Raw genomic sequence first — 72089 nt, 5'->3', positions numbered from 1 at the left:
TAAATACAACCCTTCCCCACCTCCTAAACACTTTTAAAACCCTTAAATCACTTCCAAACTCTTTCAATTCATCAAAAATCTCAACTTGGACAGATTGTTCAAAGATCCAAATAGTGAGTTTTGAGCTTGTTTCTTCAACTTTTCTTCTTGTTTTCTTCTTCCCTCTTCCTTGGATAACCTCTAGGAGCATTACCACATGTTTACCAAGGTAAACAAAGTTGGTATATCACCATTTTTGAGGCAAGTGAGGATTTTGTTAAACTTTTTAAACTTGTTTTTACTTTACCTTGTTTTCTTGGAACTTTTTGACACCAAACCAAGTTACCAACTAATATCCATGTTGAGGGACTTGTGTTAACGTTTATTCCAGAAAACATGAGGTTCATATGCCTCCTCATACTAGAATCTAAATAATCTATATGCCATGAAAGCGATGAAACCAAACCAAGTCTCCAATGATACAATATTGGAAGCACTCGTCTTGGTTAACACTCACTTGGTTACTTAGCATATTAGATAGTTGTTTATGTATTCATATTATATTCATGACCATCCGAATCATCAATGGGATGATTTGTGCATTGGTGAAATCTTGAGGTTAATGGATTTATCCAACCTATGCTTGACAATATATGGCTAGACTAATATATGACTTATACATAATATAAATCTCCAAAACTGAACCACGATATCAACCGAACTCATGGTTGAATGTTATGTGTTAAGGTGGAAAATATCTTAGTTTCAGATTCCATAGGATTGGACTTCTAATGGGTGACTTAGAAGTGGAGCGTGTCGTCAACATGAATTTCGTCGGTAGGAATGACAACGGTATCTTGCGTTGGACTCTTCCTCAAATTTGATACGTGGAACGTATCGTGAACACCATTCAATTCGGCAGGTAGATCCAACTTGTATGCTACGGACCCAATTCTTTCCAGAATTCTGAACGGGCCAATATACCGCGGATTCAACTTCCCACGCTTCTCGAAGCGTGCCACACCCTTCCAGGGCGATACCTTCAACAAAACCATATCTCCTACCTCAAATTCCAGAGGCTTCCTTTTTCGATCCGCGTAGGCTTTCTGACGGTCATGAGCCGCACTGATGCGATCTCGGATCTGTGCAAACTTGTTTGTGGTTTCCTGGACCACATCAGGACCAACCAACTGTCTGTCACCTGCGTCAGACCAACAATGCGGTGATCTGCACTTGCGGCCATATAGAGCTTCGAATGGTGCAGCACCAATACTGGCGTGATAGCTGTTGTTGTATGAAAATTCAACCAAAGGCAAATGCTTATCCTAGCTACCGCCCAAATCCATCACACATGCTCTCAGCATGTCTTCCAAAGTCTGTATCGTCTGCTCGCTTTGCCCGTCGGTCTGCGGGTGAAACGCGGTGCTCATATTCAATTGCGAGCCAAAAGCTTCTTGGAAGGATTGCCAAATCCTTGATACGAACCTTCCGTCTCCATCAGAGATGATTGAGAGAGGTACTCCATGGCGTGTAACAATCTCTTTCATGTAAATTTCAGCCAACTTGCTCGTATTATCTTTCTCTCTGATGGGTAAGAAGTGTGCAGATTTCGTTAATCGATCCACTATTACCCAAATAGTGTCATGGCCTTTTGGCGTTCTTGGCAACTTCGTAATAAAATCCATGGAGATTTGTTCCCACTTCCACTTGGGAATTTCCGGTTGTTGCAGAAGTCCCGAGGGCTTCTGGTATTCCGCTTTCACTTTAGCGCATGTTAAACACTTGCTCACATAAACAACAACATCGCCTTTCATCCTAGGCCACCAGTAATAATCCTTAAGGTCCTGGTACATCTTATCTGCTCCAGGGTGGATAGAGTACCGCGATTTGTGTGCCTCATCAAAAATAACCTTCCTTAAACCTCCAAACAAAGGAACCCAAATCCTTTTCTCAAAACATAACGTTCCTTCCTTGTTTGGTACCAATATCTTCTCCATCCCACGGAGATATTCTTCTTCAAGGTTCTCTTCCTTGAGAGCTTCTTTCTGCGCGGCACGAATGCGCAAGGAAAGATCGGTCTGAATTATCATTTCTAAAGCCCTAACCCTTATGGGCTTGATTCTTTCTTTTCGACTTAGGGCATCGGCGACCACATTCGCCTTCCCTGGGTGATACTTTATCTCGCAGTCGTAATCGTTCAACAGCTCAAGCCATCGTCTTTGTCTCATATTCAACTCCTTCTGGTTGAATATGTGCTGTAGGATCTGGTGATCTGTGAAGATTGTGCACTTTGTACCATAAAGGTAGTGTCTCCAGATCTTTAAAGCAAAAACCACAGCGCCTAGTTCCAAATCATGTGTGGTATAGTTCTTTTCATGTACCTTCAGCTGGCGTGACGCGTAAGCAATAACCTTTTGGCGTTGCATCAACACGCAACCCAATCCTTGACGTGAGGCGTCACAGTATACCACAAAATCATATGTACCTTCCGGTAGTGCTAAGATTGGCGCGTTGCAGAGCTTATCCTTCAATATCTGGAACGCTTCTTCTTGTTTGATTCCCCAATCAAACTTCTTATCTTTCTGCGTGAGGAGCGTCAATGGTTGAGCGATCTTTGAAAAATTCTCAATGAACCTTCGATAATAGCCAGCCAAACCCAAGAATTGCCGGATCTCAGTTGGCGTCTTTGGCGTTTCCCAGTCCTTAATCGCTTCGATCTTTGTGGGATCAACATGAATTCCATCTCCATTCACTACGTGTCCAAGGAACTGGACTTCTCGTAGCCAAAACTCGCACTTAGAGAACTTGGCATACAGCTGTTCCTTCTTCAGCAATTCCAAAATGGCTCTTAAATGCTGTTCGTGCTCGGCCTTCGTCTTTGAATAAATCAAGATATCATCGATGAACACTATCACGAACTTATCCAAATACGGCTTGCAAACTCTATTCATCAAATCCATGAACACTGCAGGTGCGTTTGTCAATCCAAACGGCATGACTAGGAACTCGTGGTGTCCATAACGAGTTCTGAAGGCTGTCTTTGGGATACTCTCCTCTTGTATCCTTTACTGATGGTATCCAGATCGAAGATCGATCTTTGAATAAAAGCTTGAGCCTTGCAGTTGGTCAAACAGATCATCAATCCTTGGCAGAGGGTATCTATTCTTGATCATCAGCTTGTTCAACTCTCTGTAATCAATGCACATACGGAAACTACCGTTCTTCTTCTTGACAAACAAAACTGGAGCTCCCCAAGGCGAGAAGCTTGGTCGGATAAATCCCTTGTCTAATAACTCTTGAAGTTGTGTCGACAGTTCTTGCATCTCAGAAGGGGCAAGTCTATAAGGTGCCTTAGCCACAGGCGCGGCGCCTGGAACTAAGTCGATGTGAAATTCTACTTGCCTCTGAGGCGGCAATCCAGGAAAGTCCTCTGGGAAGACTTCTGGATATTCCCTCACGACAGGGATGTCTTCGATCTTCGGTTCTTCAGCTTTCTTATCCACAATGTGTGCCAGAAAGGCAGCACATCCCTTCTGTAAACATTTTCGCGCTTTGAGGCAGCTGATAATCCTGAACGGCGTATCATGCTTTTCTCCATGAACCACAATTGTTTCACCATCTTCGGTTGGGATACGAACGACCTTTTCATGACAAACTATCTCTGCCTTGTTGCCTGATAGCCAATCCATTCCTACCACCACGTCGAAGCTTCCCAACTGGACTGGTAGTAGATCCAGAGCAAACTCGCGCTCTCCCAATTCGATCACACAGCCTCTGATAACTTCATTGGCTTCTACCAACTTTCCATTAGCCAATTCGATCGAGTACGGAATATCTAATTTACTAGCGGCTAAACCAAGCATGTTCTTAAACTCTAACGACACGAAGCTATAATCGGCGCCAGTATCAAATAAAACGGATGCATAGCGTTGGTTTACAGGGAACGTACCAGTAACGACATTGGGATCCTGGCGTGCCTCCCTCGCTTCAATGTTAAACACTCTTCCACGGGCCTGGTTCAACTCTGGGCAGTTCCTCTTGTAGTGCCCAAGATCACCACAGTTGAAGCATCCGGATCTCTGCCCATTTCCACCAGCTTGATTATTCCTCTGATTACGATTCACAGCGCCCGCTTGATTAGCATTGTTAACTCGATTTCCATCACCTCCATTGTTCCCTTGTGGGCGATTTCCATTTCCGCCCCGGTTGGTGTTTCTGTTTCCAAATCCTCCCTGGCCTCTCTGGCCAGCTATGGCCCGACAAGAATCCTTCAAGTGGCCAGTCTTTCCACAAGCTTCACAAACTTTCAAACCACAGCGGCCAGAATGGTGGCGCTGGCAGGTATTACACTTGGGCTGGGTGCCCATGTATCCTTTTCCTTTCTTCCCACTACCAGCTGTAACCTGAGCTGGCGTGCTTGTTTCTCCTTTCTTAACCACACCGCTAGTGCCTTGCTTGAAGTTCGAAAACTTCCGCTTGTTACCTCCTGATGACTCCACATGAGTCTCTTTCTTCTTTGGCTCAGCTTCATCAAACTTGTTCAGGCGAATAGCTTCCTCTGTGAGAGCCACGCTCAAATCAATCGCCTCAGTTATAGTCGCAGGCTTGGAGGAGGTCACCATGCTTATGATTTGAGGAGCTAATCCCCAAATAAAACGTTCAATCCTTTTGAACTCTGGAGTGACCATGTAGGGTACCACATGCGATAAGTCATGAAACCTCTGAACGTATTCTGCGATCTTTGGACCTTCCATCTTTAAATGCCAGAACTCTGTCTCCAATCTTTGGATTTCAGCGCGGGAACAGTACTTTTTGCGCATAAGTTCCTTCAATTCGGTCCAGGTTAGCGCGTAGGCAGCAGCTTCACCAAGTGTCTGTACTTGCAAATTCCACCAAGATAGGGCTCCATCCAAGAATAGCCCAGAGATATAGGTGACTTGCTGATCTAGTGCGCATTTGCTCATGCGAAGAACAGATTCAGTTTTCTCAGCCCAACGAACAAAGGCGACAACACCTCCTGTGCCATCAAAGTTGACTGGCTTGCAGTCCAGAAACTGCTTATAGGTGCACCCTGCACGTACAGTATAACATGTGAACGGCATTAGCATCTTTGCTATAGATATCCAATTAGGTCATGGTATGTCTAAATGACTTAGTATTACCATGAGGTGGGTTGTTGTTGTTGCCAGTGTTGCCTGAGTTGCTTCCACTAGTCCCTCCTTGAGAGGCGGCGTATTGTGTGATGGCAGCAGCGATGATTTGCTGGAGTTCTTCCTGATTGGTAGGCATTTGCGGTTGTTGACGTCTCGGCGGCATCTTCTAAAAGATGTGTTTACGTTGGTCAGGCCATAGTAAAGCGTACGTATATAATGATAGTAATAGTACATAACATCTCATGTTATCAGTATATCATTCACATATCATCTCATGTCACAAATATCATTCACACAACATCCCATGTCATAAAAATATAAATAACCAATAAAGCATCAAATATGATGAGAATACTGCGATTGCCATATATCGAGACCACATAGTAAGTATACAAGTACATCACAGTGTCATACAACATCAATCGACTAAGGGCTACATCACCCCTGTCCAAAAACTATATCAAATCAGTGTCACTACATCCCATGTACAAAATCAAGAAAAGTCATAATCAGAAAGTAGTCTCCAAAAATGTTGTGCAGTCAAAAGCAATCGCCGTCTTCTCACCAACGTCTACCCAAACGGTACTGATGAGCTCTACACGGCTGGCGGTGGAGGAGGGGGAAAGTGAGTGTAAAACAAACGACGCAACTGGAGCTAGTCCTCCTCCATGGCTCCCTGAGTACGCAAGAAAGAGGCAACCTGCCGCTCTAAAGTGAGAAGGCGTGCAGCATAATCTGGTGGCAGTGGTCGAGAGGGCTGCAACGGAGAGTGGGTCTGACCCTGGCACTGACACGGCGGCGGCTGAGCTCTCTCGAGCTCCTGAATGCGCTGTGTATGTGCCTCGTGCTGGGTGACAAAAGACATCAAGACGTCCTCAATAGTGTGCCCCATGTGGAAGGGATGGTAGGGGTCGGTCGGTGGCATAACAGGTGGTGATGACCAGAGAAACGGCTCCCTGGCTGGATCAAAAGGTGCCACATGAAATGGAGAAACAGGGGGTAAAACAGGTGGAAACTGTGGCATGAAGGGAACAGATGTCGGCACATGCCCAAAGGGATGGGCCGAAGAACCCTCTCCAGGTCGGGCTGAAGGTGTAAACTGAGGGAATGAAAAGGAGGTATCAACGTGACGGGTATCAGTGAGCTGAGGGGGAATAGGTGGAACCTCATCATCAGCAGGAATCCACCCGTGCTGTGCATGCTCATCTCGTGGATCCATGTGGGTCGCGAATAGTGCATGCTCGGGCTCTAGTTGAACGGGATCAGGTGGGGGAGCAACAAGAGGGTGAACGGGTGCATCAGCAATAAGTGGGTGATCAACATGATCAGCAGCAATGACATGATCGCCCTCCAACAACGGAGCATCCACAGGGTGATCATCAACAGGTGGGTCAGCAATCACAGGCTCAATAGGCATGCCAACATGAACGGGGTCATGCTCAAGCACAGGGTCTAGAGCGGCTGCCTGCTCAGGGGCGATGGCAGGCTCGGGATCATCAAAAGCCATCTCAAAGTCGAACTCAGGGTCGATGGGATCCACTGGGTCAGCTGGGTCGACTGGATCCTCCATAGGTTGATCCATAGGTATAAACTCTATATCCTGATCCGGGTCGAACCCTAGGGGAAAGATAGGATCGGAATCCTCCACATCATCGTGGTCGAAAGCAAAGCTAGGAATAGGGGCAACAGAGGATGCCTAGTCAGGATCTGAACCATGTGAAAAGTGCTGTGCGCTCAGAGTGTGGGAAGATGCGGAGGCCACAGACTCGAAGGAGTCTGAAGCAGGTGAGTGAGTGTGCAGGCGACTCCGCAGCTGGAGCATCGCGAGCAGTAAAAGTCCTCCGTTGGCTATGAGGGCCTCGCCCTCCTCATCGTCCTCTAGGAGATCATCGTCAAACAGATCAATATCGCCATCAGCCTCGGCGTCAAGAAGTAAATCGTAAGCAGGATAAACAGCTAAGGGTATGGGAGCAGGGATCTCCACTAACGGTAGGTCCCCAATAAGAGGGCAATCGGCGAGCTCATCAGCCTCGTTAGGTAGCGCGAAGGGCTGAAAGTCGTCCTCGTCCGTGCTAGAAACGTCCGACGTGTGCACCTCGTGCTCTGAAGATGCTAGGTCATCTGATACTATAGATCTAGGTCCTGTGGTGTCTGAGTCGCCAGTACCGGGCGAGTCCATGTGTCTGTAACATAAACACAAATATGCACAAATAATCAGTCATACAATCAGGTAAACACATTAGTCACCAAGTAAGGAATCAACTAATTCTCCTAGTCCCACTAGCCTCGCAGTCTCCTAGACTGACATTCCTAGTCCCACTAGCCAAATTCTCCCAGTCTCTAAGACTGCTCTATCATCTACCTCGACCTCTTAGATCGAGCCTCGGCCTCCAAGACCGAGCCTCAGCCTCCAAGACTGAGCCTACTCTTCCTAGTCTCACTAGCCATCTACCTCGATCTCTTAGATCGAGCCTCGGTCTCCAAGACCGAGCCTCAGCCTCCAAGACTGAGCCTAATCTTAAATAAATAAAATGTGCTTAACATTTGTTTGTAAAAACGTGTTGGATCTGGACTTAAGTGGTATGCAGTAAAAATGTTTTCGTGAGAGCCCTAGTGATCATAGTCTAGACTCGAGAAGGAATCCTAGTTCGCTATGATCAGAGCTCTGATACCAAGCTGTCACACCCTGGCTTTGCGGAAGCGTGGTTAATTTGGTGTGACTTCTTAATACCATAGCTTAACCATAACAAAGCTATATGAATAAAAACCATGCAAGATCATCCATTCAATTAAGTTTTAAAATCCAAAAACAACAACATTGTTTTAACGGAACATACCCTAACAACATAAACATTGTTCACAAACACAACCATATCATAACATAAACACAGTTTAAGGACTGTGACTTGTCCAGGAAAGAGTCACATTCCCTAAACCCGGATGACCTCGTACTAGTGCAGCGGGAAAACGTGCCATACCGTGTCAGATCCTTTAATTCCCTGAAATACATGTAAGTTGAAAAATCAACAATAATGTTGAGCGAGTTCATGTGTAAGTGAGCAAATAAACCTTTGTTTGTATAAAAATCCTGGTATGTAGCAAATAAGGAAAAAGAGATCACCAATGGTTTGCAAGGCCATTGATATGTGTGAAATGCAAGTAGGAAGGCTCAAACCTAGCAGATTTATGCGTTGGGTACAAAGTCACCCCGAGGTCCGTTATGCTGGGCCTGGGGTTAGGCTCGCTACACCCAAGTAGATCTACCGCTCCTGCCCCTCGGTCCTATCCTGAGGATTAATGACCTCAAGTTTCCGCCTACCCATTCACATGATCTAAGTAACAACCCTCCCTACGCTAACCATACCATGTAAGAAATATCCGTAATCATAGTAACATGTATTTCACCCCCGCAGTTTAGAAAACTGAAAACAGTTAAGAGAAAAGGGGGACATGAACTCACAGCGGTGCGTCTCTACCAAGTATGTCTCCAAGTCAAGCAGCTGTGCAACGATCTACATGTACTAACTCTATTAGACGGACGGCCGTGCCTTAGCTTTATGGTTTAAGTTTTGGGAAATAGTTAGACAACTATTTTCGTGTTTACATTCTGTTCATACTTGGTAATTATTCTCCTTCCCAAGGATGGGGGATTTAATACATGTGTGTTCATAATATATTATTAAGTCTCACTTAATATATACTTATTTCTAACTCCAAAATATAAATATTTTTCTCAAAAATATTATATTTTTACTTCACAAAATTCTCCCAAAATAATACTTTAACAAAAATACGCGTTCATAACTATTTCCGTAAAATGCGTAAGTTACGTTTTAACGATCGAGTGGTAATAGTAATTACCGGTGTAACTTATATATTTATCGTGAAGGCGTTCGTATTATTTTGGATTCGTTAACATTCGATAATATCATTTTTACCCTAAAAATAATATTTATACACTTCACAAAATAATTGACAAGTGACGTTGTGAAAAATATATTTACTAAATATATATTTATCACGTTTAATTTTGTGAAAATCCCACCTCCGATATTTGTAAATAAAGTCGTGGCGAAACTTATATTTTGAAAACATGTCGAAAAGTATTTCCAATACTTATAGTGAAAATAATTCTAAGTGTTAGGTTTTTGGAAAAATTTCGCCAGAGTTTCCTCTGTAACTGGAGGTGGCCACGCTTTCAAGCGTATCATTTTCTTTTATAAATCAATCAACCAGTTTTCTTATTCAATCAAAACAATACTCAACACAACAAACTAGTTAATAAATATGTAAATCGCAAAGATTTCATGAACTTGTGATTTACTCAAAAATACGAAGTAAATCTCATTACTTTTAGCGGATCTTAATATAAATTAGTCCGGTTTCGTAAAAACCTTGCATTAAAAGAAATTCCGTCTTCACAACTTCTCGTCATCTTTTAAAAAATTGTTATTTTGTCGAAACTTTGTGCTACACAAGTGTTTACACACTTGTGTGTTCTAAAAATAATTCTAGTTAACGTAAGATCCGTCTTTAGAAAACATAATTTCCTTGACACTCAGTCCTTTGAAAATACCACTTGTAGATCCGCAGATCTACTAGTTTTAAACACTATTGTAAGTAAACCACCTTTACACAAGTTCATGATTCGTGTGTGATAGAGTTTCATCTTTTAACCCTTGTTACATCCAAAACAATCTTATGTCATGATCCATGATCATGACCAACCCGGGTTAAATGATGATCCGAGCTACCACAACATAGATCGGGTCCAAATAACCACACAAAACAAATACTACAAGGTTTACACAACTTATAAGCTTTTAACCATCTTTTAAAGTGTTTTTAGTAAACTTTAATGCATCATCATGTAAGTTTACAAGTTTCAACCGTTACAAATCCTTTTAACCACTTTAAATTAGTTCGAGAAGGTGTTTTAAGCAACATACCACTAGCTCGAGGCTAGGGAAGAATCTAGACGCGAAAAGGGTGGATAAAAGCAAGAGAGTGAGGTCCTTCGCCTTCCGTTTGCACCAAGCCTCCTAATTCGGGATCCTTGACGTTTGTATGAACTTGGAGTGTGATGAAGGAAGCTCGAAAATATGATGGATGGATAGGGGATGTTCGGCCGAAGCCTTGAGAGAGGGAGAGAGGTGTGTTTGTGTGAGATGTGAGAATGAAAGTGATTAGTGTGTCATATGGTGAACTTATAGGAAAATTATAAGGTTATGGTCCAATGGTTTCTATGCACCCTAGATATTAGACATCAAAGATTAAAATAATGAAGATGGTACACTTGATGGTCACCAAGTGACCGAAATCGGCCAAGGGGGGGGGGTAGTTTGGTTAGATTTCAACTATTTAGTTAGTTATTAGTTAGGTTAATTAGGTTAGTTAAGTGCTTAACCCAGTTAGTAGTGTGTTGTGCTTTAGGGCGGGTGTTAGGGTATTCAGGGACCCTAACTGGCTCAGAAAAAGATGAACAATATTAATGGCAATATTTTCATGTTCCGGGTAAAGTCCGGTTGTTCGGTTGGATAGTAATCCGTTAAAGTACTTAACAAAGCTTTAGAGTGTCGTTAATACCATTTTTAGTGACACAACTTATTCCCGACACTTTGGAAAGTGTCTAGTAATATTTTTCTCACGTTTTGGCACTTTATTAGTTAGCTAAAAGCTGAATTGTTAATTAAAGTGCTGAGTTTTGTGCTCAGTGTATGTTTTAGGCACATCCAGTCATTGTAACTTATCCCTAGAGACGCAGTTCTACAACCCTTGTATCCCTACACTCACTATGGGTGTAGTGAAATATTTCTGGCTCATACAGGCCTTAGAGGCAATATCTGCCTGATGCTGGCTTTATCAGCATGTTCAATAGGTTATCCGTTCATGGTGCTACTGTGCTTTTGTGCATCATGTTTGTCACTAGAGTTCAGTATGTAAATAATGTAGTGACGGTAATTAAAGTATGATGCAGATATGTACAAGTATCAGAAATCAAGTAGCAGTTCATCAGTAATTTCAAGCAAGCACAGTAATTAAGCAGTAATTAATTATTAATTAAACCGTACGGATACCTGATTTAGTGAGGGTTGTCACACCAACAAACTCGGATAACAAACCCTGACACAATTTACTTAAATTTAGATAGGCTGAAAAACCCACAAATTCGGAAACCAACACTTTAATAAACTCTGACAAAACCAACACTTTAAATTCGGACAAGTGAAACTACCACAAATTTGGATCTAAAGGATGCTAAACAAATTTGGATGAGATATAAATTAGCAAATTCGGACAAAACAAAGATTCCAAATTCGGAGGAAATCCAAACTCGGACAGAATAAATCCTCAAATTCGAACACTTTTACGCTTAGTCTGAAACTCCAGAGTGTCTAAATTCGGATCAGTATCCAAGTAACCAGCTTCTGAATTTATTTCCTAAGCGTGACTTTACACTAGGTCATCAATAAATATGGAAGTAACAAACACGGACATATGTGCAAATTCGGACTAGGTAACAATCTAAAAATAGATCTGACAATTGCTTACCTCAGCAATCTTATTTACCTTTTCAGCAAAAACCCAGAGAATTTGCAGAAACTTTTAGATCTGACACTCTCTGAACACAATCTCAACAATCAAATCAAGAGCAATCACTCAATACTAAAACCTAATCACCATCCATCATGAAAACTCAAAAAATAGATGAAGAATAAACGAAAACCATAAGAAAAAGATGTAAAACCCTAGAAAATAGAAAACCCTCTAGAACAAACAAAACCGATCTATAAATCTAACCTCCAATAAGAAACCTACAGCGGTAAGAGCACTCTCTATACAGAGCCTGCTCTGATACCACTTGTAAGGCCACCTACGAACCTCGAATATTCGCACAGGATCACTAACTCGAACAACCGACCTACATGGTGTGCGGAATCCACCACGCGAAACGTACTGCAGCGTAGGTCACGAGACAAAAGGTGTAAAAGAACAAAGATGAGAATCAATCTGTGAATACACCAAGTATTCATAGATTATCCACACACAATAGCTAGGGTTTTGTATCTCACACTAGAAATTAGCTTGCCCAGAAAGATAATTCTCAAAGTCGTATCAATTACATTCATTCACTGAGAATATATACAAAAGACCTAATCCAGAACACAACAGTTCTGGATATAACATACACAAATACGGACCATAAGTTCTGACAAAGACTGGTCTAAATATACCATAACAAAATCGGGCAGAACATGAAAACCCTAAACATTAAACTCTGATAACATGTAGTCTGAATTTATACATACAAATTCGGACTCCATACTATCTATACAAACTCGGACAGAACATAAAGACTTGAACTATTCTTCAATTACAAAGCAGACCTTGAAGTATCTTCATAATGCAGAGACCAACATGTATCATCAAAAGGTGCACTTACAGACTAAAATGGAAATTTTGATTTTCCAATGAGCCTTACGGACTACAAGCCAAAAGGCTTTACGGCCGCACGGACCTGGTCTAGCAGATTATTTTGGCAGCTTCGTGAATTTGGGTTCAAAACACCTTTCCCTCCTCTCCTAGCTCCCAACCACTTCATTTAACACCAAACCCTAATACGCACTTATAAATACAACCCTTCCCCACCTCCTAAACACTTTTAAAACCCTTAAATCACTTCCAAACTCTTTCAATTCATCAAAAATCTCAACTTGGACAGATTGTTCAAAGATCCAAATAGTGAGTTTTGAGCTTGTTTCTTCAACTTTTCTTCTTGTTTTCTTCTTCCCTCTTCCTTGGATAACCTCTAGGAGCATTACCACATGTTTACCAAGGTAAACAAAGTTGGTATATCACCATTTTTGAGGCAAGTGAGGATTTTGTTAAACTTTTTAAACTTGTTTTTACTTTACCTTGTTTTCTTGGAACTTTTTGACACCAAACCAAGTTACCAACTAATATCCATGTTGAGGGACTTGTGTTAACGCTTATTCCAGAAAACATGAGGTTCATATGCCTCCTCATACTAGAATCTAAATAATCTATATGCCATGAAAGCGATGAAACCAAACCAAGTCTCCAATGATACAATATTGGAAGCACTCGTCTTGGTTAACACTCACTTGGTTACTTAGCATATTAGATAGTTGTTTATGTATTCATATTATATTCATGACCATCCGAATCATCAATGGGATGATTTGTGCATTGGTGAAATCTTGAGGTTAATGGATTTATCCAACCTATGCTTGACAATATATGGCTAGACTAATATATGACTTATACATAATATAAATCTCCAAAACTGAACCACGATATCAACCGAACTCATGGTTGAATGTTATGTGTTAAGGTGGAAAATATCTTAGTTTCAGATTCCATAGGATTGGACTTCTAATGGGTGACTTAGTACCCATGAAAAACACAATTAACAATAGTGTCCAACTTAAGTGTCCAAAACAAGGTATGTTTTATGTACTTTCATACGCATATATTCCCGTTTACTATCCAACTTCAAACTAATCAAACTCATACACCTTTGTTTATCCTTTTTAGGGTAACTTGATGATTTTATCCCCTCAAAGCGCTCACTCTCATTTGTGGAACTTATCTTCGCAAACCGTGAGTATACTTGACTCATTTTACATTATAATCACTATTTGGGTTGTAACATGTAAACATACTAAATTCACATATACACACATACAAACAACCTTATGCAAACACTTAATCCGTGTTGGTGCATGTTTGTGACAACAGCTTAGATTTGGTCTTTGGATATCTTGTAATTAGTTAAACGATAAACAGTTAGCGGGTTTAGCTTTGTAATAGTTAGTTGTTATGTTTGGGCTAACTAAACCCAAGGAATTGGGTGATGGGGGCGAATTGGGCCTGTCCAATTCGCAGCCCAGGAGTCTTTAACCTAGCCCAGTTGTGAACCTTGTGTTATATAAACAAGGTTAGACATTAGGGTTAAGGTTAATCAGCCAAAACAGTTGTGAGAGATAGAATTTCGTGAGAGAGAAGTCTTGGACGAAATTAGGGTTTGTGTTTAGGGTTTGATTGATTGTAATCAATCTTGATAGATAATCAATAAAACCCGGTTTGATTGAATTGTTGTTTCTGCGTTCTACACGTTTTCTGCTACAATCTGATCTAGAGGATTCCGCACTCTAGGTTAGATAGACGATTCTGAGAAGATCCATAACATCAAGGGGACCTACAATTGGTATCAGAGCATTAGGCTCTTGATTGCTCGGTTCAGAATTGTTTGCTGCAGAAACAAGGAAGAATTTTCGAAAATTTGAAACCTGAAAAATTAGGGTTTTGAGATTTTCGAAATTTTTGTGTGTTTTGATTCTGATTTTTGATTTTTGTTGGCTGTTTTGATCTTCTGGTTTGTTTGTTTAGTGGTTTGCAGGTTTTTTCTGGAAAGATTTGGCTGATTCTGGAAAAGTTTGTGGCTGATAGACTTGAAGATTCGAAGACTGTTCTTCGTGTTCTTGAGTTTATTCAATCTGTTCTTGATAAATTTTCGAAATTTTTTGCTGATTTGCTGCTTTAATTTTGCAGGAAGTTGTTAGAGAATCAGAAAAATCTTCAAATTTTCGAACAGATCAAGTTTCCAGATTTATCCGGCGAATTTGACCAATTTTGCTGACTGACCAGCGAATTTAAAAGTTCCAGCAAACTTACCGGCGAAGTTAAATCCAAAGGCGACTTTGGTGACCGTGTAATTCTCCACAGCGAAATTACCACGGTTTTCGACGAATTTACTGGTCGTCGTAATAGCGAAGTAAACCAGCGAATTTGTCTAGCGAACCTTTAAACTGTGGAGCGAATTTGAACTGGTGAGCGAAATTGAACTGTTGAGTGAAATTGACCTGACAGCATAATAACCAGCGAAATTACAGACATCTTAGCGAAATAACCAGAGAAATTAAGCATATCCAGCCATATCCAGCGAAATTAAGCAAGGACTTAAGTGGTGGAATTTAAGTTGGCAAGCGTCGGAAAATTTTCAGTGTTTCGCAAATAGAATTTGATCCGTAGCTCGTTTGACAGAACCGTTTGGACCGTTGAACTCGTGTGATTTTTAGGACAAAAAAAAAAGAGTCTGGAAAATCCCGATTTCGGTCTTTGACATTATATATCATTGGATTCGTCTTTTCGAGACGATTCTAACGGTGTAATTTGGTAACCACTGTTTTCGGACGACTTTTGTACGGTTTTCTCAGTCTGTTAACGTTAAAATGTCAAACATGTCTACTTTGAACGAGCTGTTGAAGATGGAGCATGAGGTTGGTACTACCAACAAACCACCTAAGATGATGAAGGTGGAAAACTATCTGACATGGAAGGATCGTTTTCAGTCCTTCATTGAATATCAGGATACGCGTATGTGGATATGCATCGAAGATGGTTATGTGAATCCAACACACGACTTTGGGGGCAGACCACGTCGAACAAAATATGTGAACATGCAAGATAATGATAAAAAGATGTATGAGGCTGAAAAGAGAGCCTTGGCTGCAATCAAAATGTCGTTACCTGATAGCATCAAACATACCTTCAAAAAGTACACTAACTCAAAGGATATGTGGGATGCTTTGGAGAAAAGATACGCTGGTAATGCTGATGTCAAGAAAAACAAGATTGATCTACTGAAGAAGCAGTTTGCTGTTTTCAAGTACATGAAGCATGAGTCACTTGAAGACGTCATCACGCGTTACTACCATCTGATGTCAGAAATGGACAATTATGAGATCGATTGCTATTCTGACGTAGAGAAAAATGACAAGCTGCTAGATGCTTTGCCTACTAAGTGGGATATCTACACTTTAATGATCAAGGGTGAAGCAGATTATGAAACAAAAGAGCTTGAAGAGGTTGTAGGAAAGTTGAGAGCTTATGAGCTCAGCATGAAGAAGAAAGATACTGGATATGATCAGGTTCAAGATCCGGCAGTGTACAATGGGCTTACATCTTCTTCATCTCACAACGCTTCTAGCGACTCTGCTACTGCGTTTTTATCATGTGAGAATGAGCAGGTTATGGTGAATCAGGATGGTGATGTGTGTTTTGTTGCTGCTTCAGGAGGATCATCAGGAGTTAAGAAATCGTCAGCTTCTAAGCAGAGTACTAGTGCTAAGTCAATGCCAATGAGTGTGAAGTCTGCTGAAGAGCATCTGGCTCTACTTGCTTCGTTTATTGCTTCCTATGAAAACTATATTCAGGGAAAGATTTCTGATCCTGCTACTTTAGATGAAGACTATGATCAGATTGACCCTGATGATCTTGAAGAGATGGATTTGCAATGGCAAATGGCCATGATTTCTAGGCGTGTGAAAAGGTTCATGAACAGAACAGGAAGAAAGTTTGTGGGAAGGAGCGTTGGTTTCGACAAGACCAAAGTGAGGTGCTTTAATTGTCAAAGTTATGGGCACTTTGCTAGGGAATGTCAGAAACAAAAGCAAGATAATTCGAGCCAGAGTTCAAACAACAGGAATGCATCAAACAACTCTAGCTCAAAGGCGTTGATCTCTACTGCAAGAGAGGGTTCATATGATTGGAGCATTCACTTAGAAAATGATGGGGATGTCTCTCAAGCATTCATGGCAGAGATTACTCCAATCGATGATGGTGAAGCTAAAGTAGATGATGCTGAAGTGAAAGAGGATGCTGAGGTGAAGGTAGAGAATAGAGCTGAAGAAAAGAAAGATGATCAGACAACAGGTGCTGAAGATGAAAAACAAAAGTCAGAATATGAAAGAGAAGCTGAAGAAAAGGATGCTAAGTATAAACAATTGGAAGCTCAGCTTGCTGCTCTCATGGCCAACCTTGACAAACAAACAGGAGAGGTAAAATCTAATTCTGTGTGTTTAAAATGTCGTGAACTACAGGGTGAGGTTGACAGGTTGTCTGCACAAAACAAAAGTTTGGTAAGTGAGATGTCTAACATTAAAGAATCAAACTTTTTTGCTAAAAGAAACGAAACGTCATACTTGAAGAAAATAAAAGGTTATGAAAGTGAACTTGAAGCCGTAACCTGCAAATTAAATGAAAAACTTCAAGTCATTGACTTAGCTCATGACATGATGGCTGAAAAAACAAAAGAGATTTCTGATAAAAACAAAGAGTTGTCAGATGCTCAACTCAAAATTGTTGAACTTGAAAAGAAATTGGGTCAATTCAGGGATTCTGCTTTTGTTATGAAACACATGATGGGTGACAAGACTAGTGTGGGATTCCAAGGCTATAATGAAGTCCCACCTCCTCTTAGTCATGATTATTCATTCCTACCTGATGAAGATGAGCTAACAAAGTTTATGTCAACAGCACCAAGTAGTTCCACAGCAAGTCGAGGTGATGAGTCTGAGAGAGGTGATGCTAAGAAGGATAATAACAGCAAACCAGCTTTGAAAAAGAACACTTCACAACCTAAGAATAAAAATTCGACTTTTGCTAAAAAGATAAATTTTGTTCAAGGAAGTGACATGAAAAATGAGACAGCTGTTATTGAAAATGAATCGAACGTAGAGTTTGCTAAAAATAAAAACAACGAAAATTCTGAAATTAAGCAAACTGAACCAGATTCTTCTAAAGCATCATCATCAAAGCCTGAATCTAGTTCAAAGGCTTCAGATAAGAAGTCTTCGAAAAGGATGTCGTGCTTCAAATGTCACACCAAAGGACATGTAGCTAGCTGCTGTCCTAACAAAAATAATGAAGCACAGGTGAATGAGAGGAAAAGAGAGAAGTCACCAGAGAAAAATGGTGATAAGCAGGAGAGAGAGTCCAACTCTCCTAAGAAATCTGCTCCTAAGCAACCAGAGCCAGTTGCTGTTGGTGAGGATAAGGCTGAAAAAGGAACTCCACAAGTTCCTCGTTTTCAAAGAAATCAACCTAGATTTCAGTCTAGATCTCCACCAGGCAGATTAGAGAGACCTAGAAGCAGTTCACCAAGAATGAACAATCAAAATACAAATAATTTCAGAAGTCAAGGTCAATATCAAAATCGATACCAAAATAATGGTAGTCGAAATTTTTATAACAATGGCTTTAGAAATTATAACTATAATGCTTCTTGGAATCAAAATCCAAATTTTCAAAGGTCAAATAGTCCAAACACACATAGGAACCCTCAGGACCAAAGACCTAGTGGAAGTCAAAATAAATTTCCAACAGGTCTAAGATCCAAGACTCCAGTTAAGAGTAATGGATATTGGATGGACGTTCCGGTGGTTGGTGAATTTGGACGACCCAAGACCATTAAGGCTTGGGTCCCCCAATCTAACTAATCTTTTGGTTGGTGTGTGCAGGAGCTGCTAAGGAGGATTATCAACTTGTGGTATGTTGATAGTGGCTGCTCCAGGCACATGACGGGGGATGCGAGGTTGTTGACTGAATTTGAAGAATATGATGGAGGACAAGTGAATTTTGCGGGTGCAGAAGGTGGTAGAATTACAGGCCGAGGAAAGGTGACCAATGGGAAGATCACACTGGACAAAGTGAACTATGTTGAGCAGCTTAAACACAATCTTATGAGCGTGTCACAAGTCTGCGACAAGGGTCACTCGGTCCATTTTACCAAGAATGAAGCATTAGTGTTGAAACCAGGTTTGAAGATACCGGACGATTGGATAGTGATGCGAGCGCCAAGGAGAAATGACACTTATGTCATGGACATGGGTGCAAAGGATCCAACTGCAGTGGTGGCATGTTTACTATCAAAAGCATCTGAAGCTGAATCGATGTTGTGGCACAGACGCATGGCCCATATTCACTATCACAAAATGAACTATCTTGTTAAAAATGAGCTAGTGAGAGGGGTTCCATTGCGGAGGTTTCAAGTGGAAGACAAATGTCTTCCATGTCAAAAGGGAAAACAACACAAGAAACCTCACAAATCAAAAACAGTAAATTCCATAGATGCCCCTTACGAATTACTTCACATGGATTTATTCGGTCCAGTGAATGTGAGGAGCATAGGTGGAAAGTACTATTGTTTAGTTGTCACTGATGATTACTCACGTTATTCATGGGTTTTCTTTTTAGGTACAAAAGATGAGACAGCAGAGATGTTGATAGATCTTTTTACAAAATTGGAAAACGTCCATGATGCAAAGATCAAGAGGATAAGGAGTGATAATGGCACGGAGTTCAAGAATCGTATTCTGGATCTCTACTGTCTTCGCAAGGGAATTGAACATCAATATTCTGCTCCTTATACGCCTCAACAGAATGGAGTTGCTGAGAGGAAAAACAGGACGTTGATTGAAGCCGCTAGGACAATGCTTTCAGATTCTAAGCTACCAGTTCTTTTCTGGGGAGAAGCTGTGAATACAGCTTGCTATGTCCTAAACAAAGTTTTGACTGTTAAACGTTTTAACAAAACTTGTCATGAATTAATGTTTAACAAGAAACCAAACTTAGAAGGCTTTGAACCATTTGGATTACCCTGCACCATTGTGCGAAATATAGATAAACAAAAATTCGGTGAGGTGGCTGACGAGGGCTACTTTCTAGGTTACGTACCTGGCGCACCGAATAAAAGGGTTTTTAATCTAAAAACTGGTAAAATTGAGGTTGTGTTTAATGTTGAAATCACTTCTTACAAACCTCAACAGTCAACGAGTGGACCAGCTATATTATATGATTATGAAAGTGTCTTTAAATCATTTAATATTCCTGAGTTTTCCAATGCAGATGAGTCTCAGCTGATTCAAACAGTGATTGGTGATGATGAAGGCGAGTTCATGCCTAGATCGAATGTTGATACAACAGATGCTCCGGGACCTTCCCAAGATGCTGTTGATACTGATTCAAGTGACGATGAACCCGAACCCAATCAGGGGGAGGATTTCATTAATCCGTTTGCGGATCAGCATATTCAGGGGGAGGTTGGCTCAAACCTTGGTGACAATTTGGAAGTCGATGCTGTTGCTACTACACGAGCAAATAGGGATCATCCAGTTGACATGATACTGGGAGATCCTGCTACAGGTGTTCAGACAAGAAGAAGCATAGCAGCGAATACTGGTTTATTTGTGTCGATTGAGAAGACTGGGATTGTGAACGAATGCTTGTATAGTTGCTTTATTTCCCAAGAGGAGCCGAAGAACATTCATATGGCTCTTAAAGACAATTCATGGGTTGAAGCTATGCAAGAGGAATTGGCCCAGTTTGCTAAGTTGAAAGTTTGGGAGTTGGTTGATCTTCCTAAAGGTGAAAGAGAAATTGGCACCAAATGGGTATTTAGGTGCAAGAAGGATGAAAGAGGTATAGTCACGCGAAACAAGGCTCGATTGGTGGTCAAAGGGTTCAATCAGCAAGAAGGAATAGATTACAATGAGGTGTTTGCACCAGTGGCGAGGTTGGAGGCAATTCGTTTGTTTCTAGCTTTTGCTTCTTTCAAGGGCTTCAAAGTTTTCCAACTAGACGTGAAGAGTGCGTTTCTTTACGGGAAAGTCCAAGAAGTGGTGTATGTCTCACAACCAGATGGGTTCGTTGATCCAGATTATCCAGATCGAGTGTACAAACTTGATAAGGCTTTGTATGGGTTACATCAAGCTCCCAGGGCGTGGTACGAGACACTGTCTACACATCTGATAAAGAATGGTTTTGAAAGAGGTCAGATTGACAGTACACTGTTCATCAAGAGGAAGAAGGAAGAATTTCTGCTGGTACAGGTGTACGTGGATGACATCATCTTTGGGTCATCTGATGAAAGCATGTGTAAAGAGTTCGAGCAGGTGATGAAGAGCAAGTTCGAAATGAGTGCTATGAGTGAGCTGTCCTACTTTCTGGGATTACAAGTTGAACAGAAGGCGGATGGGATGTTTATTCATCAAACAAAGTATGTGTATGACATTTTGAGTCGGTTCAAAATGAATGATTGCACTACTTCCAACACACCCATATGTGAAAATCACAATCTTGGCCCAGATCATGAAAGTACTGAAGATGTTGATCCTACTCAATACAGGGCAATGATTGGCTCTCTAATGTACTTGACTGCTTCAAGACCCGACATCATGTTTGCTGTATGCTTGTGTGCCAGATATCAGGCGAATCCTAAAGAGTCACACATGAAAGCAGTGAAGCGAATTATTCGTTACTTGAAGGGGAAACCTAAACTTGGGTTGTGGTATCCAGCTGATAGTGATCTGACGTTTGTTGCTTACACTGACTCAGACTTTGGAGGATGCAAGTCGAACAGAAAGTCTACAACAGGTGGTTGTCAGTTCTTAGGAGGCAGGATCGTGTCTTGGCAATGCAAGAAGCAATCCTGTGTGTCTACCTCTACGTGTGAAGCTGAATATATTGCTGCTGGAAGCTGCTGCTCTCAGGTTCTCTGGATTCAACAGCAGATGCGCGATTACGGTTTGGATTTCACTCGTACTCCTATTATGATAGACAATAATGCCACTATTTCAATAACTAATAATCCCGTGAACCACAGTCGCACAAAACATATTGACATACGTCATCATTTTATACGGGATTGTGCTGAAAAGAGACTAATTGAATTACATCGAGTCGACACAGAGGATAACCTGGCAGATCTTTATACTAAAGCATTTGACAGGGCTCGCTTTGAACACTTAGTCGAACTCAACGGGATGAGGAATCCTGAATAACTGGTTTTTCATAAGAATTTTTGTAAATAGTTTACTGTTTTTCTTAATAATCAAAAAAAAAAAAAAACAAAAACAAAATTGAAAAAATCAAAAACATAAAAAAAAATTGAAAAATCAAAAATGAGATATCACTGTGTGAAAAAGAAGAAATGATAGTGCATCAGCAAGTTAGACTGTCACACTGAAATTGAATCTAAATTGCTTAAGTGTGATAGCAGCTTCATTATATGATGTACCAGTAGGCAAAAGCATGAAATAATCAACTTACCAAAGTGATATAAACTTAAATGAACTGAATATGAGTGGGGAACACATCAGTGGTGTATGGTTTAATGACCTTAATTCTTGCGTTGATAGATTGCCAAAATCTGAAGTTTTGGGTCTTTATACTGTTGTTTTATCTAGGGATATCTTGGCTGGCTGTCTGTTAGAACTAAAAATGTACATGACCCCAGGAAAGATAGTCACTTGGAATTAGCTCATTTCTATTTGAATGTCTGTATATTTCCCGATACACACAATTTTGATCTGATTCTGAAATCTTCTCTGAAAAAAGTCGTGTACCTCCTCTGCTGCATCCAGATATATGCTGACCTGGAGGTGCTAGGCAACGACAGCTTCTGCTGCATCCAGATACATGCTGACCTAGCTGTACGTTGTCGCGCTATAGATCTAATACACCCGAAAGAGGCCCTCTAGTGCCCAAAAGAAACCCAACAAACCTATATCAAACTGAGAAAATCTCATTTGATCTGTATATTATACCATCTCTACTAAAGATCTATTCTGTTCTCTTCTCAACCTATTCCCAGTTAAGATTTCAGAACTCAGGATTGGACTTGTGAAATATGTGGTAGGGAAGATACTTGCATGATAGAGTGTGCTGCTTATATTTCCAGGATTTGATTAGTATTTATTTGGGTGTTCATAGTTAAGAAATTAAAACATGATAAAAACAGTTTAAATGCAGAACTAGACACAGTCAGAATATCTTAAAGTATGACATCAGTATATTCACCTACTACGATGAATCTTTGTGCATACCTTGATCGTGGGGGTATATCCTGTTGTGGGACACGCTCGTATTTCAGAAAATAAAATTACCTTAACGTATCATATGGTAATGGTTCTTGAAATGTTCATGCATTTTGTTTAAGTGGATAAACATACTGGTAATCGTCTTGAACTGGTTTTTCACGAGAAATTAAATAAAGAATTATCAAATAGTGTGAAACAGTTTGGTTGTGCTGATATGATCTTCTTACCAGTGATTCTCACAAAAATAGAGTGTTTATTGCTTTTGTATTTACTTGCTTTCAGAAAAATATAAAAATCCAAAAATAGTGTCTTTTTCTGTTTAAAATTCTTAACGTACGGAAAACTGTTATTCTTGGAGGAATTGTTACCGATAGGGGGAGACGGTGTTAGTAAGTGAGCTCAAAATTTTCAATCAGGCAGGTTCTTGTGTGTTGAGCAAAATGTTTTGCGTGTTGATGATTTTGAAAAAGCTTAATCTGTTACACAGTTTAACTAATCTCTTGAAAAATAATAATTTATTTAACTTATGTTGAAACATTCTTATGGTTTCTCGAGATGTTGGTTTTATAGTGTTCAGATTGAAGCGGTTTGTTGCTGAGAAGTTGCTGTGACGTGTGAAGATGAGAGTTATGATTGGCTGCATGGTAGAACCTCCTTTCTATATTGCAGACAATGTTGAAGAGTTGAAGATTGCTTTGCAAATGCTGAACTGGAGTTTACTCAAACGCTAACGTGTTGAAGATTTGGTGATTGGATGCATCAGCTTAGGGGGAGTCTGTTGCTGACAGTCTGTTGCTGACAGAAGCTATTGAAGCTGAAGCTATCCAAAGACCAAAGACAGTGAGAGACTACATAAAGATTGCAAGAAGACCGAAGACAAAGTTTTGACTCAAGACAAAGTTTTTATGAAGCTATTGTCAAGGGGGAGTTTGTTGGTGCATGTTTGTGACAACAGCTTAGATTTGGTCTTTGGATATCTTGTAATTAGTTAAACGATAAACAGTTAGCGGGTTTAGCTTTGTAATAGTTAGTTGTTATGTTTGGGCTAACTAAACCCAAGGAATTGGGTGATGGGGGCGAATTGGGCCTGTCCAATTCGCAGCCCAGGAGTCTTTAACCTAGCCCAGTTGTGAACCTTGTGTTATATAAACAAGGTTAGACATTAGGGTTAAGGTTAATCAGCCAAAACAGTTGTGAGAGATAGAATTTCGTGAGAGAGAAGTCTTGGACGAAATTAGGGTTTGTGTTTAGGGTTTGATTGATTGTAATCAATCTTGATAGATAATCAATAAAACCCGGTTTGATTGAATTGCTGTTTCTGCGTTCTACACGTTTTCTGCTACAATCTGATCTAGAGGATTCCGCACTCTAGGTTAGATAGACGATTCTGAGAAGATCCATAACATCAAGGGGACCTACAATCCGTATACATGCTTAAACTGATATGCTTATTATGATCCTGTGCTGGACATTTCATGCTTATTAATACACCATTAACCTTGCAAACCTCCCTTAACATGTATAGCGATATAGGATTAGCAGACCGCCCATTTGTGGTCATTGTTAAGTTATACTTTACGGTCTTGATTACTTCGATGACAAGGTTACGCTCACGGTCTTATTCACTTTGGTGATAAGATTACGATAGTGGAAACTTCGGATTGATATTTAATTGTGCATGCTAGTATGTAACATGATTAGTATACTTAACATGTGAATTTAAGAATCAATCTTTTATATGCTATGTAGTCAAAATTCAAAACTAGTATGCTCACCGACACTATTTGTTGACGGATACTTATTACATGTTGCAGGAAATCGATGATGATTCTACGAGAAATCTACTTAGGGTGGATTAGAAATTCACCAAAATTTTATTTACATATTTTGTTTCTTAGTATGAAATTCTCACTTGTTGTACTTCTTTTCCTTGAACAATGTAACGTGTTATTTGATGAATGAAATGAAATTTGAAGTTTAACATATTGTCACAATTTTTAACGTTATGTTGTCTTTAAGTGTAACACCTCGAAATTTTTGTGTCCAATAATGTAGTGACACGTGTCATAAGTATACACGTGGTATTGAATACTAATTAAAGGACCAAAGTTGACAAACATTGAAAGTATGTAAATTCGAGGGTTAAAAATGTCAACGAGGGATAAATATACTGTACAGTAACCCTAAATGATGCTCATACCTTCAAACGAATGAATCATGGATCGTACGGAACAAAAGGTGGAAGAAAGTGAGGGATTACAAACTACAGGGGTCAAAGGTGCCAACATGTTTAATTTATACCTCTGAGTGACCCTTTGACAAACCCGAGACTTTGTAACAGTAAATTACGCTCACTAGAGTATACGATATAAATTTCGCAAAGTTCTGTTTTATAACGAGAAAGTTATGATCAATTTCGTATGCGAGGGGTTAGAAGCGTCAACAATGAAAGTTGGGGCTTTTCGGATAGTAATTAAACTAACCGGGGACTTAACGGCGCGGGTAAAAGTCACAAGGCCCTTATTCGTAAATAAACGATGCCCAAAACGCAAAGTTACCCCTTCGAAACTGAAAGGCCAGGGCAATAATGGCAAAAGATTTGAAAATCTTGAAATACAGTCCTCAGGCGGGCCGCGTCGCAGAAAGCAAGAAGCTCACGCGGGCCGCGCGGGCAGTGCAAATTCGTTTACTGACAATAGGATCCAGGCGACCCGCGTAAGGGTAGCCTGATCCTTAACGCGGGTTGCGTCAGACCGCCAGTTGCAGAAAACGTGCACAGGTTCACTGTTTGCTGTTTTAACCGACCTTGGATGCAATTATGGCAGCATGGGCGCCCCCTACACGTCCCCTAACACTCAGGGATAGTTGTTGAACATCCATGATCAATTATAGACCTTGTTGTCATGATCTAATGCACCAATTTTCACTATAAAAGGCCATAAGTTGTGCACATTGTAACCACACCTTCATTCTTCACTCCTGGAGCTTTCTGGAGCACAACAATCCTCTCTAAGCATCTCTGGTCATTCACTAGACTTCTGTAAGTATGCCTAATCCTTTGTGGTTTAGTTTTCGCATAGTTATAGGTTGAAAGTCAATCCGTCGTAATTAACGATTGACTTTACGATAAATCACAAATGGTCCAGTGGTTTGTTGCATCAAAGGTAGTTATATGTTGGTAATCATGTGGGCTTTAAACCCCTAAAAGGGCACCCTCTGATTCCCACTCTAACTAGTCCAAATGTCGAGTCAAACTTGCTTAGAAAAAGTCAACAGAATGCTATTTTGCGATTTTATGCATAAACAGTAATGTAGATAGTGTGTAACCTGTTTTAACACTCATATAACATGATAATAAGTATATTAACTAGTCTAAGCTTGTTTGATCCGACCATTTACTGTTTTGACCTGGTTCGGAGCCGAAAGTCGGAAAACTTTGACTTTTGCTTTGACTTCAGTTCTGACCCGTTATGGTATGTTTTAGATATGCCTTAGGACTCTCTTAGGACCAGGTTACATGATGGTATAAACCTCTGTGACCGGTTCATTGTTTGTCCGAGACTTTAGCACATTTCCGTTAAACGCCTAAAGGTTGACCATAACGCCCTTTTTACTTTAGAATGAGAATTTTGGACATGTGAAAGGACAATAACCTTAGATGCTGATTTCTAAGCATGTCCCTAAAATTTCATGTCAATCCGAGGTCTAGAATAGGAGTTATGGTAAATAGCGCAATTACGGAAACTTTAGTAATTAAACGGCGCATTTAGCATAAAGCCTATCTAAACCCAAATTTCGACACCAAACCTTTTACACACTGATGTAAAATAATATTTTTGGATTTTAAAGATTTTTAATTATTTTTAACCTGCTCATAACCTGCGGTTATGGCATCGGTTCGGTAAATACCGAATATGCCCTTTTTGGACATAACTTGAGTTCTACAAGGTATTTTGACCCGATTCCAGTTGCTACTGATTTTAACTAATAAATAGAGTATCTTGGACTTTATAAACTGTTTGGAAAACTCAGATTTCCTGGAGAACTCAGAAACCTCTTTTATAATCTTTAAAAATGACCGAAATACCCCTACGGGGCATATAATGGATTTAAACTCGTTACGGCATTATGAAAGGTATCCTACTGATACCACAACCTATTTAAAGCATATTGACTTAGGAAACCTGTGTAGGACTCTTACGGTTACCCGTTACGCCATTTGCGTGCACGCCATTTGCGTGCACGGTTCGGTTTGTGTAACTAGTTTACATAAACTAGCCGAAACGGGTCAAACCTTATCGTTTTCACTTCAAAATCCAGAGTGTGGTTATTATACCCATATAAAACAGGTATTCAAACTTGTTGGGTCCAAACCACATTCCATTCCCGGTTTTCGCCTTTCACGCGACTAAACCGTATATATCCTTTGAAACTGACCGGTCTAAGCTAAGGCTAAATTAAAGGCCCGTTAGGTTTCTAATAGGTTGTTTAAACCTTCGTTACAGAATAGGAGACCAGTAAAAGAAACTTTTATTTGTTTATTAAGGATATTACTTGCTCAGGTAAATACTTTTAACTTATTTTCCGTTATACGGGCTTGGGTTACGGTATTTAAAATACCGCTTGGTCGGGCAATTGACCCCAACTCATTAGTAGTCGGGTGCTTTCAATGTGACCCATTTAAAAATTGGTTTTGTTGGCTTTACGCCTTTGGGAGCTTAATGACCATGTCCCGGATATCCTTGGCATCATTTTACGAAATGGCCACGACCTCGACATGCGGGTGTAGGCGTACACCCGGCATTGTGTCTATATTAATTAAAGGTATAACCGTTGGTTTTCCCGCCACGGATTTATGCTTTGTGGCATGTCTATTAACCTTAAACCCGGCACGACCCGGGCGACCAAACGCATAGTAAACATGTAATTCTTTTACAAGATTTAATTATAAATTATCCCAAGTTATAAAGAGTTTGTGCCTTGTGCATTCAAATCAATTTTATTAAACATTTTACAAAAGTGTCGGTTGAATGTATTTACCAGTGTAAACTGACGTATTTTCCCCAAAAGATTAATGCAGGTTCTACTCATAATAGGCTGGCCACTCCTTAGCATCGTTAGAGTCTCGTAAGCTTTGGATGCCAATATCTGTTGAACAATTATTTTTCTATCTTATTTTGATCCCCTATGGATTATATTTCGACGATTGTGATACTTGGATATTACATTCAATAGTTGAAATATATTTATCTTTATGCTTCTGTTGTGCATTTATATATTGTGTGGTTTGACTATATTGTTGGCAACTACGTCACGGTAATCCCCCACCGGGCCCACCGGTGATACACGTGGAAATCGGGGTGTGACAGGTTGGTATCAGAGCCAACATTGAGTGAATTAAACACTATCCTTATGTGTTTAATCTCAATGACACAATAGCACATACTTGAGTCTAGACAAGAACATAGGACAAATTCGAATTTGTTATTCCAGTTTGTCTTTTATTGTTTATTGTGATTTAAAGATTTGTTAAGCAGGAATTATGCCACCAGCAATTAGAAGAGGAGGAAGAGGCAAAGGGCCGATCACTACTCATAATGATCACGAGGCCGGACCTTCAAACATGCGAGCTCCTTCCAGTACAAGGAGCGAAGAGCCTCAGAGACGTAGAAGAAACCTCTTCAAGCCCGCAAGACGGTCTACCTCACACAGTTTGACACCTTCATACCGTCACTCTTTTGGGCCAGATTCGGAAAACAATCCCAGTAACCCTCAACCTTCGTTTATACCTCTCCAGCAATATACTTCGCACCGTTCCTATGGCGATCCTACTCCTTTCTTTCAAGGCCGATTTAATCCGGCTGATTATGTCCAAGAACCAATAGGTTATAACCCTTTAGGACCAGAAGACCATTTCTCCGAAGATAATGCGGTAGATATGGACGAGGACACGGATCCCATAGAACCTGCACGAGGTACTCCCAATCACCCTATCGAGATCTCTGATGGGTCATCCTTCCATGGAACACCCTATCAAGGTCCCGATAGTTACCAGGCGAGGTTTAACCAGTGTGATTGGTACTTCACACCACTTCTCGCCTCATGAGCAGCAACAGCAACAGGATCCTTCCGAGGATTCGCATTTCGTGGCAGTTATGCCACCGCCTCCTCCGCCACCAGTTCAACCAGCACCTCCTGATCCGCCGAGGCGAAGAAGATCAGGCGTGCGGATGTCCACCTGAGGAGGGGAATTCCACTTTAGCACCCCTCGCCACTCGAGTGCAAGTCACTTTCCGCCAGTACCTGAAGAACCACAGTTAGGGGAAACTTCTGGTCACCCTGTAGAGGTGAATTCTGCACCAGTTGCACCACCTCCGCCACCATTCGGCTATGACAATCCGATACTAGCGTACGCTGGTTCCACCGCGTACAACCCGTTTGAGCAGCCGACTCACACGCACTACAACTATAATTATGATGCCGACCCATACGTGGTAGCGGCTAATTACAATGCCCTCCATCCCGACAGACCTTATGGAAACCTTTGGGGACTAGATTACTCAGCTCATGGGTATCCAGCACCTCCTAGACCTCCGGTTCAGCAGCCGTCGCAGTAGCCATGTTTTTCTCCACCAGAGCAAGAAGAAATCCTCCACCGTCTAAACCGAGTGGAACGAGACTTTGAGCAAGAACGTAAATGTAATCGTGGATTCCTCAAAGGCCTAGCAAACCTACTAAAAGGGAGGAAGAAACGAGATCATTAGTCTCTTTATGTACTATAGTATTTACTATTACAATCAAGTCCCTGCGAGGACATTTGTTTTGAGTATTTTGTCCCTGTGTGGACATTTACCGTGTTTAGTCTCTGCGTAGACAATTGCATTTTGGTCCCTGCGTGGACTTATCTTTTAGTCCCTGTGCGGACATCTATCTATGTATTTGGTCCCTGTGTGGACTTATCTTTTAGTCCCTATGCAGACATCTAGCTATGTATTTGGTCCCTGCGTGGACTTATCTTTTAGTCCCTGTGCGGACATCTATCTATGTATTTGGTCCCTGCGTGGACTTGTTTTCTGCAAACCTCTGCGTAGGTATTTATCTATTTAAAAAGCCCCGTTTAGGGCAGTGTGTAATCATTACTATGATTAATGGGATGTTAAGCTTATAAATTTCATTTTTGTCATTTTAATACATTATTTGAAATAAATCAAAAACCGTTCCTTTTAAATTAATCTGCTTAAATAAAGAATCTTAATGGTGAAACCTAGCCTGGTATCATTATAAGACCCGGCCAAGATGGTAAGACCCGATTAAAAGATTCAGATTCCTGTTAACCTCTGTAAACATGTTAACGTTCTTGGCAGATGTGATTCGTTAAAATCGCATGCGTCATTCTTATATAAGAATCCTTCAAAGGATTCCAAAACCCAAATTAATGATTTGAAAATCAAGGGTTAAGTCGTCAATAAAGATGACCAATTATCAAACATCCATTAGTGATGAAGTGCCTACGGGCCATACTTATTGTCATATAAGACAAAAGGCAGTTGTAGTCTATGACTCCCTGTTAGAAAAGGTAAAAGGACTACGGTTCAAACCTTCATGCCTTGATTCTCTGTAATCCCGGCTTATAATATATAAAACGTCCTTGTGACTAGGCTTTTGTGCCACTAACTATATTGTTTGTAATTAGGATAAGTTATATTCAAATCCTAAATAAAAGTGAGTAACAAATTAACCAAATATGGTCTATGTTTACCATGGTTAATGAATTGCCATAAAAGATAATTCCATAATAAACTCCTAGATAAAACTTTGTCATTATCTTTTGTAGCAGATTCAAGTTTGCAATGGCTGACCCAAATGAAGTTAATAGTTATTCGAAGGAGGATGACAATGATAACGCCCAAATTCATATAACGGGCATGGAATTGAAAGCTCTAATAGACGGCGCTGTTAAGGCAGCCTTGGATCGATAGTACGAAGAATACACCGAGTCCTGAAGCAGAACCCTATCTACACCACACTAAAAGCCAAAAACCCACTCTAAATCTCACAGCAAACCACCCTCGGCTCCGTCTAAGCCTAAGAAGGACGACGATAGGCACTTATCCAATGAGAATAGTGTCCATCCTAAAAAGAAAGTGGTCGATGATGCACCTCGCGCCAAGGGTTGCACGTATAAGTACTTCGTTTCCTGCAAACCCCGAGACTTTACGGGGGAGAAGGGCGCTGTAGATTGCATGACCTGGTTAGACGAAATGGACACTATTGTGGACATCAGTGGTTGTGCTGAGAGAGACGTGGTGAAGTTTGTTTCACAGTCGTTCAAGGGTGAAGCCCTAGCGTGGTGGAGATCTCTGGTTCAAGCCTCTGGGAAGGCTGTTTTGTATAGTATGACATGGGAGGAATTTATTGCTCTCATCAAAGAAAACTACTGCCCTCAGCACGAGGTTGAGAAGATAGAGTCTGACTTCTTATCGTTGGTCATGAAGAACCTGGATTGCCAGGCATATCTCATGACTTTCAACACTCTGTCGAGATTGGTTCCGTATCTTGTAACACCGGAACCCAAACGGATCGCGCGCTTCATTGGGGGTTTGGCCCCAGAAATAAAAGCTAGCGTGAAGGCTTCTAGGCCTGCTACCTTCAGATCCGTGGCAGATATATCTCTGTCTCTCACGCTGGATGCAGTGAGGCAGAGATCGTTGAGAAATGCTGATAGCGAAAAGAGGAAACGTGAGGATGACGATTCACGTAGATCCAGCAAGAAGCATCGAGGTAATCGTGACCACAAGAGGGGGTCAGAGAACAAGAAAAATGACCGACAGTCGGGCGATAAGCCCTTGTGCAAGGTTTGTCAGAAGCACCATTTCGGAAGGTGCAGGTTTGAAAAGAAATCCCAGCCGAAGGCATGTGGGATATGCAAGTCCTCTGAGCATAGGACTCTTGAGTGCAAGAAACTCAAGGATGCAACTTGCTATAGTTGCAACGAGAAAGGGCACATCAAGACTAACTGCCCGAAGATAGTGAAGAAGGCTGAAGATGGGAAAAAGACCAATGCGAGGGTCTTTCAGATGGATGTTAAAGAGGCTATCCAGAACGACAACGTCATAACCGGTACGTTTCTTATCAATGATGTATTCGCAAGAGTATTCTTTGATTCTGGAGCAGATAAATCCTTTGTGGATGATAAGTTCTGCGAGTTGTTAAAATTGCCTGTTAAAACCTTGAATGTAAAATACGAAGTAGAACTGGCTGATGGTACTATGGGAACAGTCTCAAATGTTTTAGATGGATGTGTTATATCCATTAGGAATCACTCATTTCCTTTATCCCTGTTACCCTTTAAACTCGCTGGTTTCGACGTAGTGTTGGGTATGGATTGGTTATCGCATAACCAAGCCCAAATCGTGTGCAACCAAAAACAAGTGGTAATCAAGACTCCGTCTGGAGAACCGCTCACCATTCAGGGAGATACTCGACATGGATTGCCTGCACAAGTATCTATGCTAAAGGCATCCAGATGTTTGAAGAAAGGGTGTGTCATTTATATGGCACAGGTGACTATTGGGGAGGAGAAGCCCAAGATTCAAGACATTCCAGTCATCTCTGACTATCCTGAAGTTTTCCCAGAAGAACTGCCTGGTTTGCCACCAAATAGGCAAGTGGAATTCAGTATAGACATCATCCCAGGAGCCGCGCCTATCGCAAGAGCGCCCTATAGGTTGGCACCCACGGAAATGAAAGAATTGAGGATGCAGCTAGATGATCTGCTAGCCAAAGGTTTTGTTAGACCAAGTTCATCTCCTTGGGGAGCGCCAATCCTGTTCGTCAAGAAGAAAGATGGTTCGATGCGTCTATGCATTGATTACCGTGAGCTGAATAAAGTTACAATCAAGAATAGGTATCCTTTGCCCAGGATCGACGATCTGTTCGATCAGTTGCAAGGGGCGAGCTACTTCTCCAAGATTGACCTAAGGTCAGGGTACCATCAATTGAAGGTCAAGGACGAAGATGTGCATAAAACTGCGTTTAGGACTCGTTATGGTCACTTCGAGTTCCTAGTGATGCCTTTCGGGCTCACTAATGCACATGCCGCATTCATGGATCTCATGAATCGCGTTTGTAAGCCCTATTTAGATAAATTTGTCATTGTCTTCATCGATGACATCCTCATCTGTTCAAAAAGTCAAGCTGACCATGAGAAGCATCTCCGATGTATTCTCAAACTACTTCATTAAGAAAAGCTTTATGCCAAATTCTCTAAATGTGAATTTTGGCTACGAGAAGTCCAGTTCCTTGGACATGTAGTCAGCGAGCGTGGTATCCAGGTGGATCCCGCTAAAGTTGAAGCCGTCATGAATTGGCAGGAGCCGAAGACACCTACGGAGATTCGCAGTTTCCATGGACTAGCAGGATACTACAGACGCTTCAACGAAAACTTTTCAAGAATTGTTGCACCCCTAACTTCCTTAACTAGGAAGGGTATAAAGTTCAATTGGGGCCCTAAGCAGCAAGAAGCTTTTGATATCCTCAAACAAAAGCTGCGCAATGCTCTAGTGTTGACATTGCCGGAAGGAATGGAAGAATTTGTCGTATATTGTGACGCATCGCACACCGGTATGGGTTGTGTGCTTATGCAGAGGGGCAAGGTGATTGCCTATGCTTCGCGACAATTGAAAGTGCATGAAAAGAACTACACCACCCATGACTTGGAGTTGGGTGCCGTTGTATTTGCACTAAAGCTTTGGAGGCATTACCTTTATGGCATTAAATTTGTGATCTATTCTGATCACAAAAGCCTTCAGCATCTGTTCAATCAAGAAAGATCTGAACATGAGGCAGCGACGTTGGATGGAAACTCTGAACGACTATGACTGTGAAATAAGATACCATCCAGGCAAGGCCAATGTAGTCGCAGATGCCTTGAGCAGGAAAGAAAGAATGAAGCCAATAAGGATCAATGCCAAGAGCATTGAAATCAAGAACAGTCTGAATGAACGATTGTTAGCTGCATAGAAAGAAGCCGTGTTGGAAGCTAACTATCCAAACGAAAAGCTAGGGGTAACTGAAGAGCAGTTATCTTATGGCAAAGACGGAATTCTGAGATTGAATGGGAGGATATGGGTTCCTGTTTATGGAGGTCTTCGTGACGTTATTCTTCAGGAAGCCCACAGTTCCCGATATTCCGTTCATCCTGGTGCTGATAAGATGTACCAGGACTTGAAGACAAATTTCTGGTGGATAGGCTTGAAGAAGTCTATAGCTACCTATGTAGCAAAGTGCTTGACTTGTGCGCAAGTAAAGGCTGAACATCAAAAACCGTCAGGCTTGCTACAACAGCCTGAGCTTCCCGAGTGGAAATGGGAAATGGTGACGATGGATTTCATCACCAAGTTGCCAAAAACAAAGAAGGGAAATGATACAATATGGGTGATAGTTGATAGACTGACCAAGTCAGCACATTTCCTACCCATAAAGGAGACTCATAGCTCCGATATATTAGCCCAGTTGTTTGTAGACAAGATTGTAGCCCTTCATGGCGTGCCTGTGTCTATCATCTCCGATAGGGATACCAGATACACGTCACACTTTTGGAAGAGTTTCCAACAATCTTTGGGCACACGTTTGAATTTCAGTACGGCTTACCACCCTCAGACAGATGGACAGAGTGAGCGTACAATTCAAACGTTGGAAGACATGCTTCGTGCATGTGCGATCGACTTAGGTGGCAGTTGGGATAACCACCTACCCTTGGTCGAATTCTCCTATAACAACAGCTACCATACCAGTATTAAGGCTGCACCTTTTGAAGCTCTATATGGTAGAAAGTGTAGAACGCCCGTTTGTTGGGCAGAAGTTGGAGATGTCCAGATGACAGGACCTGATATAATATTTGAGACAACGGACAAGATTGTCCAAATTCGCGATCGATTGAAAGCTGCCCGAGACAGGCAGAAAAGCTACGCAGATCTGAAGCGTAAGCCTTTCAATTTCGAAGTAGGCGACAAGGTTTTGCTTAAGGTATCACCCTGGAAGGGGGTGATGCGATTCAGTAAGAAAGGCAAACTAAGCCCGAGATATATTGGACCTTTCGAGGTAATCGAACGTGTCGGATCGGTTGCCTACAAATTAAACTTACCGGAAGAGCTCAGTGGTATCCACAATGTGTTCCACATCTGTAACCTGAAGAAGTATTTCGCTGACGAATCACTGGTCATACCGCATACAGATGTACACATCGACGAGAGCTTAAAATTCGTTGAGAAACCTGTGTCGATCGAGGATCGACAGGTTAAGAAGCTTCGCAGGAAGTATATACCAATAGTAAAGGTAAAATGGGATGCCCGTAGAGGTCCCGAGTACACGTGGGAGGTAGAGTCCACGATGAAAGAGAAGTACCCTCATCTATTTCAATAAATCTCGAGGTCGAGATTTCTTTTAAGGGGTGAGGATGTAACACCTCGAAATTTTTGCGTCCAATAATGTAGTGACACGTGTCATAAGTATACACGTGGTATTGAATACTAATTAAAGGACCAAAGTTGACAAACATTGAAAGTATGTAAATTCGAGGGTTAAAAATGTCAACGAGGGATAAATATACTGTACAGTAACCCTAAATGATGCTCGTACCTTCAAATGAATGAATCATGGATCGTACGGAACAAAAGGTGGAAGAAAGTGAGGGATTACAAACTACAGGGGTCAAAGGTGCCAACATGTTTAATTTATACCTCTGAGTGACCCTTTAACAAACCCGAGACTTTGTAACAGTAAATTACGCTCACTAGAATATACAATATAAATTTCGCGAAGTTTCGTTTTATAACGAGAAAGTTATGATCAATTTCGTATGCGAGGGGTTAGAAGCGTCAACAATGAAAGTTGGGGCTTTTAGGATAGTAATTAAACTAACCGGGGACTTAACAGCGCAGGTAAAAGTCACGAGGCCCTTATTCGTAAATAAACGAGGCCCAAAACGCAAAGTTACCCCTTCGAAACCGAAAGCCAGGGCAATAATGGCAAAAGATTTGAAAATCTTGAAATACAGTCCTCAGGCGGGCCGCGTCGAAGAAAGCAAGAAGCTCACGCGGGCCGCGCGGGCAGTGCAGATTCGTTTACTGATAATAGGATCCAGGCGACCCACGTAAGGGTAGCCTGATCCTTAACGCGGGCCGCGTCAGACCGCCAGTTGCAGAAAACGTGCACAGGTTCACTGTTTGCTGTTTTAACCGACCTTGGATGCAATTATGGCAGCATGGGCGCCCCCTACACGTCCCCTAACACTCAGGGACAGTTGTTGAACATCCAGGATCAATTATAGACCTTGTTGTCATGATCTAATGCACCAACTTTCACTATAAAAGCCCATAAGTTGTGCACATTGTAACCACACCTTCATTCTTCACTCCTGGAGCTTTCTGGAGCACAACAATCCTCTCTAAGCATCTCTGGTCATTCACTAGACTTCTGTAAGTATGCCTAATCCTTTGTGGTTTAGTTTTCGCATAGTTATAGCTTGAAAGTCAATCCGTCGTAATTAACGATTGACTTTATGATAAATCACAAATGGTCCAGTGGTTTGTCGAATCAAAGGTAGTTATATGTTGGTAATCATGTGGGCTTTAAACCCCTAAAAGGGCACCCTCTGATTCCCACTCTAACTAGTCCAAATGTCGAGTCAAACTTGCTTAGAAAAAGTCAACAGAATGCTATTTTGCGATTTTATGCATAAACAGTAATGTAGATAGCGCGTAACCTGTTTTAACACTCATATAACATGATAAAAAGTACATTAACTAGTCTAAGATTGTTTGATCCGACCATTTACTGTTTTGACCCGGTTCAGAGCCGAAAGTCGCAAAACTTTGACTTTTGCTTTGACTCCAGTTCTGACACGTTATGGTATGTTTTAGATATGCCTTAGGACTCTCTTAGGACCAGGTTACATGATGGTATAACCCTCTGTGACCGGTTCATTGTTTGTCCGAGACTTTAGCACATTTCCGTTAAACGCTTAAAGGTTGACCATAACGCCCTTTTTACTTTAGAATGAGAATTTTGGACATGTGAAAGGACAATAACCTTAGTTGCTGATTTCTAAGCATGTCCCTAGAATTTCATGTCAATCCGAGGTCTAGAATAGGAGTTATGCTAAATAGCGCAATTACGGAAACTTTAGTAATTAAACGGCGCATTTAGCATAAAGCCTATCTAAACCCAAATTTCGACACCAAACCTTTTACACACTGATGTAAAATAATATTTTGGGATTTTAAAGATTTTTAATTATTTTTAACCTGCTCATAACCTGCGGTTATGGCATCGGTTCGGTAAATACCGAATATGCCCTTTTTGGACATAACTTGAGTTCTACAAGGTATTTTGACCCGATTCCAGTTGCTACTGATTTTAAATAATAAATAGAGTATCTTGGACTTTATAAACTGTTTGGAAAACTCAGATTTCCTAGAGAACTCAGAAACCTCTTTTATAATCTTTAAAAATGACCGAAATACCCCTACGGGGCATATAATGGATTTAAACTCGTTACGGCATTATGAAAGGTATCCTACTGATACCACAACCTCTTTAAAGCATGTTGACTTAGGAAACTTGTGTAGGACTCTTACGGTTACCCGTTACGCCATTTGCGCGCACGGTTCGGTTTGTGTAACTAGTTTACATAAACTAGCCGAAACGGGTCAAACCTTATCGTTTTCACTTCAAAATCCAAAGTGTGGTTATTATACCCATATAAAACAGGTCTTCAAACTTGTTGGGTCCAAACCACATTCCATTCCCGGTTTTCGCCTTTCACGCGGCTAAACCGTATATATCCTTTGAAACTGACCGGTCTAAGCTAAGGCTAAATTAAAGACCCGTTAGGTTTCTAATAGGTTGTTTAAACCTTCGTTCCAGAATAGGAGACCAGTAAAAGAAACTTGCATTTGTTTATTAAGGATATTACTTGCTCAGGTAAATACTTTTAACTTATTTTCCGTTATACGGGCTTGGGTTACGGTATTTAAAATACCGCTTGGTCGGGCAATTGACCCCAACTCATTAGTAGTCGGTTGCTTTCAATGTGACCCGTTTAAAAATTGGTTTTGTTGGCTTTACGCCTTTGGGAGCTTAATGACCATGTCCCGGATATCCTTGGCATCATTTTACGAAATGGCCACGACCTCGATATGCGGGTGTAGGCGTACACCTGGCATTGTGTCTATATTAATTAAAGGTATAACCGTTGGTTTTCCCGCCACGGCTTTATGCTTTGTGGCGTGTCTATTAACCTTAAACCCGGCACGACCCGGGCGACCGAACGCATAGTAAACATGTAATTCTTTTACAAGATTTAATTATAAATTATCCTAAGTTATAAAGAGTTTGTGCCTTGTGCATTCAAATCAATTTTATTAAACATTTTACAAAAGTGTTGGTTGAATGTATTTACCAGTGTAAACTGACGTATTTTCCCCAAAAGATTAATGCAGGTTCTACTCGTAATAGGCTGGCCACTCCTTAGCATCGTTAGAGTCTCGTAAGCTTTGGATGCCAATATCTGTTGAACAATTATTTTTCTATCTTATTTTGATCCCCTGTGGATTATATTTCGACGATTGTGATACTTGGATATTACATTCAATAGTTGAAATATATTTATCTTTATGCTTCCGCTGTGCATTTATATATTGTGTGGTTTGACTATATTGTTGCCAACTACGTCACGGTAATCCTCCACCGGGCCCACCGGTGATACACGTGGAAATCGGGGTGTGACATTAAGCAATCTCTTTCGTCCCGCCTCGATGTTTCCATCATCGATTGGGATGTGATAACATGTGACTTGGACTTCGAATGGAATGTGTGGTGGCCTAAAAAGGTAAATATTTTTATTTGGAGGTTTCATCTTGATTGTTTACCTACACTAACAACAGTAAAACAAAGGTGGATGAATATTCAATCCACTCCATGCAAGAGTTGTGGGGAAAAAGATGGGACAATAGAGCATCTCTTAACTGGTTACGTAACAACAACCGTTATTTGGTAAATGATCACCACATGGTGGTCTATACCACCTATTTACATGTTTGATTGTCATGATTTGTTTCAAGTTCACAAATGGGTACCGGGGTCGGAGACAAATAAAATGGTGGTGCGATCCATTTTAGTGTGACATGTTGGTTAATTTGGAAGGCTCATAATGAGCTGATTTCCGATTGGGAGTGTTGGATTAAATATAATTCTCGCTTACGGTATTTGCATATAATATATATTAGGTTAGAACCTCGTGTATTACACGTGTTGCATAAATATAATTTTATATAATAAATAATAAAAAAATATACATCTTTAAAAAAACTCATATATTACACGTGTTGAATAAAATATAATGTCTTATGTTAACACAATCAGTCATCAAGATTTATCTTTTAGAAATAAACATTGATGCACTGTTTACTTATTATAACATTTAACTTTGTTTTTTTTTAATTTTGCATAGATGTAATATTATATAATAAATAATAAAAAAAAGATATATCTTAAAAACAACTCGTACATTCCACGTGTTGAATAAAATACATTGTCATATGTTAACACATACAGTCGTCAAGACTTATTTTTTTAAGTGTGATGTGTTATTTACTTACTAGTGGAAACCCGCGCGCATTGCGGCGCCGAAAACATTAGCATGCCCGAAACTTTATAGAGAAAACAAAACAAAACCTTTATGCGTTTCTTTAAGTTCAGTTCGCTTTACTTCTTCCTCTTCCACATTTCTTCCTAAATGTTCTTGTTCAAATTATAGATTAGATAAAAAGTAGGAAACCCGCGCGATGCAGCGGGAATCATTCGGTAGCGGTTCGGTTTATTATGGTATTGGCGTGGTACCGACGCCCAATGTAACAAAACAAACCAAATTGCATGAAAAAGTTTAAATCACATGAATATTGTGTCAGATGGGTAGAAAGTTATTTTGCAGTCGTTGCATGTAACCTTTCCAGTGATTAACATTATAATGAGCGAACAAGTAAGCTTTCCATTTCGCAAGGTCTCGCAAGGTCACAACGAGCAAGGTAAAAATGACCATGTGTGGGTAAAAATGAATCTTAGAGGTGGTTGTGCTGACCTAAATACTTACAAATGGGTCGATTTAGGTTGTACTTTATCCTAAAGGGGTTGAATGTAAAAATATTAGGCATTAGCGAACGTGAACATGTCAAATCAGTTGAATGTCATTTTTTATTCTCTTTTGCTGTCTAATTATTTTATAGAAAAAAGATTACAAACAATATACCATCAACATCATGAGAAGTGAGAGATGTTTGCACTATGGCTTAATCAAAAGTGAAGTTGATCTTCAGTAGTATCCTCTTCTACACCATGAACTTTAGCTCTTCCCAAAAAAAAAATATATAAGCCATGATGATTTGAAGCTCCTGACATTGATGATAAAATAATCTGCTTAATCCCAGTTTCAAACATTGCCCTATAACTTTCATGCTAAGCCTCGTTGCTCCTACACTTATATCCTAAGAAATGAAGTCGAGTATTTTTCTGATTTACACAATTGACGGTAAATTGGTAAGTATATCAATAAACATATATTAGTCCTTAGTAATTAAAAAGAGTCAAAGAGTTTATCACTAACTTAATTACTTATCACGGCCTAAAACAGATAGACAATGAGTAAAAGGTCCTCCCCAATGTCCTCACTTTCTTAAAGAAAGTCATTATTATCTCCACCACCACAGTAACAATTTCAGTATGCTCATGTACAAAAACAAAACAAATCATTTTGTTTGATACATATAAGACCACCCGTAGTGGGGCGTGATTTTAAAAAAATTTGAAAAATAACGCCCCAAAACGCCCCCCCATCCACTACACTAGGCGTTATAATAAAAAAAAATTCAAAAATGGACCTTTGGCGTTATAATGAAAACGCCGCATACATCCAATGGTTGCTTTTTCCAAGTTTGACTAGCCAATAGCATTTAGGTTGCTTTTTTTTTTTTTTAATAATTGGAAGGGGCATTATTTGGGCATTATCTCCACTACACCACTTTATGCTATAATGCCCCATGCTGACTGGGTTGCCACGTGTCGGATAATGCCCCATGGTGGGGGCATTATAACAAGTTACCACTACACATGGTCTAATACTTCACACTTAGACCATGTGTAATGGGAGTGGGAAGACCTTTGGGCATTTTGCGCCATGTTGCGGTACAGTCAGCATGTGAGCATTGTGGGGCATTATGTTAAAAGGGGTGTAGTAGGGCTTGAAATCTAATGGGGCATTATAATCTAATAGAATTTAATAAAAATAAAACTAAAAACAAAGAAAAAATGCTATTGGCCAAGTATAAGGAAGAAGGCGTGGAAAAAAGGACGCTCGAGACAAAAAAAACCCACTACAGGTGGTCTTAGCTACTTAAGATTCGAACGTTGTGTATGGTATAACTAAAAACTAAACAAGTTTCTATTAAATTAATATAAAATTGTCATGTAGGTTATTGTAGTTAGTGGGGTTTTATCTAATTAAACCTTCAAAGTGAGTGTGTAGTGATTTAACTTGAAATTAAATAAAAGAAAAAGAATACAAATAAAGTGATTTTTAATAACACATGAACCCATCTATTTGTCTCTTCACGCTGGATAATGGGGTAACATGTAAAATTAGTGGAGGTGTAGTACCTCTCTTTTAACCTCTCATTCACTCACTTTTGCCAAACTAAGTTTTTCTTTAGGGTGAAGGGAGTGTTACGTGCTAATTCTTTTCATCACCACAATGCCATGTTGCCTACATATTCTTTACATTTTCTTTGTTTATTAGTAACTTCTAAGTAATGGGTAGTTATTTGAGTAGTGGGTTTAGTTGTTTTGGTAATAGCATATCACTTGTATGCTTTTATTTAAATTAGGAATGAAAAATTATGAACTAAATCTGAATTCTCTCTAAATATTCTTCTGGTTTCTTACTATTTTCTTTGGATCATTTGATTACGACTTGGTTCGTATCAATTGGTATCAGAGCTGCCGTGATCCCCCTAGACCAATGGCTGCTCAAACTCTATCCGAAATCGAGTTATATCAATGGATGAACGAATCCCTTGTGAAACTCGAGTCTCAGTTGCAAACTCTCTTCAACGAGTTTCGATCCTTCCGAAATGCGTGGGAAGCCCAATCTCCTACACTTCCACCACCCGTTTCCGCCACTGCACCACGTGTCCTGTCACCGGCTTCCGCCACATCACCGGCGCCATCTGCTCCAATAAGAAGTTTCATGTCGTCTTCATCAAGCTTTGTTGCAGAGGTGCAGAAAGGGGAAAATGAGCCAACGGATTATGGATCTAAAAATCCGAAGGCATTAGAAAGTTATGAAATATTACACAGTATTGTTGGTGAAGCCAAAATAGGGTTTGCTACAAAGGCTGCTGACAATGTCTTCCTTTCAAACGGGTCACTGTGTATCACTATCAATGACTGTGGGATCCTAACTGACTTGCACCCATGCTCAAAAAAATCAGGGGTGACGACTAGTAAAAAAATTGGCGGGGCCAGTAATGTTTATGAGATCTCATGTGGAGTGCATGATGTTGGTTTGTCCGTAGTTAAAGCAGTATGTAAGACATTAAAAGTTACTGAGTGGCGTCCACCTTGATGCCTCGCTACAACTTTTTTTAAAGCCATTGGAAGAACCGAGTGGCGTCCGCCATAGTTCTCGCCAAGTTTCACTCCGGTTTATCCTTGAGGACAAGGATGTTTCGAGAGGGCGGGATTGTTACGTGCTAATTCTTTTCATCACCACAATGCCATGTTGCCTACATATTCTCTACATTTTCTTTGTTTATTAGTAACTTCTAAGTAATGGGTAGTTATTTGAGTAGTGGGTTTAGTTGTTTTGGTAATAGCTATAAATATCACTTGTATGCTTTTATTTAAATTAGGAATGAAAAATTATGAACTAAATCTGAATTCTCTCTAAATATTCTTCTGGTTTCTTACTATTTTCTTTGGATCATTTGATTACGACTTGGTTCGTATCAGGGAGTGTTTACCTATTTGGAATAGGTAAACTCTTCATTCAATCAATCAAACAATGTCACGTCAATTCACTTAATTAGTTTATCTATTGCTCAAAAACGCTGGCGGTGATTTACTTAATGGGCTTTAGGTAAACTATTTAAAAAAAAGAAAAAAAAATGTGTGATTGGTTGAGAAGGAATGGACCCCACCACACACCCACCCCCCCCCCCTCCCTCCCTCTCATCTAATTGGTGAAGGTTCACCGCCCCACTTCATTACCGATCGGTAAACACGGGACGGGGGCGGTGCTACGGCACGGTACCGACGTGTTTACCGACCCACTCCGCTCACCCTTATTATTATTGAACAACAAAATTTACCCTACTTTACTCACGTTACTAAATTATACCAAATTAGCCCTCAAAAGGCAAAAACCTCTACCAGACTTTAATAGTACCTCATGCTTACATTTAACACACTATAAAATTTCCAAATATTTGCATTCGGAGCTGAATGAAATATGTATTTGTCATGTTTAGAAACTTTACATAATTTATGGACTCAAATTCCGTTTTATTTCATCATTAATTATATGAACAGAAGATGGCAAGTACAAAAGGCAATCACCCCTTACGAAAATACATCATACCACCTATGAGATACTTCACTAATCATTGTTCATATCACAGATTTAACATGCAAATTATATGGCCTGTTTAACGCGTCTCCAGCTTTCCTGATCCGTAGATAAACCGGATACGTAACGCTCTTTTCTACATTCGCGTCTTCCTTCCAAGCCTTTCTGAATTCCTCGATCACACCATCGCTCAACAACTCCACGCCCTTGTCTTTTGCTGTTTGGTATGCAGACCACAGCCTAACGTACGTCAAGAACACATCCAAACTCATCGGCTGTTTGGTTTCAAACTCAAACGGACCCGTGTGATCACATCTACACATGACCAACTAATTGTTGCTGAAAAGATAATGAGAAATGGGAATTAGTTGATATAAGATCCAAGCATCCGTCATTAAGTTTCATATGCTTGTCCAGCAGGACACTATAACATAGTTATTAAAGCGAGCGCCCAGGCGCAAATATGGCCCCGGGCACAACAAATTGCCCTGAGTGCGCCTCACGCCTTTAATCTTCAGGTTGGTTCATATATGCCAATATAGTTATTAAAGCGAGCTCCCAGGCGCGCCTAGGCGCAAATAAGGCCCCGGGCCCAACAAGTGCGCCTCGCGCCTTTAATAACTATGACTATAAATATGGGCATTTTACTTTTAAATATCAAATGAACTAACACGCATATTCAAGTTTCTATAATTAACAAAAATTACCAAAAGACAGGTAAACCAGCCATGATATTGCCATGCCTCAATCCACCAAGAAGAACCTAATAAGCAGCGTTGATATTGCCATGCCTCTTGCTGTGTTGTATGCCCCAAACATCAATAGTACATCCAATCAACCTACACTAAATAAAAAATAATTAAATATATTTAAATTCTATATAAACAGGGGAACCGAAAAGTTGTCTTTTGGTAGGTGTGAAAGGAGAGATGGTCAATGCTTTTGAGGCTGGTGTTGACTGAAGTTGCTGTTGTGATTCTATTAAAATTGAATTGATGGTAAAATTAGAAACAATAGGCGTTATTCAAGTGAAACAAAAGTAAACCAGTTTGTTTACCTTTGGTTGCGATGTCATGTTTTACAACAAACTGTACTAAGCCTGGTTGCCTTGGGATGTTGAGGTGTGCCATATTGTCTGAAGTGGGTCAGGTATAAATAATGTGTGGATCTGTATACCCTTCTTGCACAACCATTTGGCTACATTCCGTTTTCACAAGCGAAACATCATCAAACAACATTACTGGGCCAATACAACAAAGTGGAATGGCTAAAAGTGAAAAAAAAATTGATCACTGGCTACCTGCTAGCTTCGAACAATTTCACGACGACGGCTGATCTTGTTTGTGAGGATGGTTGTGATATACGACCTTTAAAGACAATTAGTATGTTGTGCCAAATAAGAGCAATAAATGACCTTGAGGTTGTGGATTATGGTACGATAATTGCTGGTTCAAGGTCTAACAATGAAAACCACAAAATTAAACCAAAAAGACTGCAATCCGATATAATCCTATGCTAATCGAAATTGGTAATCTTACTGCCTTTACCTTATTAAGTCGTTTAGCCTTCGAATGAACCCGTCATCATCATCGGACTATTCCCTGCAGTTAGTGCCGCCTGGGTTCGTACCCATTCCGCCGCCGAAAACGGTAGAGGATTCATACTGTTTGACAAATACAATCGGAGGTAAAGACAAATAAACAAATAAAAACGTTCAACTAAGGCATCTGGAGCAAATCAACAACGGTTTCTGAGGCCTTCTAAAAGAATTTGACAAGCTCTCATCGGCAATCAAGAGTAGTCTGCCCAAATCTAAAAACAAATAATAATCATATGAATATCAATAGTTTAGTTCATGTGATTTAAACATTAGATCTTAAGAAAACACACTCACTAATTATCCGATCAAAACTCTAAATACATATATTAAGGCTGAGAGATTATACTTCTCAATGATAGATCCTGAACATCTCCAAGCATTATTTTTATAAGAGAAAGCATGTCTGACTAAAAGAAATATGAACACTTGAAATCAACAAAAAACAGGACTGAATAGAGACCTTTATATGTGTCATCATTGATTTCAATGGGATTACACAGGCTGATGTTTACTACTATTGCTTCTTTGATTTGTTTGATGAAAAACTACAAGAGACAGAGACATTAAATAGATGTTTTTTTTTTTAAAGGAGAACTTCATTAACAACCGCGAACACCTCCTGCTCTTCGGAGAGGAAAAGGCCGCAAAAAACATTACAAAAGCATCACATTGGACCAACCTTTCCAATCCTTTACAAAATCTTTATGCCTATTCGAAAACCAAAGGAAACCGTAAGCTTTAATATCCTTCACAATCTCAACAACATTGCTACGCTTTTTCCGGAAGATACCATCATTTCTAGCTTTCCAGATACGCCAACAACTAATCACAGCCATACCTTTAATAATATCTTTGCGGGAAGCCGATAAACCGTCCACCTTGTGAATGTTCATAATATCTCCGACACTGAAAGCAAAAAAATTCGGCATGCCAAGCCATTTTAAAATCCCATTTGTAACACCCCCAAAATCCCACTTGCGGAAACCCCGCGAGGCGTGTTACGCATCAGAGTTCGAGCCACCAATCACATTGAACCAATAGTAAATACTTAATAAAACATGGCATTAATTACCAAAAGAAATTGTTAAACATGATATCAATTCTCAAGATGTTGTGTAGCGGAAGCATGTAATAAATCGTTTAGCAAATGTTTCATTATGACACTTAAAACCAATGTATCAAGTGTAAGATAATCTGAAAGCCTCGATCCATGACCACTCCAGCACTCCCAGATAGCAAGTCCATGTTCCAAGGTTAACGACCTACAAGCATGCAAACAAGTGTGTCAGACTACGCTGGTGAGTTCAAGGTTTTGTTAACGTGTTGTGTTACCAGATGTATGTTAATGCGATTCAATGTTGTGTTACGATGTTGCTCATGCTAGTTACCCTAGGGAGTACTCCCTTACGTAACCGAGGAGTGTGCCTCTTAGCAACCCACTATGTTGTTCACGCTAGTTACCCTAGGGAAAACGCCCTTACTTAACCGAGGAGTGTGCCTCTTAACAACCATAGTGAAACCCAGATAATTAGTTCACCCCGTCCTTACGGCCCGGTGTGAGGTTTCCCACCTAATAGCGCTATCAACTAATTACCCCCCATTGCCCTCCAGGCAATCCGATGATAAATTCCATGTTCAATAACCAAAACCAATTAAGTTGTTTACCCAAGGTTTCCCTTCCAAATGTTTACCAGTTGTCCCAAACCACCGGGACGCATGCTTGAGAAAATGCAATGAACTCACCTTGGTTTGCTCGGCAGATTATACCAAAGTTACTTGAATTAAGAGTGGTCAATCACGTCCTAACAGGGTTACCATACGAGTCAGGTTGGGTTCAAGTAAAGCACGTATGTTCCACACAAGTTAACAGGTTACAAGCATGGATAGATCATGGCACACTTAACAATCAGGTAATGCATCGAGAAGCCCAAATAATATTGGCCCAACCCGTTGTGCGATCCGCCTACTTGTGCGTCCCACAATGGGTTGTGCGGTTCAACTAACGTAGCCCAACCAGTACCCGACCCAACATGGCAGTCCAATTGTATACGGCCCCATTATAAAACAGATAAGCCAACTTGTACGGTTCATGCATCTTGTGCGACTAGAGTTCATATTGTGCGATCCAGACCTCTTGTACGATTGGACTGGGTTGTGTGTGCTTGTGACTTGGGTTTCAAGGCCCAACAGTTTATAAGCATTCAACATACTTGTGTGGCCCAACAGTTATCAAGAGAACATAACTTGTGCGATCCGATGATCTTGTGCGACCATTGATATCTTGTGCGACCGAGTTGTGTGATCATGCAATTCTAAGCCGTATTCAGTGCATTAACAGTAGTACCCTAACACATTCCAGCTTGTGCGACTAGGGCTTGTGCGGTCGGCTAGCATATGTGATTGGGCTCTTATGAAATCAAGGCCCCCTTGTGCGATTGGTTTAATATATTCCGGATTTTATGCATTCGGTTACAATCATACCAAAGTTTCCATGTTTCAATCAATTAACAGTTTCCTTACTATCAAAACAACCTACCATCGATCAAACAAAGTTGTTATATCTAAATCACATGAACCCTAATTGAACAAGACATGAACACTAATCAAACATTCAATTCTTAGAACAATAATATGAAACCCGATTTGTCATGAATATTCTACAATACACATAAGCCGATTTCATGAATACTACAATCAACTCTACGGATTCAGATCAAACACGTATATGGCCGATTACTTTCATACATTCTTAATCACATAGTATTCGAAACGAACATAACAAATCATCATCAATCATATCGAGCACACATCATAATACCATCAAACAATAGTTAATCATACTAACCGAATCGAAAAGGAACGAGAATTGGTCCGAACAGAGAATGATCCGAATCCTATGAACTTCGAGGAGGGTGGCTGCCTTCGGTTCGAGAGAGAGAAAGAGAAGAGCTAGGGATTGTGAGTGTGTTTGTTTTTGATAAAATGTGAGATGGTTACAACATTTACAACATCTCATGTGTTAGTCGGCTAGTGGGGTGGGCCGAACCCACACTTGGGCTGCCCCTTTGATCCGAGTGCAAGCAATACGGCCCAATGGCCTTGTGCGTTCGAGTGATGGTTGTGCGGTTCGGTTCCGTTGTGCTTTCGGGCCATTATATACATACATACATTTTATTACACACAGCACCAAATCATAACAATTAATAATTAAATCACATAAGCATGTATCGTTACACAAAATAGGTTCGAATTGCGTGTTGTCACACCATTCCACACGCTCGTAGAAAAAGCACAACCTGTAAAAATATGGTCGATCTCATCCTCACCATCCCCACAAAAAATACACGACGTGCTTTCCACAGTAATATTTCTCCTCAATAACGCTAACTTGGTGGGTAAACGATTCAACATAAGACGCCACATGAAGATGTTACACTTAAGCGGAACCCATTTACACCAATCGAAATTCGGGGTGTTCGAAACTAGGCGCGCAGTCGCTAACCATTTTCTGACAGCAGCAGTCGAGAAAATACCCCCCGGATCACCGTCCCACCTCCAAACATCCGTACCAATTTTCGGCCGAATTTGCTGCACATCGGACATTATGTTCTGTATCTGACTCATCAGATCCAACAAATAAATGTTCCTCTTCTACGACCAAGAAAAAGAGATCGGCTCTTCCTTGATAACTCTATCAGCCACAACACAAGACTTGACATTTTCCAGCTTAAATAGCTCCTGGTACCTGTCCTTTAGAACCCCATCATGTGTCCAATTATCTAACCAGAATCTAGTATTATCCCCATTGCCGACTTCACATTTCAATAAGTGAATAAATGATAACCCGTTAACCTTCATTTTATAACCTTCCTTAACAATATTGGCCCAGCCACTGGAATAAGCGTTATTAACCGGGAACATATCCCACTTATGCTTTGACTGATGAATGGCTTCAATGATCTTCTTCCACATAGAATTCTTTTCAGAAATATATCTCCAAAGCCATTTAGAGATAAGCGCTCGGTTACAGTCCAAGAGCCGAGACAAACCCAGACCACCACTATCCCTACTACAAGCAACCGTGTCCCAAGCCACCCAATGAAGCTTTTTAACGTCCCCACTACCCCCCCCCCCCCAAAGAAACTTTTTCATAAGCGCTTCCAAATCATGAATAACTTCCAAGGGGGCTCTATAAATAGAAAAATAATAAGTAGGTAAAGCTTCCAGAACTGACTTGATCAACACGAGCCGACCTCCTATAGATAAAGTATCCGCCTTCCATTTACTCAACCGACATCTGACCGTATCTATAACCGGTTGCCAATTGGCCACCCTATTCATATTAGCCCCAACTTTAACACCAAGATATGAAAACGGAATCGACCCCGCCTTAATGCCCATAGTCTCAGCAACTCTTTTCACTTCCTGGTAATCCACGCCAACACCCATCATGATAGACTTACTAAGATTAATTTTGAGGCCCGAACAAAGATAAAAAATTCTCAGCATCCTTTTCAAGTTGGTGAAGTTAAACACTGACCACTCGCCAAGAATCATAACGTCATCCGCAAACAAGAGATGAGATAACCGCAAACCTCCATTAGGCAAACGAATACTATCAAAGGATCCAATAGCCTCAGCCTTCCTAAACATAGCTGAGAGAGCCTCCATAACAATAATAAAAAGAAAGGGTGATAACGGGTCACCTTGTCTAATGCCTTTAGTACATCCAAACTCGAACGTAGGAGATCCATTAACGAGAATAGACGCTCTAGAAGCGGCTAAAACACCACTTATCCACTTACACCAGATCGAGGGAAACTTCATTTGATTCATCACATCGATAAGGAATGCCCAACTCACATTGTCGTAGGCCTTGGCGAAATCAATTTTGAAAAGGAACAACTCCTTACCCGTCTTCTTAGCCCACGAAAGAATTTCATTGAGCATAATTGGACCATCCAAAATAAACCGGCCTCCCAAAAAAGCAAACTGAGCCTCAGAAATAATATTACCAAGCACCGTCTTCAATCTATTCTCCAGAATCTTTGAAATAACCTTGCTAATAACCCCAATTAACGTAATCGGCCTATACTCGCCAAGGGAAGATGGGTCTTTAACCTTAGGGATCAGCGTAATAAAAGAAGATCCCACGCCTTTATTAATGCAACCATTCTCAAAAAACTCTCACATCACATCTGAAAAATCACCTGCAAAATAACTCCAAAAAGTCTTAATAAAATGAAAATTAAAACCATCAGGCCTTGGAGCCTTATCGTCCCCACACTCAAAAACAGCAGTCTTGATTTCTTCATTGGTGAAACTACTAGAAAGAAAAGTCGCTTCATCTTCAGATAATGTCTTCAATCCATAACAATCCAGTCTCGGTCTATTAGGCATATCTTCCACGAATTTTGATCTAAAAAAATCGAAAACCACTTTTTTCACTTCCTTTGGTTTCGATTTCCACACCCCATTACTAAAAATACCCGGAATAAAGTTGGAGGCACGTCTCTTGTTAATCAAACCATGAAAATACTTACTATTGGCATCCCCATCCTTAGCCCATCTACTACGAGCACGCTTCCTTAAGTCTTTACTACGATAGAACTCCAATTGCGCTAGTCTATTCTTCCCTTCCTCCCATGTCCACATCTCCTCCTCCTCCAAATCCCTGACCTCTAAAATTTTCTCTAGGAAAGTCATCTCCTGGACCAGAATCAATTCCTCCCGCTTCTCCGTAGCATTAACGTCATCTCTCCATGTAGTGATCGCCTGCCGCAAACATCTAAACTTGTGCATAAGCCGAACATCCGAAGGGCCAAGAAACGAAAAATCTTCATTCGCCTTAACAATAACCTCCTTAAAATCCTTTTGATCCATCCAAGAGTTAAAAAATCGAAAAGGTTTGGGACCGAAATTGCACGAAAACGTATGCAATAAAACCGGATTATGATCAGACTTTCCCCTAGGCAGAATCTTATATACTGAAGTCGGCCACTTGTTAACAAAATTCTCACATACAAGAAACCTGTCAATCCTACTAAGCTTGTCACCCACTGCGTAAGTAAATTTACCACATTTCAATCCGAACTCCACCAGACCAGCTTCATCGATAAATAGGTTAAAATTGTTGGCGGCAGCAGCATTGAACCTGGAATTTCTCCTTTCATCCATACACCTAACTGAATTAAAGTCTCCACCCAAAATCCATAATCCCTCCCTCGACGACACAATCCCTAGAAGAGTATCCCACAAACACCTTTTGTCAACCGATTTTTGTGGGGCATATATGTTTAGAACATTAACAATATCCAGACTACCCTTTAATAGATGGTTAATAAAACCATACAAGGAAACAAAATAAAAAATATGGCCGGCTCTCCTTGATTGAAGGACAAACGGTCCTTAATGGCTGAATTGGAGGAAACCATAAAAAGGGAAATGATGTAGAGCTGATCCTGAAATATTTTTCGCTTTCTAACACTCCCCCTCAAGTTGAGTAGTGGGGTTTCCGATACTTAACTTGCCAAGACAATGATGAAATATTTTCCCATTAACGGCTTTAGTTAGAATATCTGCTAACTGGTCTCCTGATCGAACGAATGGGAGTTTAATAACCCCTGTTTCAAGTTTCTCTTTGATGAAGTGTCTGTCAACCTCCACATGCTTTGTTCGATCATGTTGGACTGGGTTTTCTGAGATTTGTATAGCGGCTTTGTTATCACACATTATCGTACTAGTTTCGCGTTGACTAAATCCAATTTCATTTAGGAGTTTGCGTATCCATAAGACTTCTGCCAAACCTCATGCAATTCCTCGGAATTCTGCTTCTGCACTGGATAGGGCAACAACCTTTTGCTTTTTTGCTTCTCCAAGTGACGAGATTCCCACCAACTAGAGTGAAATAGCCGGATGTGGACCTTCGGTCTTCCTTATCTCCTGCCCAATCTGCATCTGTATACGCCTAAACTTTTAGATGTTTGTTGGGTTGGAAGAGAATGTCGTGCCCTGTAGTACCCTTAAGATATCTAATAATTCTCCATACTGCTTCCATGTGGTCAGCTTGAGGTTGATGCATAAATTGGCTAACAACTCCAACCTCATATGCAATATCTGGGCGAGTATGTGAAAGATATATAAGTTTACCCACTAGACGATGGTATCTTTCCTTGTTGGCCAATTTTGCTCCGTCTTCCATGTAAAGCTTTTGGTTGGCTATAATCGGAGTATCAGCTGGCTTACAATCAATCATTCCCGTTTCAGCTAGGAGATCAAGGATATACTTCTTTTGGCATATAAAGTTCCCTTGCTTGGACCTCAAGACTTCAATTCCAAGGAAGTATTTTAGTCTTCCCAAGTCCTTCATTTTGAATTCCGTGAATAACTTTGTTTTTAACTTCGTCATCTCTTCTTCATCATTTCCTGTAATAATCATATCATCAACATATATAATCAAGCATGTTATAAGTTTACCTTTGCGTTTAAGGAACAAAGTATGATCGGAGTTGCTTTGACGGAAGCCATAACTCTTCATTGCAAGAGTAAATCTTCCAAACTAAGCTCGAGGGGATTGTTTAAGCCCGTAAAGAGTTTTCTTTAGTCGACATACTTCGTTATCCTTGAACTTTTCTGTGAACCCAGGTGGAGGTTCCATGTAAACTTCTTCTTTTAATTCCCCGTGTAGGAAGGCATTCTTGACGTCAAACTAGTGAAGAGGCCATCCTTGATTTGCGGCGATGGAAAAAAGGAAGCGAATTGTATCAATTTTTGCTACTGGGGAGAAGGTTTCTGAGTAATCAATTCCGTACATTTGGGTGTATCCCTTCGCAACTAGCCGGGCTTTATATCTTTCAATGGTTCCATCGGGTTTGTGTTTGATTGTGAAAACCCAACGACATCCTACGGGTTTCTTCCCTAAAGGAAGGACACTCTTCTCCCATGTTTTATTCTTCATAAGAGCCCCCATCTCTTCTTACATTGCTTTCTTCCAGTTTTGTGACTTCAAGGCTTGTTCCATCGTGTTAGGAATTTCTTCATTATATAAGGATGAAGTGAAGGCTTGTGCTTCCTTGGAGAAGTTGCCTATGGAAATGTTTGCCATGGGGTACCTAGATGACTTTGGTTCTTTTTCAGGAGAATAGCATTTTGGAGGAACACCTCTATTGGCTCTGGGTGGTAAAATATATCTCTCCACTGTTTCTTCTTGTACAGGTTCTTCTTGCACACGAGTTTCTACAGGTATCTCATTGTCATTAGATATATTATTTTCAAGATCATCAGATGCATTATTATTGTTGGACCCATGAGTGTCTAGAAAATTATTTTGAGGGTCATCCTCAAAGTTCTGAGAGTCGCTTACCTCATGTACCAGGATAGGAGAATCTTGGTTAGTGGCACTGGTAGATTTGTTGAGTTCTTGAGAGGTTAGTGACTCATCTTGGGTATCGTGGGTAGTTTCTTGCGAGGAAGGAACGGAAGGAACCCATTTTAGCCAACTCAGGGTGTCAATGTCTTTCTCCCCCTGACCAATGTGTTGGGTGGTATAGAAAAATTCGGTTTCAAGAAAGTCGCAATCCATGGTGGTGTACATATGGCGTCTCTTTGGGCTATAACAACGATATCCTTTTTGATTGATACCATACCCTAGAAAGACATACTTTTCAGCACATGGGCCAAGTTTTGCTCGATCTGTTTTGGGTAGATGGACAAAGGCGGAACATCCAAATACCAGTGGTTCAAGTGTTAGAATAGGTGGGAGTTCAATAAAGTCATACAAGGCTTTTAGGGGGTTTTAAGGTTAAGAGCTTTGGTAGGGAGTCTATTAATAAGATAGGTGGCAGTGGCTAGAGCTTCGGGCCAAAAGGATTTAGGGACCTGAGACTCTATTAGAAGTGCTCGAGTTATTTCTAAGAGAGTACGATTTTTCTTTCAGCGGTTCCGTTTTGTTCAGGAGTATGCGGACAAGTTGTTTGGTGGATAATCCCTTTGTTTTGACAAAAAAACTTCATTGAATCATTTACAAATTCCCCCCCATTATCGGATCGAAGAATTTGGATGTTCGTATTAAATTGTGTTTGTATTCAGTATAAAAAGTGGTGAATTTGTCAAACACTTTTGATTTGTTTTTTAAAAAATAAATCCAAGTCATACGAGTACAATCATCGATAAAAAGAATAAAGCATCGAAAATTCTGTCCCCCAATAACTTATGCAGGCCCCCAAACATCAGAATGGATAAGCGAAAAAGGAGAATCAACTTTGGTGTTGTTAAATTTGTAAGTATGTCTATGGCTCTTAGCCAAAACACAAGTCTCACAATTTAAAGGTTTATGTCACATCCCCAAAATCCACACGTGGAGTATCCCCGCATGGAGGCTTGACTGACCAGGACCAAGCCACCAATCATATTGAACATAGTATGTAAATAAAAATAAAACCCAACACAATATAATTGGTGTCCAAACAAAACGTAGTTTAAGTGGTAAGCGGAAGCATAATGTTTAAAACCAAAGTATAAGTTAAAATATATCAAATGTTTAACATGGCATAAGACTATCCATGTCCCACGACGTCCACGCCTCCTCGTGCAAGCTCCAGAAGTACCTAACGACCTGCAAGGCATGTAACAACGAGTCAACAACAAAGTTGAGCGAGTTCACAGTTGGTGTTCATTGTTAAGTTGTTTCAAAAACCAGGAGTTCATTTGTAAGTCGTAAGTTAACCAGTTTACCTTGTTTCCCAAACATATCCATAATTAGTGGGGGCTTCCCCATGTTAACCACTAGACCCGTTTACCATATCGACCACTGACTAAAGTAAGTTGGTGCCCTGACGTCAATGTCTATCATCATTGACTAGTGCCCAGATCCATTAGTTCACGCCCGTCCTCTGCGGCACGGTGTGAGGCTTGTCAAACCTAAATAGTGCTATCTAACTAATGACCCGCTCGCCATTGGCCCGGCGATTAAGTCGATATAAAAGGAGGGACTTCATGATAGAGAGTTTTGGTCTAGTATCTGTGTTGTCACCCTTCAGTAAAGAGGGTGTGTACGTAATCTCCAAACCAGCAGATTACGCAGGTTCCGATTAAATACTTATCACATGTTGTCACCCTTCACTAAAGAGGGTGTGTACGTGCTCCAAACCAGGATATCACGCAGTTTCAGTTTAAATCCTTTACCCATTCCCAACCCCTGGGAATCCCATGCCTTGTAGAAAGTGTGAACTCACCTTGATTTGCTCGGCAGATAATTTACTTGTTAAAAACCTTTTTGTCAATCACGTCCTATTATAATTACCATGTTTTCATTAGGTTTGTATTCAAATATTAGCAGGTAATACACGTATTCAACACGTCGCACAAGTATTACGTATACATGTATTTAGCATATAGCACACAACACATATTTTACATCTGTGCACACATAATCCCCAATATACTGTGCGGCCTGTTAGTGCGTGTGAGGTTATAAATTAAGTGTGTGACTCCTAATCAAATTGCACGAACTTATAAGTAATATCTAGATGTGCGACTAAGCTTCTTGCACAATCCAAACATCAAACGGCCCTATCATCTAATGGTCCAGTCATGTGAGGTCCAAAGATTAGACTGGTTATAATGAACAAGAGTGGGCGATTGGTATTAATATTTGGTTTCAAAATTTCCTTTTTATTGTCTTGTGTGACAACATATGAAAACTTTTGTGAGTGGCCCCACCCCAATTAATTCACTGTGCGAGCCCCCTAGGTATCATGAGACAATTTCAATAGATAAGACAAAACATTCACATCATCATTCCTTTGGTTTTTAAACCATCAACATAAATCATTAACACTTAGAATCCACAACCAAGGATCATTCCTTATTTCCAATCATTCAACCATGCATGACCAGGTTGTACCCTATGCATGTATGGTGGTACTCTTTCAAGAAACCCAGCAAATAAAAGAAACATCATGACCTACTTCATGCAAATCGGTCCAACATGAATATCCTAAATGCCAACCATTCAAGATCACATAACATATCGACTAATTTAATCACCCATTCGATTACACTTACATGATCTATAGCATCACGTTATGTCTTTTTATTACATACACATACACCTTGTTAATCAAGATCACATATGACAATATCATTAATCATGAACTAAAAATTACGTAACATGAATCTACTCACAGTCATCATCTTCCTATTAACTCATAGTTTTATTATCAATCAAACATGAACAGAAGCTTATATATATGTATATCAGTTCATTATATCTTCATCAACTCATTCACAGGAAACCGTATTTTACAAACATTCTAAAGCATAATCTATACACACACGACATACTTTCAGTTTCAAAGCAACCATTCAGATTTTCATGTAATTTATCTATCTTATAAACATGTCAGGATCAAGATTCATATACAAACACATCCCATATAGATCGCAGTTTCCGTAACGAATATCGCGTTGCATGCTCATTCATACAATAGTTCCAGTTCACCAACATATACATACCATCGAACAAATATATATATCTTCATACAGTTTCATGTAATCGCTAATCATATGCATCAACAACTAAATTTGTTTATCAGTAACACCATAGCCAACGAATGTCCATTATCACATAGCCCTAACACTCAAATATTCCTAGCCATCACTTACTCGAAAAATCAAACAGCAATCATAATTATCAATTTAACTTCGATCCACTACAAGTTTCCATTAAGTACTCGTGACCCATGAATAACCAGACCCCAATCCATTGTATTAAACTAACTTGATCACAAAACATTCACATATAAACATGGTATTCCGTACATGTATTTTCATAACCTTCCAGTCCATTGTGGTTTATATACAAGCATATTCACATAGATCCACATACAGTTTCATGATTCTTAACTTTGTTGGTGTCCATATACACACATAGATGTCGCACAACACACACATGAATAGTTAACCAGGGCATTATGCGAACATGAATTACGACTCGAACCGAAGCCAAGACAACACGTTCGTAAAACGAAGTAACAAGATATGTGGGGCTTACCGGCGATCGGTGACGGAGGAGTTGTGATGTGCTTCGGTTGCCGAGGGAGGAAGAAAGGCGAGAGGTGATGTGCGAGACGGTGGAGGAGCTACTGCCGATTGTCGTAGGCTTCGGGTGACTTGCGTGAGGGTTTTCATTACGTACGAACATGTATATACGTATATCTTTTTAGGCTGAAGATTGGCGGTGGAATTGATTGTGTGGGCCGAGGTTAAGGTGGGCTGTTTGAGATTTCAATTTGGGCCATAATTAATATGGATCGAACATATGGGTGCACTTGTCAACAGTTTCATGTGTGTGTTCACATGTCCCTAATTTCCCCTCATTTTGTTTTGTTTACTTATTTTATACTTAGGCTTAACAACAAGAATAAATCAATATAGTTAATGCATTAGGTGTTTCGGACTTCATGTGTTTCGAGTTACGCGAGTGGGTCGACTTGACAAGCGAGTTCATGCTTTGGTTTAAAAGTACAATGATTCGGGTCGATTCAACACTATAAATTTGATAAGTGTGTAGCATTTGGTTTCAAAGAAAAGTAAAGCGTAATGTAAAATGATTTAAAAGATAAGTGAAATGAATAGTGATTAGCTCGGAAACACGGGTTGTCACAGTTTATTTGAAGGAAATAATTTTGGAAATAAAAGATGTAAATAACCGATAGAAGGATGCCCTAATCTTCTATGCCAAAGCCAAACTTCTCTATCCACGGTTCCATGTGCAAGCATCACGGTCCCATGTTGAGCCGCTTCCTCCACGTAGTACAATCCCCGACGTTCAGTGCCACGCCCAATGATCACTCCCGTCCTGATATCCTGAAGGATGCAAAACGTAGGGTGCATTAAGACTGTGCAATTTAATTCTTTAGTGACATGACTTATGGATAATAATTTGTGTGATAGAGAAGGAACATAGAGACAGTTTGAGAGTTTTAAAGTTGGCGACATCTCAATTGTTCCCCCTCCTTTTACGGGAGCTTCTCCCCCATTAGCAATTTTAATATAATTAACTCTAGGTTTAGATTGTGAGGTTATATCCGATACGTCAAATGTCATAGTATCAGTAGCACCACAATCAAATATCCAAGAATTAAATTTTTCACAATTTTGGGCCATGTTGACTTGTCCAAAGTTTATGTTGGTCCTCCTTTTGCCTTTTTTTCTGTATTTTAGGAAACAATTTGGAATTTTTTTTTTACTAAAAGATTTATTTTTCTTGATTAAAAGATTCTTGTCGTGACAGCCTTTTTTCTTTATTTTAGGAAACAATTTGGAAATATTTTTTTGACTAAAAGACTTATTTTTCATGATTAAAAATTTTTTGCCGTGCCATAATTTAGAAGTGTTTTTTTTACTACCAATCTTATTTTTTTTGGGTTAAAAACTTATGCCCAGTGTCAAAATTTATATGTTCTCCAAGAGGGGCTTTTGTTACTTTGGATAAATCATAATAAAAAATACTAAAATCATTAAATGGTGGGTTTGAGAATAAACTCTCAAACCCTGTACCTCCTTCGTTGCTCTCTGCCTCACCGCCGGTGGAAGTGAAACCTCCAAAGCCGCCGCCGGTGCTCATCTGCTCGTCGTTGCTGCCTCCATAGTTGGTTTCTTCTGATTTTCCTATGGTTGCAGCGGCTTTGCCCCCTTCCTTACTCCCCTTTTTGTGACCGTCGGTCCACCATTTCGAGTAGCCGACGAGTTGGAAACACTGGTTCTTAGTATGTCTGTCATACCACAATGATCGCATTTTAGCTTCGTTTTATCAATTCGGGATGATGAACCATGGTTAGTGTTTTTCTGATTTGATCGCCCTTTTGACAGTAACCCTAGACCTTCAGGTTCGTGGGACCTGCTGGTATGTAGTCCTGCCGCCACACCACTTGGGGAAGGTATGTTATCAGTGGTTCCTAAGATCCCCTGATGTGCCATTTCCTTCCGAATGGCGGCGTAGGCACCCTCAGCTAAGGGTAGCGGGTCCCACCGGAGAATCTCCCTCTTTATCGGGTCAAACTCTCGATCAAGGGCGTTCAAGAATTGAAAGAGTTTTTTCTGACCGGAGCTTGTTATATGTGGCTATGTCAATGGCACAAATCATAGGGTTTGGGTCTCTCTTCTCAGTTTCTCCCCAAACGCCCTGCAGAACAATCCAAAAATCTTCCAGAGAAGAACCATTCTGTTTAATACTGTTTGATTTAGCGTGAAGATCAAAGATTTGCAATTTATCTTTCCCGCTACTGTAGGTAACAACTAACGCATCCCACAGTGTTTTAGCTGTCGGGAATTCGGTTAGGTTACTAGCGAGGGAAGGCTCAATATTTTGTATCAACCACGAGAACACGACTAAGTCATCTTGTTCCCATTGTTCATATTGATTATCGGTCGGTTCCGGAGGCTTCGGATCTCCTGTCAAGTGGCTCAAGAGGTGTTTCGATTTGCCACCGATTGCAACTCGAATCATCCGAGACCACAAGGCATAGTTTTGACTGTTTAATTTGAGACTGATTTTCAACGAGTCGGAAAGGCTCTGTTTTTGCGATTGATTTTGGCTGGTTATACTATTCTTGAGAAGATTTGTGATTTGCAATGCAAGATCATTGTTGCTGGCATCATCGGTCATGGTGTGACAACTCGTATTTCGAAACCGTCTTTGTAATAAATGTAACGTATGTGAACATGTGAACTTGATTGACTTATTGAATGTTATGACATTATGATATGTAATTATGTGAACCTTGTGAATAATGAACGTTATGTGTTATATGTGTTACGTGTATGTATGATAAACACAACCCGAACCACACAACACTTCACAATCAATCGCACAAGCCCTTTGGGCCGTGTTGCTTGTAATCGGACTAGGGCAGCCCATGTAAGGGCCGGCCCACTCCTTCCAAACGTGTAAACACCCACCTATGGGGTTTGTGATTTCATTTGTTACAATTTACCTCACACACAAAGAAACCCTAGCTCTCCTTTCTCTCTCTCACGAACCGAAGGCAGCCAAAGCATCCATCCCATCGAAGTTCTTAGGGTTCGAATCATCACCTTGTTCGGATCAATTCTTGTTCCTTCTCCATTCGGTTAGTATGATTAATTATTTGTGCTTGATGTTTTGATGTGTGTTTTAGTCATGCATGATGATATAGGATTTTTGATTAACATGATTGATCTTGTTGAATGATATGTGGTTACTTGACATGCAATCGGCTCACATGTATTGTATTATAGATCGATATAGAGTTGTTAATCATATGATGCTCGAATTAATCGGCTGGGATATTGTTGAACTCGGATAATATGGTTAGGTTATAGGGTTTAAATCCGATTATAGGTGTTGTGGTAAATTGTTGTTCACGATTGTTCATATGATTATATTAAGGTTCATGCGGATTCGGAATTGATTTCTTGTTTGATCGATGTTTGGTTTGAATGGAAATTGTTAATTGATTATGATAAACTTGGAAACTTTGAAATTGATTGCAAGATAATAGTTGTGTAACTGATATGCATAAGATTCGGATAATTAAACCTATCGCACAAGGGGCCTTGATCGCACAAAGAGCCCCAACCACACAAGCCAGTCGGTCGCACATCATGGCTGGATCACACAAGTTTTCTGACCGCACAAGATGGCCCGATCGTACAAGATTCCCGGACCGCACAAATCACTTATACGTTGTTTTTATTTGGGCCGATATGTTTTGGGCTACTTATGTTGCTGGGCCGGGTACTATTGAACTTCATCGGGTGGACCGCACAAGGATGTTGGGCTTGTGCGAGTCCAAATCTTACATACGTTATTAACTGTTGAACGTGTTAGTGTATGTTGCCATGATCAGTGTGTGTTCTTTATCTACTAGCTTATGTGAAACATACGTGCATTACTTAAGTCAAAACCTGACTTGTATGGTAACCCTGTTAGGACGTGGTTGACCACCCTTAGTTCAAGAACCTTTTGTGTATCTGCCGAGCAACCCAAGGTGAGTTCACACAGCCAAGGCATGGGGTTCCCAGGGTGGGAATGGGATTGGATGATTATTTCGTGCGTACATAGTTAATGGAACCTAATGATATGGTCCTCAGGGTGAGGATGGTAAATGATAAGATACGGCTAGACTAGTATACCTACTTGAACTGATCTTCGCACACACGCCAAGGGTTGGCTGCGATATTATGACTGATCTTCGCACACATGCCTTAGGAAGGCTGCGAACTATACATACTAAACTTCGCACACATGCCAGGGTGGCCAGCGATACAAATATACATAGTCTAGAATACTTGAGAACTTTCCCTAATCTTCGCATACATGCCTCGAGGGCTGCGATACGAACTAATACGATACATGATTAAATGAACGAACGCAATGCTTACTATACCATTACTATTACTGAACTTACTTTCTGTGAACTCGCTCAACTAGTTGTTGATTATCTGCTGCATGCCTTGCAGGACCTTAGGTACATTATGGAGCTTGCACAGGGAGGAGCAGGTCGTTGTGGGATACGGATCGTGAACGATATTTGAACTTATAACTTATTTTGGGTTTTCATTATTATGCTTCCGCTACTTAAACAAAGTTTGGTTTTGAACATCAATCATGTCGTGATGAATTACTTTATCTACTTTTATTATATGCTATGTTTGATATGATTGATGGCTTGATCCTGGTCAGTCACGCTCCCAAGCGGTGATACTCCGCGGGTGGATTTTGGGGGTGTGACACATGGCTTGTTTTTTTTTTTTTGTGTGGCAAAGTGGCGAAGTGGATAGGTTTGAAACTAGAAAGAAAAACGGTAGATGATGAGCGGGTTAATCCTAAGATCGATCACACCGCTCTGATACCATGATTTCAATGGGATTACGGAGGCTGATGTTTACTACTATTGCTTCTTTGATTTGTTTGATGAAAAAAATACAAGAGACAGAGACATTAAATAGATGGTTAATAAAACCATACAAGGAAACAAAATAAAAAATATGGCTGGCTCTCCTTTATTGAAGGACAAACGGTCCTTAATGGCTGAATTGGAGGAAACCATAAAAAGGGAAATGATGTAGAGCTGATCACGAAATATTTTTCGCTTTCTAACAATCATCTCACTGCATCTTCATCCTAACCCTTGGCTGACCATGAATGCGAAAACCCCTCTTCAAAACCTACATATTGATGTACATATACATGAATACGGATTTTAGGGTTTTAGACTTTCAGTAGGATTGAAGATGAATCAAGTATTAAAGATGAATACCACTGAAAGTGTTAAAACACAAAGTTCAATGTATGGACGATTTCAGTATTAAAGGCAATTTCTCCATTGGAAGCAAGCCGCCTGCAACTGCAATCGGACATGATTTCAAGAGATCAAAAAACCAAATGTAAATGGAATCGAATTGACACCGTCAGTTGAATAATCTGAATGAGGAAGACGATTGATGTTGCTTTAAAAAGAGAGTCCTATCAACGACCTTCCAAATTCTCCATTGAATAGGGCAGTGACCATTGAAGAAGGCACATCAATTAGCGTCTTCAATTTACACGGACTGTTGAATTGGGGGCAAAATTGGGAGAATAGGATGAAAGAACAGGGAACAAGGCATGACCTTTTGTCTGCCGTCTTAAAATTTCATGGGAAAATTACCTTTTAGTACAGAGGAGATATATTATATAGTATTATAGATTATAACATTTTACTTTGTTTTTTAATTTATTATAATGGAAAATCCGCGCGTTGCGGCGGGATCCACAATTTACTCCTCGTAAAACTGTAGTTAAAAATTTAACGTTAAGTGGGTCAAAATCTCTCAAGTTAATTCAACTGCTTACAACAAAAAATATTGTTGAAAATTATAAGTTGGTGAACATTATTTTGCGTGATTAAATTTCTGGACTTCTAAAATTCTTAAAAAATGTCCTTTTAAAAAACTTTTGGGGGCTTGATCAAGCAAAAAAAAGTTTCTTTCCTTTGAAATGTGAAAACTGAAAAGTCTAGGGACTTGATCATGCCAAAAAGGATATTTATGTTAATAATACAGCGGAAGGACTTTGGGTGAATCACATACTAGGGGTATATATTGTGTGACCGCGGCTGCTAAAAAAGTTGAATGAAAATATTGAAGCCAATATTTCACACAACCAACTTTGCAATTAAGGAAAATACATGTGTTCAAGAATCAATAATTCGAACATACTAACGACTATTTTACCTGGCTTTCTAGACTCAAGCTTCTCTTTCCATGGCTCCGTCCAAAGTTATACCTACATGAGAGAAAAACAACAATTGAACATCAAACAAATAAGAAAACTAATCACATACAAATATACAATGACACACATGAACAGAAAACTACAGGTCTTCACATTTGATTCAGTTATTCCTCAATCGCATGAGCATCATGACTGAAACCTATGTTGAATCTAATTGTTTGCGGACTGAAACCTATCTAACGCATTAATTTTGTTCTTATTGTAATAATTTTGTTTTTGTGGCTAGGGGTCAACTCACCCCTCCCTTTCCGTCTCAACTTATACAAAATGACCCATTTTGAACCATCACTGACTCGCCCATCTTGTCACCTCTTGATGATTCTTACCAAAGTGGAAGTCACCCAATGCATAAAACCACCTAATGAAATTTATACAATAAAGTCAGAATATTATATTAGATATATAACTTTAATAGTCAAATTTAGCACACCCTATCTAAAAAAAATGTTTTGGGTCAACCCAACCTGTTCAATCTATATGAAAGAATTACATGATTTTTATCGGACATGGCTACATTATCTTCCCAAAATTTCACACTTGTATATCTCCCGAAGTTTCACAATAAGGAATTGAGCGATCATTGTTATCCACTTTGCTACACACGTGAACATGTTACACATTAACGAATATGCGTTTCATCATAACCTCATATGTAAAATGAAAAATATTAACCCATATTAAATCCTTTTAGTAGTTTTCCTTTCGGAATCATCTTCGGTATTCTCACATGAATACATGTTCAGTAACAAATTATTTTTATAGAGAATACTAATTTATTGGACTTCTTTACTTACATTATGCCTATAGTTTAATAGAATGGATTTTTAAACACATAATATCTCATAACCATGTATGTATTACATTATTCCAAATCCAACCCGAAACAACACAAGTCTTTTATGATAATTAATGCACACCCTAATCAAGTTTTTTTAAGGCAATGCCCATAAAGAGTTAATTGGAAGGAAACATCTGTTTCATTCCATCTACATTACATCATGCAAAAGTGGAATAACAAACCACACAAAACGTACGTTCATTGCCACAAATAATTAACAAACCAATGCAATGTGTACTGTGTACCCCAACAAAAGTTAAAAAGTTTTGCTCTTTCAATCATCATGCCTTCACACAGCAACTGAAGCAACTTAATAAGCTTTTCCGGCTCTGCACCCAAAATCAACAATAAAACCAAATAAATATACAAATTATTAACAACTGGCGCAGTGAATATATTTTATACATGAAGCTGCCGCTTACATTTAGAGGTTGGTTGTAATCATTATTGGAAGCAATTGACTGGAGCTGTGGTTGTGCCTATGTTGCATCGAGTTTAGATTTGTTGGAAGCAATGAACTCTTCTTTATTATCAATGCTAGTTCTTGATAGTTCCCTTTTGTTCTGTTTCCTCTTTTCTTGGATCTTCGAGAAATCCAAAGAATAGTCTGGCAATGGTCCCTTTTGGTTCCAGTCCCCGAATTGTGGCACTGACAACCACGGTGCATCTTTCTACAAACACAACATTCAAGTTAAGAATGTGTTAGGCCAAATTTCTTATACAAAAGTTAACACTGTGTTCTTAAAAGAGACAATTACTAACCATCAAATTGCTCCAAGACTCGTTATTCATCCATAATTTAGCGTAGTGATTATAACTCGTTATCACATATGAATTACTTTTAAATAGAAAAAGATAACAAAGTGGTTAGGTGGTCAACTCACCCCTCCCTTTCTGTCTCAACTTATACAAAATGACCCATTTTGAACCATTATTGTCACGACCCCCGACCACACCATGGACGGGAGCCGCGAGCAGTCAAGTGGTACCGGTGGTTATTTTGAAAATATTGTAGCGGAAAATTTCATCAGGACCGTGAGTTAGGAAAAATATCAGAGTTTTGAAACACCGGATTTTATTTATTAAACAGATAGGAATAAACCCATGTTTTACAAATGTAGCTTTAGTATGGGATAAACCCTAAAACAACATTTCTTGATTTAGTTTAATTGATAAAATAAGCCACTTCTTTAAGCCTTTCGGTGCCGTATCACAACTCTTATTCCGATCTACTGTAATCACCTGAAACGCGTTTTAAAAACATTTGGTCAGCAAGAAATACTGGTGAGTTCATTCATTTTTGTACAAAAACACATTTGTTATAATTCATAGCATTAAGAGTTTTTACATTTGCTCCTTTAAGATTGGCAAAGACTTAATCACTGTAATTACAACTTTGTTATAATTCACAGCATTAAGAGTTTTTACATTTGCCCCTTATCTTATAATTAGCTGGTTCAGTTGTCACTCGACCGGATCTATGACTGTGGTCATATCACTATTGGGTCCTGTCACCCAATAATGACGAGTATTACTAATTACGCTCGCCCACCTTAGAGTAATAAAACAGCAACAATGTGCACAATACCCCACTTACTGTCAGTAATTAAAGATTTGCAAAGACTTAATCACCGTAAAATATAACTAAAAATATTTTGAGATTTCATTAAACAGTTTGATAAAACGAGAATGACTCACCTTGTTAGCATATAGTCTTGATTTAACAGGCTTCCTGATTCTAAGTCTTCTGGTAACTAAGCATCTATTTTGATTGTAAGTGTATAGTGCAGAGTTTTCTGGTAGTTAATCATTTAGTTTAACAGAGTGGAATACGTATTAGTGTTAAACCCAATCAAACCTGACGATGGTCACGAGATCAGAACCTTAACGAAATTCACAAAGTATAGTCTTATTTAGACAGCACTTTGGCATTCGTCCGTTGGTTTCCGAATCGATCGGACATAATATCATATTGGTGATTATTGGTTAGAACACCAATGTATAGAGAGAAGAATAGAAGGAATGAGCAAAGAAAAATGAATCCTAAGCTTCCTATTTATAGGTAAGAAGCATGAAATTTCCAGGAAGTTTCCTATATACTTTCTAGGAAATTACATATACTTTTCTAGGAAGTTACCTATACATTTTCTAGGAAGCTTCCTACCCACATATATATCCTCTTACACCTTCCTTGCACCTTCCTCATATATATCTATTTTCATGTATATCTATTTAGGTGTTTAATTTACTTAGTTAATTAATCTTACTTAGCTTATTAATTAATCTTACTTAGCTTAATTAATCTTACTTAACTAATTAATTAATCTTACTTAGCTTAATTAATTTTACTTAACTGATTAATTAATCTTACTTAGCTTAATTAATCTTACTTAACTGATTAATTAGTCTTACTAGACTGTTAAGTTTACTTATCTATTAAGTTTCTTAATTGCTAAGTTTTACTTAGCTATTAAGTTTACTTAATCGCTAAGCATTCTAGTTAAACAGCTTCCCGAGTATGAGTTCTAATTCTAGATACAATGGAACTTGTATTAGCGTAATTACCCAATTCAACTTTAATGATAATCACGAGATCAAAAGCCTCACAATGAATGACAAAGTATAGCCAGATATTGGCAACACTTAAACATCCATCGGATCGGTTTCAGTTGATCGGATGAAGTATCGTATCAGTGATTAAAGTTATTACCCTAATAACGGGCAGAGTTTCGGGGTTTAGAAGTTCTGACATTAGAATGACAGAACAAGAGAGCAAGAGAAAGAAAAGAATTGAACGATTTGAAATGAAGCTGAAAACTTCAATATATTGGCTGATTCGGGGACTCGCTCGCGCCCCGCAAACCCCGTCCCTCTCTCTCTCTCGCGCCCCGCGAGGAAGTCCCGTCTACACGTAGGGTTGGCTGGTCATCAAGTAGATCTGACACGTGTGTGACACGTGTCGTGATACGTGTCCGGATAGGATCAATTCTCTTGCGCCCCGCGAGAGATCTCTTCTATTGGGTCGCGGCCCGCGAGGGAACAAAATTTTATTTTTATTTGACTTTTCGTTTCGGTTTTCATCGTACGCCTTTAGAGTTTCAATCAAGGCTCGTTCTAGGGTGTTTTTGAAAGTTGTTACATCCTCCCACCTTGTTTTAAATCTCGTCCTCGAGATTTACGGAAATTTGGAGGAATACTCTTACTTTGACACTAATCCTAGTTTCCAAGTATACTCTAGTCCTTGCTTTGAATTCCACTTTACTTTGACCAGAACCAATTTCCATTCTTTGAGATTCTTATCTTTTACTTGTAAGATCTTTCAATGGACTTAAATTTTTATTTACCTCTATATCTTGAAGAGGTACAAGTAAAGATTTATCAGCTAGGCGTTCCTTAAGTTGCATATATGAAACACATCACGTATTCCTGTCATTTCTTCTGGTAACTCTAGCTGATAAGCTACTGATCCAATTTATTTAATGATTCCAAATGGTTCAACAAATTTTAGACTTAACTCTTCTTTCTTGCCGCATCGGATGATTCCTTTTTCACGTAGAGACTTTTAGTATCATTTTTCTTCTGATTTGAAATTCTAATAGTTTGCCCATCTTATGCCCTGATAGTTGCTTCCTCCTATTTCTGCTCAATATAAGTTGTACTTAGATTCAGTCAAGTTTCCATGGCTTTTTGAAAACTTTACCAAAATGAAAAGTGAACGATTATCTCGATCCGATATAATGATAAAGGGATTCTATGTAACAAGACTATTTTGTCCATATACAACGTAACTAAGCCTTTTATACTAAAGGGTTTCCTTCATTGGTAGGAATTAAGCTGACTTGGTTAGTCGATCCACAATCATCCAGATTGTGTCGTTACGATTTATTGTTTTGGGAAATTTGGTAATAACATCCATTTGTTATCAATCCCCTTTCCATGCTGACACTTCTAATCATTGAAGTCAACCTAAAGATTTCTAACGTTCTGCTTTAACTTGCTAACAGATTAAATACTTAGAGACATCACTTTGCTACATCCTTTTTCGTTCTTGTCTGTCAGTAATTCTTATAAAACTCTTGATACCTCATATCATTTACACGATGCACCAAATACTTCGTTCTATGATCTTTTTCGAGAAATTTGTTTTTCATAGGTTTCCTTGATTAGTACCCAAATTCTTTTCTTATGGAATCTCCAAATTCCATTGGTTCCTTTTTCTAATTCCTTTTTAATCTTTTAGCATCATTCTTAATTGCTATTTCTTGGGTACTTTTTAATTGTTTTATTAAATCTATTCGTAATTTAATCTAAATGCACGTACTTGTTTCGACTTCTTATGAAACTTATGACTTAAAGCATTAATTACTACATTTCATTCTTTCCATTTCATGGCATATGTCTTGATCATGTGTTTCGAAGCTCGGGTCTCACTATCTTAATGTCTAAATTTTGAAGCATACATTACTTCATGTTTCTTAACATATATACTATTGGTTTGGACAACTTCGGTCCTTTGCAGCCCATGTATTTCGTAACAGCTTCTTTATTACTGGTAATCTTAGTAGGATTATAGGTGAAGAGTCTTTGTAAGTGCATCTAATCGTGGTTACTTTTATCTTCGCAAGAGTTCTTAAAGAAAGTAGAATTACTCTTATTAACGTAAGTTTTGAGACGTTTTGTGCCTAGCACAACTTTTAGCTACAGGTTTCCTAATGCGTTAATAATCTAAGGTAACGCAAGGGGAATTCTTATACTTTCAATGGCGTCCCAACTTAAAGGGTTTACATCGTTCATCTTGTCGCACGAGTTACGAGATGGATGATCAAATGAAATGGTTTTCGATGTCAGAATCATAGATGTATACAAGAGATTCCTGATAAAGAAATCTAGAATTATCATTGACACACATGCTCGTGCTTTATTCTAAATTGTCAATCCTTATGGTTTTTTGGATTTCCTTATAGATATACATATCTATACAATCATATATTTCATATACTATAATATACATACCATTCATAAGGTCAATGTATTTAACAGATTCATGTTTCCAAAAACAAGTCAGACATCAGGTCATGATACTATTTAAGGAATTCTGTCACTTGTTTGACATATTATATACTCCATCTTACCCGGTTCTCGCCGGAGAGGTAATTTGTATTTCCCATAAATAGAATCTTCTCAATTTATGATTTAAAAATGAATCTTTTATTAGGGCTTTTATTAAAGAACAAGGTAATTAGTATTCACATGATGGATCATATTCTAGAACCCAGTAGTACCAATAAAAAAGAAATAACAGTGGCCAAGTGTTATCGCTTACTTACTATACTTGCAATGTTCTAGTCATCATCCCCACGGCATACCAATACCCATCACACTTTATTTATGCAAGTAATTAGCTTATCTCGAAGCGAATACTAAAGTATCTTTCTTAAGTTCAAGTCTAAATACTATCACATGTGCTACCAGTTAATAGCAATCTCCTAACTTTTTTGTTTAAACTTAGGTATTATCACAACAACCAATTGCTTAAACCAGTGGCTCTGATACCACCTCTGTCACGACCCCCGACCACATCCTGGATGGGAGCCGTGAGCAGTCAAGTGGTACTGGTGGTTATTTTGAAAATATTGCAGCGGAAAATTTCATCAGGACCGTGAGTTAGGAAAAATATCAGAGTTTTGAAACACTGGATTTTATTTATTAAACAGATAGGAATAAACCCATGTTTTACAAATGTAGCTTTAGTATGGGATAAACCCTAAAACAACATTTCTTGATTTAGTTTAATTGATAAAATAAGCCACTTCTTTAAGCCTTTCGGTGCCGTATCACAACTCTTATTCCGATCTACTGTAATCACCTGAAACGCGTTTTAAAAACATTTGGTCAGCAAGAAATACTGGTGAGTTCATTCATTTTGTACAAAAACACATTTGTTATAATTCACAGCATTAAGAGTTTTTACATTTGCTCCTTCAAGATTGGCAAAGACTTAATCACTGCAATTACAACTTTGTTATAATTCACGACATTAAGAGTTTTTACATTTGCCCCTTATCTTATAATTAGCTGGTTTAGTTGTCACTTGACCGGATCTATGACTGTGGTCATATCATTATTGGGTACTGTCACCCAATAATGACGTGTATTACTAATTACGCTCGCCCACCTAAGAGTAATAAAACAGCAGTAATGTGCACAATACCCCACTTACTGTCAGTAATTAAAGATTTGCAAAGACTTAATCACCGTAAAATATAACTAAAAATATTTTGAGATTTCATGAAACAGTTTGATAAAACGAGAATGACTCACCTTGTTAGCATATAGTCATGATTTTAACAGGCTTCCTGATTCTAAGTCTTCTGATAACTAAGCATCTATTTTAATTGTAAGTGTATAGTGCAGAGTTTTCTGGTAGTTAATCATTTAGTTTAACAGAGTGGAATACGTATTAGTGTTAAACCCAATCAAACCTAACGATGGTCATAAGATCAGAACCTTAACGAAATTCACAAAGTATAGTCTTATTTAGACAGCACTTTGGAATTCGTCCGTTGGTTTCCGAATCGATCGGACAGAATATCGTATTGGTGATTATTGGTTAGAACACCAACGTATAGAGAGAAGAATAGAAGGAATGAGCAAAGAAAAATGAATCCTAAGCTTCCTATTTATAGGTAAAAAGCATGAAATTTCCAGGAAGTTTCCTATATACTTTCTAGGAAATTACATATACTTTTCTAGGAAGTTGCCTATACATTTTCTAGGAAGCTTCCTACCCACATATATATCATCTTAAACCTTCCTTGCACCTTCCTCATATATATATATTTTCATGTATATCTATGTAGGTGTTTAATTTACTTAGCTAATTAATCTTACTTAGCTTATTAATTAATCTTACTTAGCTTAATTAATCTTACTTAACTAATTAATTAATCTTACTTAGCTTAATTAATTTTACTTAACTGATTAATTAATCTTACTTAGCTTAATTAATCTTACTTAACTGATTAATTAGTCTTACTTAACTGTTAAGTTTACTTATCTATTAAGTTTCTTAATTGCTAAGTTTTACTTAACTATTAAGTTTACTTAATTGCTAAGCATTCTAGTTAAACAGCTTCCTGAGTATGAGTTCTAATTCTAGATACAATGGAACTCGTATTAGCGTAATTACCCAATTCAACTTTAACGATAATCACGAGATCAAAACCCTCACAATGAATGACAAAGTATAGCCAGATATTGGCAGCACTTAAACATCCGTCGGATCGGTTTCAATTGATCGGATAAAGTATCGTATCAGTGATTAGAGTTATTACCCTAATAACGGGCAGAGTTTCGGGGTTTAGAAGTTCTGACATTAGAATGACAGAACAAGAGAGCAAGAGAAAGAAAAGAATTGAACGATTTGAAATGAAGCTGAAAACTTCAATATATAGGCTGATTCGGGGACTCGCTCGCGCCCCGCGAACCCCGTCCCCCTCTCTCTCGCGCCCCGCGAGGAAGTCCTGTCTACGCGTAGGGTTGGCTGGTCATCGAGTAGGTCTGACACGTGTCGTGATACGTGTCCAGATAGGATCAATTCTCTCGTGCCCCACGAGAGATCTCTTCTAGTGGGTCGCGGCCCGCGAGGAAACAAAATTTTATTTTTATTTGACTTTTCGTTTCGGTTTTCATCGTACGCGTTTAGAGTTTCAATCAAGGCTCGTTCTAGGGTGTTTTTAAGGGTTGTTACAATTACTGACCCACCCATCTTGTCACCTCTTGATGATTCGTATCAAAGTGGAAGTCACCCAATGCATAAAACCACCTAATGAAATT

The 72089-nt window shown here is 39.6% G+C and overlaps 2 long non-coding RNA genes across 5 annotated transcripts; both read right to left on the bottom strand.

Moving 5' to 3' along the window:
* Positions 1–43411: 43411 nt before the first annotated feature.
* LOC110872612 lies at positions 43412–45707 on the bottom strand. 4 transcript variants are annotated; one of them, XR_002554565.2, is made up of 6 exons: positions 45443–45707; positions 45044–45308; positions 44797–44953; positions 44554–44693; positions 44204–44335; positions 43412–43835 (listed from the first exon to the last, which is right to left on the bottom strand). It is a non-coding gene; the product is annotated as an uncharacterized LOC110872612 (long non-coding RNA). The 4 variants fall into 4 exon arrangements; XR_002554562.2 differs by having other exon boundaries at positions 45391–45706; XR_002554564.2 differs by having other exon boundaries at positions 45557–45706.
* A 19603-nt stretch (positions 45708–65310) lies between these two features.
* LOC110938073 lies at positions 65311–66288 on the bottom strand. Its single transcript, XR_002591181.2, has 2 exons — positions 65952–66288; positions 65311–65495 (listed from the first exon to the last, which is right to left on the bottom strand). It is a non-coding gene; the product is annotated as an uncharacterized LOC110938073 (long non-coding RNA).
* Between the last annotated feature and the right edge of the window lie 5801 nt (positions 66289–72089).

Source organism: Helianthus annuus, chromosome 1, assembly GCF_002127325.2.
Source record: "Helianthus annuus cultivar XRQ/B chromosome 1, HanXRQr2.0-SUNRISE, whole genome shotgun sequence".
Classification (NCBI taxonomy): Eukaryota; Viridiplantae; Streptophyta; class Magnoliopsida; order Asterales; family Asteraceae; genus Helianthus; species Helianthus annuus.
This window is presented reverse-complemented; position numbering and strand designations above follow the sequence as displayed.